This window comes from Rhinatrema bivittatum, chromosome 3 (assembly GCF_901001135.1).
Source record: "Rhinatrema bivittatum chromosome 3, aRhiBiv1.1, whole genome shotgun sequence".
NCBI classification, from domain to species: domain Eukaryota; kingdom Metazoa; phylum Chordata; class Amphibia; order Gymnophiona; family Rhinatrematidae; genus Rhinatrema; species Rhinatrema bivittatum.
In genome coordinates, this window is record NC_042617.1 from 348,991,991 (window position 1) to 349,064,079 (window position 72,089).

The following is a 72,089-nucleotide window of genomic DNA, read 5'->3' on the forward strand; positions in this document are numbered from 1 at the left end:
ATCAGTTATTTACTATTTCACATAATAGAAGACTAGGGAGCATGCCATGATGTTAGCAAGTAGCTCATTTAAAACAAATCGAAGAAAATTCTTTTCACTCAACATACAATTAAGCTCTGGAATTCATTGTGGAGGATGTGGTTAGGGCAGTTAGTGTAGCTGGGTTTAAAAAATGTTTGGATGAGTTTCTGGAAAAGTCAATAAACTGCTATTAATCAAGTCAACTTAGGGAATAGCCACTGCTATTACTGGCATTAGTATCATGGGATTTATTTAATATTTGGGTACTTGCCAGGTACTTGCAACCTGGATTGGTCACTGCTGGAAACAGGATACTGGGCCTGATGGATGCTTGATCTGACCCAGTATGGCTACTTCTTTATGTTCTTACATACATGTTAGATAACTTAAGTTGTTACACATTCACATAAACCGCTTGTCAGTGTGTTGTTCGTGATGTAGTTCATATTCTCATTGGGTATTGTACATTTGTGCAATATGTTACCAAGGAGAGGATGATTATTTTTGTGTGTCTATATGTGTATGTGTGTGGGTTGGGGCTGGGGTTGTAGGGTGATGATGGTGGTGCTAGGGGGATATTCAGCAATTTAGTATTGTGATGACACTCATCTTCAAAGTGTTACATTCATTTCTTTTCTCTCCTTGCTATATTGTCAGATGTGTTTTGTTTCAGTGCTGGCGCTTTCATTCATGTTCTGCTTGCAGCTATTCTTCTCTTGTTAATATTTTCTCTGTTATCTTTTCCTGGCAGGACTCTTCCTCCATTTGTGTCCATCCTCCTTGTCTCTGCAGACAGCGTGTTAAAAAGATGCACAATGTACTTCAGTTGGTAAGGTAGGAATTAACATTCATGCATATTCCAGAAAAATGACTGCTTTTTCTTGTTATGGGGTAGTATTTTTTATCTCACAAAACACGTTGCAAACAAATTTGAAAATTTTATGTGCTTAGGAATTTATCTCACAATGTGGACCATCATACCACCCTTGGTTGGTTTAGGCAGTAAGCCACGCTGTCAACCATAACGGGTCATATTTAATCATCGGTCCGGAATAGTCTATTAAATTCCTTTTAGATTGCCGGTAAGAGCATTAGGCGACTGAACGCGGCATTATAATGAATTAGACGGAAGCAAATACGAAGGCATTTAAATATTGAAAGAGTTTGGCGGGAACTAACCTTGTGTTCTTCTTAAGCCTAACCCTTCCGATTAGGACAGAGTCCCTGAAGCAGCACAACTGCGAAACGTACGTCGGACTACAGGAGCTCTAAGTCACACGAGCACCCTCGATCGGAATTGGACTACAGGAGCTCTAAGTCACACGAGCACCCTCGATCGGAATTGACCCACAGGAGCTCCAAGTCACACGAGCACCCTCGATCGGAATTTGCTGCCTTTTAAGCGCGGCAGCATTGAAATTGAAGTCTTGAAAGCGCGGCGGCGCTCTGCACAAGTGAGTGAAGGCACTATCTCGGAAGCGCGGAGGCGCTCCGCACAAGTAAGGCAATTCCGCTTCTTACTCCGTTAAAAACATTTTATTATAAATGGACAAAAAACGATAAAAAAAGTAAATTTAATAAAGTAGAAAATTGAAGAAATCTAAAAGGAATTTAATAGACTATTCCGGACCGATGATTAAATATGACCCATTATGGTTGAAAGCGTGGCTTACTGCCTAAACCAACCAAGGGTGGTATGATGGTCCACATTGTGAGATAAATTCCTAAGCACATAAAATTTTCAAATTTGTTTGCAACGTGTTTTGTGAGACAAGTGTGGTTCGTTGCACATTTTTTCATTAACTGTTTCTGTATAGTAGTATTTTTTATCCCATAAAAACATAATGGGCCCAATATTCAAAACACATTTAGTGCTATTTAATTGGATAAGTGGTACTTTTGTGGCTAAGCAGCGGCCGCTGAATATAAGACTATGATCAATGGCTAAAAATTACACACAAAATGTAGGTATGTGCTGGGTGGATCGGGGTGGAGAGACTTAGCCTTATAACTTCCACAACTAACTACCGTATTTTCCGGCGTATAAGACGACTTTTTAACCCAAGAAAATCTTCTCAAAAGTCGGGGGTCGTCTTATACGCCGGGTATCATCTTATAGGGCACACCTGCTCTCTTACCAGTTTCTCTCAATCACACACACATGCTCTCAATCAAATGCATTCTCTCACTTACACACAGGCTGGCTGCTTCTCTCTCTCTCTCACTCACTTACTTCCACTCCCCCCCCCCCCCGAGCACAAATAGTAGCTGCAGCAGCAGCTTCCTCCTCCAGCCCCCGCAGGCCAAGAAAGAAGAAACCCATCGGCCGCGGGAGGCTCATGCTGCTGTCTCCTTTCCCGATTACCAGCTCCTTCGACTGCTCTGGGCCGTTCCTGCTGTCGCCGCTGCAATTTTTTCATTCGGCACGGCTTTCTCCTTCCCGCGCACCGCACTGCCGTTGCCGCTGGGCTATCAGCACGTTCAAGCCCAGCGGGAACGGCAGCGGTGCAAAAAAAAAAAAAAAAGCTGTGGCATCCGCGGCTGGCCTTTTCTTCTTCCCGCCCCCCCCCCCCCCGCCTTTGAACCGGAACAGGAAGTGATGCGCGGGAAGAAAGAGCCATGCCGCGTGAAAAAATAGCAGTGGCGACAGCAGGAACGGCCCCGAGCAGTCGAAGGAGCTGGTAATCGGGAAAGGAGACAGCAGCATGAGCCTCCCGCGGCCGATGGGTTTCTTCTTTCTTGGCCTGCGGGGGCTGGAGGAGGAAGCTGCTGCTGCAGCTACTATTTGTGCTCGGGGGGGGGGGGAGTGGAAGTAAGTGAGTGAGAGAGAGAGAGAAGCAGCCAGCCTGTGTGTAAGTGAGAGAATGCATTTGATTGAGAGCATGTGTGTGATTGAGAGAAACTGGTCAGCGAGCTCGTGTGTGAGACAATGAAAGTGACTGCTCAGAGAGATGACTGATGTGTATGTGAGTGTGAGTGTGAGAGAGAAAAAGCATGGAAGTGAGAAATCTGGGTATGTGAGAAAGCATGGGAGTAAGAAGCCTGATTATGTGAGAGAGAGCATGGGAGCGGGAGGGCTGGCTGTGTGTGTGTGTGTGTGCGCGTGCATGAGAGAGACTGGTTGATAAGGTGACGGTGTGTGTGAGAGAAAGAGACTGGTGTGTGTGAATGTGAGAGAAAGAATGTGATTCAGGGAATGAGAAGCCTGTGCACGTGGAGAGTGAGCATGGAAATGAGAGAGAGACTGGTGTGTGTGTGTGTGAGACAGAGAAAGTGATTATGAGAGTGAGAAGCCCGTATATGTATGGTAAGCAGAATACGGGAGTGGGAAGCCTGTGTGTGTGTATGGCATGAGAGAAACTGTTCAGGAAGGTGTCTGGTGTGTGTGTCAAAGACTGTTTGGGAAATGATTGGTGTGTGAGAGACAGAAACTGGTCATGGGGGCATGACTGGTATGGTGTGTGTGTGTGAGAGACATGGGCCCTGAGGAAGAGGAATAAGAGAGCTGCTGGAGGGGGTAAGGAAAGGTGGCTTTTTAAGTTTATTTTTCTTGATTGACTGCCATTTTAATTATTTAATATTATGTGATGTGTCTGCTTTTTTGAAATATTTTATTGGTGTTTGGAGAATGTTTAATAGTTTTTATGAGTTTTTAATTGTTGGATGTTATTCTGTTCATAGCTGTTTTGAAACTTTTATTCTGCTTATTAGTATAGTTTTACAATTATTTATGTGTGGGGATCTATAGCTGCTTGCTAGTTCTGTTTTCCTAATAAGAGGTATATTGGTTTTTAGGGCCTGATATACGGTATTTGTAGTGTTGCCTTTTCATAGATAGGGTTGCTCCTGTTTGAGTGTAAAATTATTTTTTTTCTTAAAAATATGTATAAAAAATGGGGGGTCGTCTTATACGCCCAGTCGTCTTATACGCTGGAAAATACGGTACCAATATCTGGAATTTAGACCATAGACTGACATAAAGGTGAATTTTAAAACTGGTGTGCATGTTTGTCCATTTTATAATACATATGCGTAAATGCATGCAAGTTATAAAATAGGCTAACCTTGTGCACGTGCGCCCAATTTTAAGTGGGTGCGTGCCTATGTGCGCAAATTCTGCTTCTACCATGTAAATGGGGTGATTTTAGTGGACACGAGCCAATGCCATTTCCTGTTTTCCCACTTCAGTCCTAGTTTGCCCAGGTAAGGGATAGGACTTCCAAACCTCTATAATCTAATAGCTTACCGTTTCCCCTGTTAACCTCTACCCTTTAAACACTGCCAATCTATTTTTCTTTAGTTTATTACTTAAATGTCCTCCATAGCAGAAGTAAAGTTAAGCAGCAGGGGAGCCCGGTGCATGCCTGTGCATGAATTTGAAATCCAGGGACGCCCATGCCCTGCCCAGACCATGCCCACGCCCTGGAACCTTTGACAATACCTATAGTAACTAAATGTAATCCGCTTTGATGTACACTTTGAAGTGCTGAAAAGCAGAACATAAGAACATAAGAAATTGCCATGCTGGGTCAGACTAAGGGTCCATCAAGCCCAGCATCCTGTTTCCAACAGAGGCCAAAACCAGGCCACAAGAACCTGGCAATTACCCAAACACTAAGAAGATCCCATGCCACTGATGCAATTAATCACTAACCAACCTCTTTCCCTTTTCAAAAATACACCAACTTAAACATACAAGGGAATGCTTGCTTGGTGGTAATCTTGTACGGAGGTTATTCCATGAGGGTAACCGATTTACAGTTATCCTCTCCTTGACCTCCGTCTATTATTCTTTTATTAAATTGAACAATATCTCTCACAATTCTCTTTTTTAATTTTTCAGTTTTTCTAAAAATCCCTTCTCCCCTGCTGCTTTTCCGTCCCACTCTTATCTTATTTCATACTTATCAGGGTCGTCGCCTCTGTAATGTCTCATGGGTACGGAGCTGCATGTCCGACACGGGCCATGTTTCGGCACGGTGTGCCTGCTTCAGGGACTATGGGAGAATGTGCTGTGTCCTATACTGGGTTCACAGCATGCAGTAAACCTTCAATATATAAAGATATAAATCTTAAACTGCAGAAACTTCTAAAAACTTCCTTTCACATTTATTAATAATGCTTAAATTCTTACCCACCTTGCCATTGAAAACTTACTTGTGCAGAGCTTCATTTGTCTTACGTGCGACGCCTGCTGCAGTTTTTTTCGGAGACGCCCTCTCCGAAAAAAACTGCAGCAGTACCAGCGGACGTGGTGAGAACAAGTTTCCCACCAGGTCCGCCCCGTATGGAGAAAACACATTGTCTATTAGATGTAGTCCCCTGTCAGGTCCGCTATGACCGAAAACACAAGGAATTAACTCTATTACATACACCTGAGACAGCCTCGGTTTGGCAGAGAGTAGGAGGTAGGCTCCCTAGGCAGGCTTATAAAAATAGCCAGAATACACTCGACGCCCAGACAAACACAGCAGGCGTCGCACGTAAGACAAATGAAGCTCTGCACAAGTAAGTTTTCAATGGCAAGGTGGGTAAGAATTTAAGCATTATTAATAAATGTGAAAGGAAGTTTTTAGAAGTTTCTGCAGTTTAAGATTTATATCTTTATATATTGAAGGTTTACTGCACGCTGTGAACCCAGTATAGGACACAGCACATTCTCCCATAGTCCCTGAAGCAGGCACACCGTGCTGAAACATGGCCCATGTCGGACATGCAGCTCCGTACCCATGAGACATTACAGAGGCGACGACCCTGATAAGTATGAAATAAGATAAGAGTGGGACGGAAAAGCAGCAGGGGAGAAGGGATTTTTAGAAAAACTGAAAAATTAAAAAAGAGAATTGTGAGAGATATTGTTCAATTTAATAAAAGAATAATAGACGGAGGTCAAGGAGAGGATAACTGTAAATCGGTTACCCTCATGGAATAACCTCCGTACAAGATTACCACCAAGCAAGCATTCCCTTGTATGTTTAAGTTGGTGTACTGATGCAATTAATAGCAGTGGCTATTCCCCAAGTAAACTTGATCAATAGCCGTTAATGGACTTCTCCTCCAAGAACTTATCCAAACCTTTTTCGAACCCAGCTACACCAACTGCACTAACCACATCCTCTGGCAACAAATTCCAAAGTTCCGTTGTGTGCCGAGTGAAAAAGAACTTTCTCCGATTAGTCTCAAATGTGCCACTTGCTAACTTCATGGAATGCCCCCTAGTCCTTCCACCATTCAAAAGTGTAAATAACCGATTCACATCTACCCGTTCAAGACCTCTCATGATCTTAAAGACCTCTATCATATCCCCCCTCAGCCGTCTCCTCTCCAAGCTGAACAGCCCCAACCTCTTCAGTCCTTCCCCATAGGGGAGCTGTTCCATCCCCTCTATCATTTTGGTTGCCCCTCTCTGCACCTTCTCCATCACAACCACATCTCTCTTGAGATGTGGCGACCAGATAAAATCTAAATAAATAAATATTGTGTATTTAATGCCCGCCCCCCCCCCCCCCCACACACACACACATTTATTGAACACTCAGATTACTAGTTGAAAGAATACTGTTATGCAATCCACTCAAAGTATTATTTATTTATTTATTTATTTATTTAAGGTTTTTATATACCGAGGTATGGCTATGTGCCTTCACCCCGGTTTACATGTACAACAACCAATTACATTTGACAGTAGACATTTAACATTTCACAGTTTAACATTTCACAGTAACTGATTCAGCTAAAAAAATGAAAACTTGTAATAAATTGTAGCATTTTGAACAGGGTCAGTCGGATGGGACAACGAGGTAAAAAAGGACAGTAATAGTGTAAAAAGCAAGAATTAACGAAAGGCCTTGTTTATAATGACTGGAGACATGGTTATCAGGGTGATATTAACAACAGGGGAGGTAAAGGTAAGTCTCGGAGTTACATATATTCGATAAATTCGATGTGATCAGTGACTTGATCTGTGAACTTAACCGATACCGTCTTTGAATGTTTGGCTGAATATCCAGGTTTTGAGCTCTTTTTTAAAAGATTTAGTGTTACTTTGTGAGCTCAGATTTTGTGGTAGTGAGTTCCATAAATTTGGACCAGCAATAGAAATGGCTCGATTTCTTGTTGTAGAAAGTTTAGCTAGTGGGAGTGAAGGTATTACAAGATTTAGATTACTTGCTGTTCTTGTTGTATGTTGTGTTCTGTGAAGCTTTATGATATTGTCAAGGGCTGTGTTATCTGCCTTGTATATTGCATTATGAAGAATTGTTAAGATCTTGAATTAAATTATTTTTTCAACTAGAAGCCAGTGTAGGCTCTTGAGTACGGGGGTGATGTGGTCTGATTTCTTCTTGCCTGTCAGTACTCTGGCTGCATTTTGTTGTAGTTGTAGTGGTTTTAAGGCTGCTTTAGGTAGTCCTATCAGTAGTGAGTTGCAATAGTCTAGGCTGGTGAAGATCAGAGATTGTAGGACTGTCCTGAAATCTTGGTGGTGTAGCATTGGTTTTAGGTGTTTAAGTATTTGTAGTTTGTGATATCCTTCTTTCGTTTTTGTGGAGATGTGTTTTTTGAAGTTTAGTTCACTGTCAATCCAAATTCCCAGGTCTTTTACATTTTCTTTGAGTTGTATGGAAATGTCGTCTATTTGAAGTGATGGTATGGTTTTAGGTCCTGCGTTTTTTCTTTCTATTAGAATGCATTCCGTCTTTCTCATGTTTAGACAAAGCTTTAGATGAGAACATGTAAGAACAAGACAGAAACAATTTGAAAGAACTATTTGGGTCCTGAATTGAAAGTGCTATGAACATTTTTGGAGTTACCAATAGTAGAATATACACGTGGCAAGAACATTAGAGACAGGAAGTTGAATTCAAATCTGGATGAACAGTTGACAGTAAAATTCACAGTCTGTGGTTGGCACATAAAAACATAAGAACATAAGAACATGCCATACTGGGACAGACCAAGGGTCCATCAAGCCCAGCATCCTGTTTCCAACAGTGGCCAATCCAGGCTATAAGAACCTGGCAAGTACCAAAAACTAAGTCTATCCCATGCTACTGATGCTATTAATAGCAGTGGCTATTTTCTAAGTCAGCTTGATTAATAGCAGGTAATGGACTTTTCCTCTAAGAACTTATCCAAACCTTTTTTAAATCCAGCTATACTAACTGCACTAACCACATCCCCTGGCAACAAATTCCAGAGTTTAATTGTGAGTTGAGTGAAAAAGAATTTTCTCCGATTATTTTTAAATGTGCTACATGCTAACTTGATGGAGTGCCCCCTAGTCTTTCTATTATCTGAAAGAGTAAATAACCGATTCACATTTACCCGTTCTAGACCTCTCATGATTTTAAATACCTCTATCACATCCCCCCCTCAGCCGTCTCTTCTCCAAGCTGAACAGTCCTAACCTATTTAGTCTTTCTTCATAGGGGAGCTGTTCCATCCCCTTTATCATTTTGGTAACCCTTCTCTGTACCTTCTCCATCGCATTATATCTTTTTTTGAGCTGCGGCAACCAGAATTGTACACAGTATTCAAGGTGCGGTCTCACCATGGAGCGATATAGAGGCATTATGGCATTTTCTGTTTTATTCACTAGTGAATTTTGTGCACAAATAATTATAAGACAGGTATGGACTCATATATCTACATATATTATTTATGCAATACAATGTCTCTCTCAAAAGATTTATGTTAATCATACTAAGTGTAGTTTAAAAACTCGACTGATTGAACATTGTAGCTATATACAAATCTCTAAAAGGCAGGCACCCATCGTCCAACACTATATTCAAGAACACATTCATTTGAAGAGGTGTGGTCTTGCAGGCTCTTGTCTGGCATTGGCTGCCGGCTCTTCTTCCCCCCCGCATGTGTGATGACATCAGGGGGTGGGGCTAATGCCTGATGTCATCTCGGTTAACAGGAAACACACCGGGTAGCAACCTTACAGTCTCTTTGGTGAATGGCCAGCTGGAAATGGCTCAGGTGCTCCGGAGAGGTGCAGTCTCAGAGACAAAGTCCCACAGACAGGCTCTCATCTAGCATTGGCCGCTGGCTCCTCTCCCCCCTGCACATGTGACATCATCATGGGGGTGTGGGTAATGCCTGATGTCATCTCAGCGGGTGGAAAACACACCGGGTAGCAAACATGCAGTCTCTCTGATGAAGGCCCAGTTGGAAATGGCTCAGGTGCTCCGGAGAGGTACGGTCTCACAGACAAAGTCCCCAGTCTTGAGATAAGAAGAGCCAAAGAGAACCTGGGAGAGATTTGTGTTTTATAAAAAAAAATTTTGCCACCAGAGATGGAGATCCAACATTTTTATTTATTGTTTCTTTTTATTTGGGTGTTTTTTTTTTTTGTTTCCCAGAAATAAAGTGAAATGAAAGAATTCAAAACAAAGTGAAAACTAAACTTGTGCACAAGCCTGGTGAAGACTGGAGAAAAACCTGTCTAAGGAGAAGGTACGTTGATATTTTCTCTTATTGACTTACTAATGATTAATAGTGTTTTAGGAAACATTACAAAAATAATGAAATTTATATTATGTGTAGTACTGATTGGCACAATTGCAAACTACCTCAGGCATTCCATTGAGGTCTGGGGAGACAGCATACATTATTTATAAATAAATATTTATTTTATTTGTTTTGGCCTGATGGCCTTCTATTGATTCTTTCTGCTTTCAGCCCATTTAAAACCTTTCCCAACCCTCCTAGCTGTCATTTGTAAAGGCAGCTTAGAGCATACCTGCTGGGCTATCTGGCCTACTCCAAAATAACATGATTAGTGATAATTTGAATAATTTCTAACATACTAATTAGGTACTTTACATTGTACAAAATAGTTTTGTTACTTATAAAGCAAAGAAATAAACACTGACAGTCAAATTATCAATAGAGTATGAAAGGCATCAAATGCATGCATTATAGGTCCTGACTTCTGCTGAAAAGTACACACAAATGTTTTAGTATGTGAGTATATTTGTAATCCAGGAAAACAAATACTTATTCTGCAAACATCAACTATATTACTATATATCTAGGGTCACCAAAAGCATGCTGGATGCATGGAATATGCTCTCAAGGAAAGAGCTTGACATGGGTAATGGTTACTCAAGTTAGAAAAAAGCTTGCGAGAAGAACATGATCCATATAAATCAAAAAGGCAACAACTGGTGTTTTGAGCTGTGCTCTGGAAATAAAATGGATAACAATGGATGAGTGTTATGATCTCATTCTATATCTTTCTTTGATCCCAGTTTGAGAACCTCTAGTAAAAGACTGTTAGCTCAGGCACCCCAAGGGGGAATGTTTGGGGCAGCTGCATGAGAGCTAAGAGAAGGCATCGGTAAGGATATATGTTATATCTAGGAGGTTTCAAAATTGTTTCTATTTGTGCAGCTTTGAAGATACAGTAATTACTTTCCATCTAGCACCTCAACCATAAGGAAGCCTGACTCTCTAACTCTCACTCAATGCATAGACATCCTACTGACATCTCATCAAAAGGCCAGTATGATGGGGCATAGAGGGGAGCTCTAGAAGTGATAGACTTTTGAGTTTCAGATATGCAGAGCTGAAACTATAGGCCACTGTGTAAATTATTTCTTACTGTTGATATTTTTTTTGTACTCTCAACAGACTCTACTTTCTAACATACTTTTCTCACTCCAGCAAAGTCAAGTTACCAAGTGACCTAATCACTGCTGTAGCCACTAAGAAGTCAGAATTAGTTTTTCAATGTGTCATCTCCACATAATGGCCATTCACTTTTGGCTTCTCATTATGTTCTCACAATGCTGCTCACCCCAGGTTTAAATATGCCCCATGCTCTTGTAATACCCATGTACAGACTTGCAACCCAAGATCAGGTCTGGTTACCCAAGTGCGTCCTTGACATCCCCTTAACATAATCCTCTACTAATTCAGCCTCACAATTTGGGGGAAAAAATTAACATCTTTTATCCAGCTGTTGCTCATACCACCTGCTTTTCACATATACCAGCAGCTCCTGGTAGGAGGAGAAGGCGAGGGAGGAGGAGCAAGCCTCCTCAGCAGCTGCTCCCGGACTACCTTCCTTGCCAGACCCACCAGCTAGGCCAAAACCAGCCCCACCACCAGGGCATGAGATCTCAGCTGAGTAGCATTCAGTCTGAGACCAGGAACCAGCAGCAATACAGACAGCAACCTTCCTCCACTTGTCTTGAATCCTTGTTCCCGGTTCGTCTTTGTGTTCCTGGTTCCTCACTTCGGATTGGCTAGCGGTGATTCCTGGTGTGTGACTTTGGACTGGCAAGCGGTGATTCCTGGTGTGTGACTTTGGACTGGCAAGCGACGACCCCTGTGTGTGTGACCTCGGACTGGTAAGCGACGACCCTCTGGCACTTGACCTTGGACTTCTTGACCATCATCTCCAAGGGCCCACCTAAGTCCCAGCGGCCTGGGTCCCTATGGGCTCCTCCCAGGGGGACCGCAGGCTTCCAGGGGTGAAGCTCCAGTCAGCCCTTGCACCGAACACTTGTCTCCTTGACCTCTCAATGGTCCACCTAAGTCCCAGTGGTCTGGGTCCCTACAGGCTCTTCCTAGGGGGACCACGGGCTTCCAGTGGCGAAGACACAGTTCCTCTCCTCGACGTCACGACTCTTCGTCTGCCTCCACAGTCGCCTCAGTCTCAAGTGCTGAGGGTCAGCTGGTCACATCTTCTGTTCTGCCTTGCCACCCGATGGGAGAACCTACGGATCTTCCTCCTAAGGTCTTCCATCCTTCTGTCGGCCCAAGGGTTTAAAAGCCTGAGAATAACAGATTGCCAAGTCCGAGGACCTGGCGGAGGCATCCGCCCGTCAGGCCATTCTGGGAATGGCCCAGCGCCTGATGGACCAGCAAAGGACCCTGGATGCCCTCGTTTCCGCAGTGGAGGGCATGAACCAACGCTTCGAGGCATTGGGGCCCATGAACCCCACGCTACCATCTCTGCCTGTGGCTTCCGGGGGCCGTTCCATAATCCGCTAGGGGTGTGCATCCGTTTTCCACGTATTTGTAATCCGCAACTTATTTTGTCCTATCTGTTAAATACGTGGGGAGGCGAAACGCATCGCGACTCCCCACATATTAAACAGATTTCTGCTTTATTCGGCCTCCTAAATAAAAATTTTAACCCCCCACCCTCCTGACCCCCCAAAACTTACCAAAACTCCCTGGTGGTCCAGCGGCGAGTCCAGAAGCCATCCCTGCATTCTCACACCCACGTTTGCCGGTTTCATCATGACGCTGATAGCCTGTGTCACAGGGGCTACCGGTGCCATTGGTCAGTCCCTGTCACATGGTCACCGGTGCCATCTTGTGCTCCTACCATGTGACAGGGGCTGACCAATGGCACCGGTAGCCCCTGTGACATAGTATGGGCAAAGGCTATCAGCGCCATTTTGAGTCCTGGCATCGGACGGCCAGCGTGCACGAGGTCGCTCCGGGACCCTCGTTTGACCCACAGGGACTTTTGGCCAGCTTGGGGGGGGCCTCCTGACCCCCACAAGACTTGCCAAAAGTCCAGCAGGGGTCCGGATTTACACGCGTAAACTTTTTAAAATACGGACCTTAATCTCCTGCTACCACTACTGCTTAACATTTCTATAGCACTACATGAACATGACATAAGCAGTGCTGTACAAATATAGAAAATGGCAATTCCTGCTCGATAGAGCTTACAATCTAATAAGACAAAATTACAGGACAACAAACTTGGGGTATTTCATAAAGCAAGATAATGGTTAAAAAGAAAATTAAGTTGGTTAAGAAGATTAAAAGCAGACAATCCTGCAAGGTTTTTATCCTGTTGGACTTTTTGCCATCACGAAAATATAAAGCACCACCCCCCACCAAGTTGATGCACCCCATCATTGCGATATAATTTGTACCCTCATATGGCACTGTCCCATTGGTTATTCTCCTTCCACCATGTCTCTGAGATGCAAATTAAGTCTATCTCATCATTCACTGCTATCCACACTAACTCTCCCATCTGACTTCTTAGACATCTGGCATTGGCATACACACATTTCAAAGTGTGTTTTTTGTTTGTTTAACAACCTGCTTATCAGTTGACAGGGCTAATTTTGAATCTTTTAACTCAGGTGTTTCTTTACTTATAGGGAATGAACTACTTTTGCTTATATTGGAATTTCATTAGTATCTTTGAAAGATACCTTCCTCTGAACCATGAGCTCATGAGTGACTGTCAGATCTCCCCCTTGTTCTAGTTTAAAAACTGATCTATCTCCTTTTAAAACCCAGCAGACTGGTTCCACCCTAGTTAAGGTGGAACCCATCCTATCGGAAAAGACTGCCCCATTCCCAAAAGATTGCACACTTCCTTATGAAACTGAATCCCTCTTCCCTGCACCATTGTCTCAATCACACATTGAGACTCCAGAGTTCTGTCTGCCTCTGGGGACCAGCACTTGGAACGAAGCATTTCAGAGAATGCTACCCTGGAGATTCTGGATTTCAACTTTCTCCCTAAAAGCCTAATTTTGGCTTCCAGAAGCTCCCTCCCACATCATGACAGCTGGCTCCTGACCAGCACTATCTAAAATTAAATCTAGGCTATGTGTAAGTTCCTCCACCTTCATACCAAGCAGGCAAGTTGCCAGCGATCCTTACATCCCCCAGCCACCCAGTTATCTACATTCCTAATTATTGCGACAATGGACCCTTGTACCAAGATGAAGTTGGAGCAACCTGCAGGAGGAAGCCCTACAGATCCCCACTGTCAGCTGGTGGAGCTGATGGAAGAGAAGGCCCAAGTGCAGCTTCACCATTACCAGCCCATGTTCCCCTTAGGTTGAGCGCTCCAGTGCCAGGACCAGTTGGACTTAGGCACCAGCCTCTGCGGAGGTAAAGATTAGATGAGTAGGTGCAGTTTCAGGCCAGGGTCTAGCGCAGGTGGGATAGAAGCAGAGTTGGAGTCCCAGCAGTGGTCAGTGCTGGGCAGAAAGCAAGCAGAGTTGAAATCTATACAGTGATAAGTGGCGGACAGAAGGCAAGCAGAATCAGTGTCCACAAAGCAGGAATGAGGACATGAAGGACAGACGAGAAGGGAGGCTGACCACAAAGAAAACAGGAACTCAAAGCATGGACCAAACTGCCTACAGGAAACCAGGAAAAAGACTCAGAACTTAGGAATGGGAACCAGGATCAGAGCACAAGGTAAACAGGAATGCTGGAACACAGGAATGCAGGAACACTGAGGCAATGCACACTTCAGAGAAGTTGATCTATTGCTGAAATATCGGTGGAGAGCTGGAGTGCACCTTTTACATGCAGCAGGTCACAATGTCATCAAATGGTGCCATGGGGATTTGCCAACCGCCATCCCTTAAAAGGCAGCAAGCCTGGTGTGCGCATACCTAGGGGAAGCCCAGAACAGCTGGCGGCAGCATCCCTCAGATTTGCGTATTGGGCCTGTTCAGGTGCAGCAGCCTGCTATGCTTCCATCCGGGGGGGTGACTCTGCTTCGATGTTGTGGAATCCTTGGTGAGGCTTGGGGCTGGAGGTAAGAGCAGTGGCCTGCAGGACAGGCCTGTGGACTACCGAGCAGAACACTAACAATTGATTGACTAATTATGACTGCTGACCTAACCTTTTCTTTTGGGCAGCAGTCCTGGGAGACTTGTCCTCAGTGTGAGAAGATAATGCATCACCTGGACAGAAGGTCCTTGCTATGGGATCACTTCCTGCTAAAGCAGGGTGATGCTCACCAACCAGGTGATCTTTTTCCTCCAATGCAGCACTAGGGCTGCTTGACTATAGTTGGGACTTGGCTATTATGTCCCCGAAGGTCTCCTCTATATACCTCTTTGTCTGCCTCAGTTCCTCCAGGGTTGCCACTCTAGCTTCCAGAGATTGGACTCATTGTCTGAGAACCAGGAGCTCTTTGCACCACGTGCAGACATACAACCTCTCTCCAAATGGTAAAAAATCACACATGTGACACTCAGTGCAAAAAACTGCAAGGGATGTCAGTCACTTGTGGGATGATTGCCCGGCTGCTCTGACTTCCACCCACTCTCCCTTAAGGGCAGCACCACTTGCCAAGACCTCTGTTTCTCAGCTCCATGAGATCCTTTTTTTTTATCCTTTCTCTTCTCCCTAATTCTTCCCCCTCCTTCTACACTTGAAAGCTATTTATATACAGAGAGAGAGAGAAGATAAATAAATAAATAAATAAATAAATAAATAAATAAATATATATATAATTTTGTTTATTGTTAGTTATTTATATTTCTTGGCAATTTAAATGTTTTATATTTTCTATACTTTTGATATTTTGTATTTTCTTTGGGTACATGGGTCCTGGTAATCCCCCTCAATCAACCCAGGAACAGGAGCTTTTAGGGGAAACCAATCAAGCAGTTTCTGAGGGGCTCTATAGGAAACCCACCAATCTTCCTGAATCCCCTATGTCACTGAATATCCTCCTCCCCCACCCACAGTTACTCAGGGCAAGGTATTTGGCTGGTAATGATTAGACACCTTTATTAAGAACAATCAAATGCCAGACAGGGCAGATAAGCAGCTCTTAAGACCCATTACATCCATTTTACAGCCCATAAACAATTGCTCAATAGTAACAGTATGAAATTCTATCACCTCTTTTCTTACAAGTCATAATCTGTCCAAAACAGCTGCACAAGTCATTTTACAGATAAAGTCCACACTTGCTTTTTCAGCATGATGTGGAGAATGAGATGAGATATCCAGCAAGCAGGATTGTCTTTCCTTATATTAGGGCCCAAATCAACATTAAGGTCTAGTGGTCAAGCAGTAAAAGTGGTTTTTACCCCAAGCATAACAATCAAACCACATGAGCCTGTTTCTTTCTAAAATACTACTATGTCCTTCCTAAGACAACAAAGTAAAAACAGCCAGAACTCAGTACAAATCTTACCCTTTTATGCATTAGAAGTGACTGCTGACACAGACTAAGGTATAAGGTAAGTTAAAAGACTTATCTTCATGGTTTTGCAATTAGGGCTGATTGCTCATTAGCAGTAAAATATAACCTATAGGTAGAGGTCAAGGTCATATGGCAAGGTTCTTGCAGATGACTCACATCTACCAAGATGTAAGCCAAAGACTGGAATCAACTGCAAAGGTAGAAAGGGTCAGATGCTGACTACAGTATTATAAAGTTATGACTTTTTCCCACACGCAGAAGCCAATATGAAAACTATGAAGCACATTACTATAAGTGATCTTCCAGCATCCCAGATTTAGTCTAATAGCTATTAGTGATCCAAACTTTTAGCAGCACATTGATAGGATCATTCATCAAACCACGTTAGGGCCTCATCGCAAGATAAACAGGATCTAATGCACAATAGATGCACGATATTTATCACATCACACGTTAGTATTTAAATAAGATACTAAATATGCAAAACCAGGAAGATTATGCAAATGAGGGATTTCTGCCGCAATTTGCAAAAATATATCGCATGACAACTTTGATTGAACATGGGATATAGCAACTAAGAGGTGATGATCGGTAAAAACAAGTATTTTTTATTATTGCAATATGTGGTAAACAATAAAGCCCGTATCTAGCCGTCTTTTGCTTATGTGATCGAGCTGCTTCAGGGGCTACAACAATTATAAAACATATATTAAAACATATAAAAACATAAATACAAACTTGCACCATATGAAATCATAAGAAATGAAATAAAAATAATTCAAATTAAATTCCAATTAAAAAACAAGTATAGCAAACAATTTATAAAGACCAGATACACACACACATACACATATATATTATATTATATATATATATATATATATATATATATATAGGAGTGCACACACGGATGGATAGTGTTATTAGAGTGACCATACATTTTGCGATGGCTGGTTGCAGGACTCGCGACCGGCCTGTCTTACCTATCCTCCCCCATGCCATCCCGAAGCTGGCTCTGCTTCGGGGCAGGACGGGGGAGGCGTTCAGAAGAGCCTCCAGACACTTCCGGCTGGTCTTCCTTCCCCAGGCTTGTGCTTCACGGCAGAGACGCCACCAAGAACTCCCACGGTGCAGGGCCTTAGGCACGCGCACGCGCATCTCTCCTCCTATTAAAGGGTCCGCAGCGCACCAGGACTGCCAGCCCCTCCAGATGATGTCAGCCCTGAAGACCGATATAAGGCGGCTCCTGGCACTCAGGAGTCACCTTAGCAACTTCTCCTTCCCTTCGTGGATGAATTGCTCCTCAGATCCGTTGTTCACTGTTCCCAGCTGACCTTCGTTGGTTCTTGACCTGCCTGTTCTTGACTGTGTTGATCGCTGCCTGGATTTGACTTTTGCCTGTTTCCTCAACCACATCTGCACACTGCCTGGATCTGACCTCTGCCTGTCCCCTGACCATGTCTGCACGCTACCTGGAACTGACCTCCGCCTGTCCCCTGACCACATCTGCACACTACCTGGAACTGACCTCTGCCTGACCCCTGACCACGTCTGATTGCCGCCTGGAACCTGACCCCTGCTTTGGCTGACTATGCTACCTTGACTCTAGCCTTGATCCTCGTCATACATTCAGAGACTTTATTCAGGTCTTCTCTGGCACCCCAGACTTCTAGCCTGAACATCGACTGCACACCCTTGATCGTGGTGGGCACATCTCTGAACTTTCTCTCAAGGAGATCCTGCGAGGCTCACCTAAGACCAGACGGCCCAGGTAACCAAGGGCTCAACCTGAGGGAACCCCGGGTTCCTGTTAGTGAAGCTCCAGCTATAGCCTCTGTCTCCTCTTGTGATCTGCCTCCTAGTGGCAGGTGCTGTCTGTGTCCGACCAGGGAGTCTACCAATCCTGCACTAGGCCATGGGTCCACCTCCTGGCACAACAATAAACATGTAGAAAACATTGTAATTTGGAAATGGTATTTAGATGATATTTTTATGTTATGGAAAGGTAAAGAAGAAGATTTGTTTCAATTCCATGAATGGCTTAATAGTCTGGATCCCAATCTGAAATTCATTATTGTTCATGACAAAAACAAAGTCCCATTTTTAGATATCTTAATAATGTGAATAGAATGTGGGTTCAACACAAATATACATAGAAAACCAACAGATACTAATAAACTATTGAAGTATGACAGTTGCCATAGCAGATCCCTTATGAAAAATTTACTCTGTACTCAATTCCTCGGATTAAAAAGGCTTTGCACAGATGAATGTACCTTTAATATTAGGTCAGCTGAAATGAAAGCACATTTCATTAACAGAGGTTATCCTGAAACCTGTATAGATGACAGATTCATACGTGCATCAAAACAAAATTGAAAAGTACTATTAACACCTAAATCCAGATCTCCAAATACAAAAATCGTTTGACCAATTACATTCACATGTATGTCTACTGACATCAGAAAAATATTGAAAAAGCATTGGCACCTATTGCAGATTTTACTGGCATTCAAAGAAAGGGAGATTATGATAGCCAACAAATGAGATAAAAATGTGAAAGATTTATTGTCTCCTTCTGCTTTACCAAAGAAATGTCTAACAGACATTAGACTGGCTGGACATAGACCATGTGGTCATTGCAGTGTCTGCAATGTTAATATGAAGGCAAAGAGTATAATTATCAGTGCAACAAATAAAGAATTTTTTTAGAGAGTTTTACAAACTGCAAGAGTGAGGGCATAGTTTATGCAGCTATTTGCCCATGTCAGAAAATATATGTGGGAAAACCTTGAGATCATTAAATAAAAAAATCATTGAACACAAAAGTGCTATCAATAGAAAAATTGAGGGAAAATCATTAGTTAAGCATTCAATGCAAGCCGGACATATGTTTGGAGAATACAGATTCTATGTTATAAAAAAAAAACACATTGGAGAGGAGGCAATTTAAATAAACCTCTATTAAGATTAGAACAGAAATTAATTTTTTATTTTAACTCTATAGCACCATATGGTCTTTGGGCCTCATTTTCAAAAGTATCGCAGGCCTGCGATACTTTAGGGAATGAGGGGTGGGGGGCCGAAACGGGGGGTGGGCGTGCGCTAGCCGGCAGCGATCGCACCGTCGCGGTGCGATCGCTGCCAGTTTCGCACCCAATAGCGCCACCATAGAAGGTGTAGCTATTGGGTGCGAACTCAGCCGCGAAAAGGGCCTTACCTTTTTGTAGTCCGCGGCATCTTTGCAAAGCTGGCCCCGGTGACGCCCCGACTCCTCCTCTTCCGGGGCCGACTCCATCCCCATTTTGGTATTGCACGCGATAAGGGACTTTTCGCATGTGAAACGTCCCGTATTGCGTGCGATCCAGATGGAAAATGAGGCCCTTAATCATAATATCAACCTTTCAGTATATTTGTAAAAATGTGCCTAACATTTTAGAAACGTGTTTTTGATAGTTAACTTTTTCAAGGAAAGATAATTCTCACAAGACCACAGCTTATATATCATATTTTATGCATTATGCTTGCATTTAAATATAAATATTGATATTTCATTTTTAGAGTGGTGTAATAATTTTTATATCTTTATGGTGTCAACAAATCATCATTGTGTGGTTCTATTTTTATTATTTATTTTTTATATTTTTTTATTTTGTTTTTATTTGACATAAATCGATGTATTCTATAATGTTATGTTATTAATCTTATTTTGTGATTTGTTTCCAGTTCTTAAATAATTTAACTTAGCTCATATTATCTGTATTGATAACACTTCTAAAGACAGGCTAGCAACATTTCAAATACTGATAAGCTCAGTTGCAATACAATAGTGAGGTGCTTTTAGATGGGGGATTTTGCAATTTTATAGTGCCTATTTTTGCTTATTTTTATTTTTATTTCTATGTTGACTCATGTATATATTTTTTAATATTCATTTTTATTTTGGATTTGTCACCTAAGGAACATATTCTTATAGTAATCTGAATGCTGGCTTTATTATTTTTTTCTCTCTAATATTTTTTAAGCCGATTGCATATTAAATACCTTAGTTAACCTCCATAATGGATATAAAAGAGTAGTGACTCCTGTGACATGAAGTTCAAAGAAACACTTCTGGTCTGATGGTGCGGCGACATTGACACCCGTGGACCTTCACCGATGTATGATGTTTCTGTAAGAATCAATAACAACTTTTTATTAAGATTACATTGCATTCTTTAATTAATTTTTAAGTAGTTTGTGGAGATGACATGTTTTTTATTTATGGCAGTATTTGCTTTTTTAAATGTACCAGTGCACTTTAAGCACAGGTGTAAGTCACTTTTATTTACATGTGGCAGCATTTGGGTAATGTTAAATTTTAAAAAATACCTGCAATATTTAAGTAACATTTTAAACAAATTTCTGCTTGTGATAGCTTTCAAAGTCATAGGATAAAATAATTTTTATAAGCATTAAGTTCTGAGTGCTATATTTCTCAATCCCTTGCCCTCTGCTGTGGTATAATCCATGAAAGACTAAATACTGGATGAGACCAATAATTTCAGAGTTTAAAGAAAATATCCAAGAAGGGATGAAACTATTAAAAATAATTGGGTGAGTAAAGTCTACAAAAAGCATTGGATGGCCAGGGCCAGACCAAGAATCAGCAAGTACCATAGTGGAAGGGAATTTAGAAAGCACCAAGAAGGCATCCGGAGCAGTGAAGAACTCTAAGGTACCAATATTGTCTTGGACTGGCAGTGGCACCTGATGCACTGGTGATTAAAAACAGAAACAGTAGAAGCAGAGCAATATAGCAAGAAGAATAGTTAACCCCCCAAGATGTACCTTGAAGGCTGAGCCAGGTGCATATGCTAGTCCACTGGTTAGATCAACTATATTCCTCCTACTGAGACAGGCCTCCCTCAGTTCTTTCCATATCATCTTTTCTTATGATATTTAATAGGGTTGTGAATCACTTTTCTGACGATTGAAAATATCGGAAGATATTCTCAAACTCATCAGAATTTGGGGTCCACCAAACCCGATATGAAAACCCCACAAAATTTTTCGTGAGGCTCTCTTATCGTTTTGGAGGGGAGCAGGAAGAAAGGGCATTTAAAAATAAACCCCAAACCCACCCCGACCCTTTAAATTTAATCCTTTTGCATCCCCCACTCTCCCGACCTCCAAAATCTTTAAAGTACCTGGTGGTCCAGTGGGGGTCCCGGGAACGATCTCCCATGCTCGGGCCATCGGCTGCCACTAATCAAAATGGTGCCGATGGCCCTTTGCCCTTAGCATGTGACAGGGTATCCGTGCCATTTGCCGGCCCCTGTCACACGGTAGGAGTGCTCCTTTTGGGTAAAAACCCTTTGCACTTAGCATGTGACAGAGTATCCGTGCCATTGGCCGGCCCTGTTACATGGTAGGAGTGCTCCTTTCAGGTAAAAACCGCAAAAAATCGTTGTTCCCGCGATTCTTACCCGTTTTAATCGGCTGTGTCATGCCAAAAAAAAAAAAGCACCCCGACCCTTTAAATTGAATCCTTTCGCATCCCCCACCCTCCTGACCCCCAAAATTTTTAAAGTACCTGGTGGTCCAGCGGGGGTCCCGGGAGCGATCTCCTGCACTCGGGCCGTCGGCTGCCACTAATCAAAATGGCGCCGGTGGCCCTTTGCCCTTAGCATGTGACAGGGGCCGGCCAATCGCTCCTGGGACCCCCGCTGGACCACCAGGTACTTTAAAATTTTGGGGGGGGTCGGGAGGGTGGGGGATGCGAAAGGATTAAATTTAAAGGGTCGGGGTGCTTTTTTTTTTTGTAATGACACAGCCGATTAAAACTGGTAAGAATCGCGGGAACAACGATTTCCTGCAGTTTTTACCCGAAATCGGTACCGGAAACGAGTCCAGTACTGATTCACATCCCTAATATTTACTGACCCTTGGTCTTGCTCTGACCATCCTTTTCTTTGCATACTTGCTGCACCACTCCTCAGCCCCTTCATATCACTCCAGCTACTGCTTTCACCCTCAAGGTGCCTTTGAATTTTGATGCCATTATTATTCCTCCAGCTTTCACCCTTGAAATATATCTTGGAGGACTGCAAGTCTTTTTTCTTATTTGTTAATGTATTTGTTTATTTACTAAATGTATAGTCTGCTGATCCACAAATCTCAGTGGATTATATGCAACAATCATAAAAAATCATGGTAAAAAAACACAGTTCAAACAGTATTCAGAATAAATTGTAAAAAATTACATAATGAAGTGGAGATGAACTTTTAAACTTCAATTGCACAAGCATATTCCCCTTTTCTCTTACTCAGGGGAAAGACTCTGGAGTAACGCAATGGGCCGGATTTTAAATGCCCTGCGTGTGTAAATCCGTCCGGATTTATGTGCGCAGGGCCCTCGCGCACCGGCGCGCCTATTTTGCATAGGCCGCCGGAGTGCACACAGCACCGGGACACGCGTAAGTCCCAGGGCTTCGTAAAAGAGGCAGGGAGGGGCGTGTCAGGGGGCGGGACTGAGGTCAGGGGGAGGTTTGGGGCGGGACCGGGGATCGTGGTGCCAGCCCGGGGGTGTGGTCAAGGCCTCCGGACCAGCCCCCGGGTCGGGTGATGGCGTGCCAGCAGCCCGCTGGCGTGCGCAGATTTACCCCTGCTTTCAGCAGGGGTAAATCTGGCAACAAAGGTAGGGGGGGATTAGATAGGGCCGGGTGGGTGGGTTAGGTAGGGGATGGGAGGGGAAGGTGGGGGGAGGGCAAAGGAAAGTTCCCTCCGACGCCGCTCTGATTTTGGAGCGGCCTCGGAGGGATCAGGCAACGCGCGCCAGGCTCGGCGTGCGCAGGTCGCACAAATGTACACCCCCTTGCTCGCGCCAACCCCGGATTTTATAAGATACACGCGGCTATGCGCGTATCTTATAAAATCCAGCGTACTTTTGTTCGCGCCTGGTGTGAGAACAAAAGTACGCCCTCGCACAAATTTATAAAATCTACCCCAATATACGCAGAAGCATTTTTTCATAGAAAAGGTGGAGGATACTTTGATATCCTTCCAGGTGATGGGGCAAATACAACACCAAGTGTGAAGAAAATAAAGGCCAGTTCTTGTGGTGGAGAAGCAAAAGTAACGAATGTTGTTATGCTGCCACTGTTTCTGTTTTTATTGAAAGTGCCACTGCTTTTGTCACTGATATAAGCCAGTCTTGGTACTTATGATGTTTTTTCCTTTTCTTCAGCTGTCTTCTTTGCACTTTCCAAATCTTCTAACACTTAGGGCCAGATTTTCTAACATACGCACGGGCGTAGATTTGTGCGCACAACCCGACATGCACAAATATATGCCCGATTTTATAACATGCGTGCGCAGCCGCGCGCATGTTATAAATTCCAGGGTCGGCGGCGCAAGTGGGTGCACACTTGTGCACCTTTCGTGCGCCGAGCCGCGCAGACTTCCTCCATTCCCTCTGCCCCCCACCTTCCCCCTGCCTTCCCCTCCCTAACCCACCCCTTTCTCTACCTAACCCCCCCCTTACCTTTAACTTAGAAGTTGTGCCTGCCTCCGGGCAGGCGTAGGTTGCATGCACCAGCCGACCGCCGGCTCGCTATTCCGGGCAAACAGCAAATGGCCGCCATGCCTGGAGGCTCCGGTCCCGCCCCCGCCCCGCCCCACCCCAGACCACCCCACCCTGCCCATTCCCCGCCCCCTTTTTCAAGCCCCGGGACATATGCGTGTCCCGAGGCTTGCACGCGTCGCCGAGCCTATGCAAAATACTCTCGGCGCATGCAGGAGGGGTTTGAAAGGGTTATACATGCGTATTCCTTTTAAAATTCACCCCTTAGGTATTTGCTGAGTCTTGGTCTTTTCTTGTCCACCTGTTGCTTTCCATGCTTGCTAAACCACTCCTCCAGCTTTTTATTTGAAAAGAACTTCAATGAGAGCCAGAGTGGGGTATACCTGTTTCAGTACGAACAATGTGAATGTTCCTACCAGTGGACTAGTCTATCCTATCAAACTGTAAAGATTGTGCCATGCACATATTATATACACATGGCCAGTAGAATGAAATTGCAAATGGCTCATTAAATCAGTTATGGTTCAATCTGTTACTTTATAACTGCAGTGATTGTTAGGGGTGTGCATTCGTTTGCAACATATTGGCAATCCGCAACATATAGGGGCATATTCATTGTATTCGTGGGGAACTGAAACATATCGCGATTCCCATGAATACAACAAATCTTCATCAAATTATTCGGCCATCTAAAGGAGCAAATTAAAAAAAAACCCTCACCCTCCTGACTCCCCCATGACTTGCCAAAATTCCCTGGTGGTCCAGCGGGTGCCATCTTGTGCCCCTGTGACATAGTAAGGCAAAGGTTATTGGTGCCATTTTGATTACTGGCAGCCGACGGCCCGAGTGCAGGAGATCGCTCCCGGACCCTGCTGGACCACCAGGACTTTTGGGAAGTCTTGGGGGGGGGGGGGGGGTCAGGAGGGTGGGGGGTTGTAGTTAATTAAATTTTAGCCGGAAAACAAATAAGAATGGAACGCATGAACAATCTGGGAGCCCCCTTGCCAAATGCAACATATCTGCCCCCCCCCCCCCATGAATACGAATACCGAATGTAACGTATGTGCTCCCTCTGCACATCCCTAGTGATTGTAGAGCTAATATAAGCCTATGAGTGTTGACTCCCAAGTCTGGAGTTCAGAGAATCAAAAACAGCACAAGGTCCGCAAAGTGTATAGCGTTAGGAATCACAAACAGCATAAAGTCATCAAAACCCCAAGAAATACACTGCAGGTATTTCAAACAGCATCAAGTCATCAAAAACCCACAAGCATAAAGTGTGGGGAATCACAAACAATACAAAGTTTAAGATTCTCCAATGCATATAGAGCAGGGAATCATAAACAGCACAGTCATCGAAATTCCAAAAGTGAATAGTGAAGGGAAGCAAAATCATCTGAAGATCATCAAAACCCTTAAAGCATACAATACCTCGGAGTAATAATTGACACAGAACTGAACCTAAAACAACACATATCATTAAAAGTAAGGGAAGGATACGCCAAACTCATGACCCTCAGAAGACTAAATCCTCTACTGACAACAAGTAACTTCCGTTCAGTGTTACAAGATCTTATTTTCGCAAGCACGGATTACTGTAATGCCCTCCTTCTTGGTTTACCATACACAACAATTAGACCACAACAATTAGACCACTCCAAATAATGCAGAACACGGCCGCCAGAATTCTGACTGGTAAAAGTAAAAGAGACCACATCACGGAAACCCTGATGGAATTACACTGGCTACCCATTGAGCAAAGAATACAGTATAAAACCCTTTGTACAATACATAAGCTAATACATAATGAAAATGCTGATTGGCTGAATACAGCCCTCCACGTACACGTCCATAACAGAAACCTGAGATCAGCTAATAAAGCTTTACTGTCCATCCCCTCAATCAAAACAGCCAAACTAACCCAAGTAAGGGAAAGAGCGCTATCCTTAGCAGGTCCTATGCTATGGAACTCCATGCCCGTCGAGATCCGCTTACAAAGAGATATCAAAACCTTCAGAAAACAGGGGAATAGTATGGTAGGCAGAGCAGCAACAAGACCTTCAAGGTGCTTTTAATCTTCTTGCCACTCAAGCAGTGACAGAATGTTCAATGGGGTCATAAGAACATAAGAAAATGCCATACTGGGTCAGACCAAGGGTCCATCAAGCCCAGCATCCTGTTTCCAACAGTGGCCAATCCAGGCCATAAGAACCTGGCAAGTACCCAAAAACTAAGTCTATTCCATGTAACCATTGCTAATGGCAGTGGCTATTCTCTAAGTGAACTTAATAGCAGGTAATGGACTTCTCCTCCAAGAACTTATCCAATCCTTTTTTAAACACAGCTATACTAACTGCACGAACCACATTCTCTGGCAACAAATTCCAGAGTTTAATTGTGCGTTGAGTAAAAAAGAACTTTCTCCGATTAGTTTTAAATGTGCCCCATGCTAACTTCATGGAGTGTCCCCTAGTCTTTCTACTATCCGAAAGAGTAAATAACCGATTCACATCTACCCGTTCTAGACCTCTCATGATTTTAAACACCTCTATCATATCCCCCCTCAGTCGTCTCTTCTCCAAGCTGAAAAGTCCTAACCTCTTTAGTCTTTCCTCATAGGGGAGTTGTTCCATTCCCCTTATCATTTTGGTAGCCCTTCTCTGTACCTTCTCCATCGCAATTATATCTTTTTTGAGATGCGGCGACCAGAATTGTACACAGTATTCAAGGTGCGGTCTCACCATGGAGCGATACAGAGGCATTATGACATTTTCCGTTTTATTCATCATTCCTTTTCTAATAATTCCCAACATTCTTCTTGCTTTTTTGACTGCCGCAGCACACTGCACCGACGATTTCAATGTGTTATCCACTATGACACCTAGATCTCTTTCTTGGGTTGTAGCACCTAATATGGAACCCAACATTGTGTAATTATAGCATGGGTTATTTTTCCCTATATGCATCACCTTGCACTTTTCCACATTAAATTTCATCTGCCATTTGGATGCCCAATTTTCCAGTCTCACAAGGTCTTCCTGCAATTTATCACAATCTGCTTGTGATTTAACTACTCTGAACAATTTTGTGTCATCTGCAAATTTGATTATCTCACTCGTCGTATTTCTTTCCAGATCATTTATAAATATATTGAACAGTAAGGGTCCCAATACAGATCCCTGAGGCACTCCACTGTCCACTCCCTTCCACTGAGAAAATTGCCCATTTAATCCTACTCTCTGTTTCCTGTCTTTTAGCCAGTTTGCAATTCACGAAAGGACATCGCCACCTATCCCATAACTTTTGTCTTTTCCTAGAAGCCTCTCATGAGGAACTTTGTCAAACGCCTTCTGAAAATCCAAGTATACTATATCTACCGGTTCACCTTTATCCACATGTTTATTAACTCCTTCAAAAAAGTGAAGCAGATTTGTGAGGCAAGACTTGCCCTGGGTAAAGCCATGCTGACTTTGTTCCATTAAACCATCTCTTTCTATATATTCTGTGATTTTGATGTTTAGAACACTTTCCACTATTTTTCCTGGCACTGAAGTCAGGCTAACCGGTCTGTAGTTTCCCGGATCGCCCCTGGAGCCCTTTTTAAATATTGGGGTTACATTTGCTATCCTCCAGTCTGAAATTTCATTTTTTAGTTCCTTCAGTACTCTGGGGTGTATACCATCCGGTCCAGGTGATTTACTACTCTTCATTTTGTCAATCAGGCCTACCACATCTTCTAGGTTCACCGTGATTTGATTCAGTCCATCTGAATCATTACCCATGAAAACCTTCTCCATTACGGGTACCTCCCCAACATCCTCTTCAGTAAACACCGAAGCAAAGAAATCATTTAATCTTTCCGCGATGGCCTTATCTTCTCTAAGTGCCCCTTTAACCCCTCGATCATCTAACGGTCCAACTGACTCCCTCACAGGCTTTCTGCTTTGGATATATTTTAAAAAGTTTTTACTGTGAGTTTTTGCCTCTACAGCCAACTTCTTTTCAAATTCTCTCTTAGCCTGTCTTATCAATGTCTTACATTTAACTTGCCAATGTTTATGCTTTATCCTATTTTCTTCTGTTGGATCCTTCTTCCAATTTTTGAATGAAGATCTTTTGGTCTGGAGAAGTCACCTCACAGAAATTTGTGCTGGGGTCTTTTTTGCTGGTGTAGGCTGTCTTGCCAACTGCTTTAGCTACATGTTTTAGGAAAGATAGTTCTTTGTGGACAAGGTGGCTTTGGCATATTGAGGTGATGGAGAAATTTGTATCTGACAGGCTATTGCTCATGCTTGTTGGACCCTCTGAGGTGGCCAATCTGCCCTGTGTTACATCCCCACTGTGCCTCTCCTTCTGGTACCCCTGTTCATATACCCTAGATACCTGCATCTCCTTCATGAATGTGAGATGCTGTGACTAGAGGGTGAAACTCCATTTCACCTATGGAAAGAATGTGTATTGGTTTCTGTCAGAGGTTTCAGTCTCTCTTCTATCTTCTCCTGCAATGAATCCATAAACTGTAATACCTCTGCTTACATTCCCTCTTGATCATGGAAACCCTCTAACTTTCCTTTCAGAATACTTACTATAGGGATGACCTCACTCAGGGTAGTGCTTTTTTAACTCTGATTCTCAGTGGCATCATTGAAGAGCTTCAGGATTTCCATCAGCTACTTCATCACTTCCCAATCATTTACACTTTGGGGGAAATCTACACCTATTTCTTTTTCCAGTGACAGATCATGAATGGATGTCTGCTGTTCCACTAAGGTGACAGCAAAAGACATGAAGAGAACATGCTTATATGCTGCCATTGGCTCACTTTTCAACTGCATGACTTATACAATAGGAAGCACCTTTCAAAAGTGTGTGAGTCTTAAGGGAAATGAAGGAAAAGGGAATGTGGATAGAAAGAGCTCTCACAGTGAGAGAAAAAATAACAAGAAAGATGAAATCGGCATGAAGCAGGAAGAGGCAGTGATAGCTTGAAAGTCAAACGTGAGAAAAGGGAGAGGGACTATTTCCAGATCTTTCATAAACAGATGCTTTTTTTTTTTTTATGCTGGTGGTGGTGATGACTTTAATAAACCACACACCTTATGGTCTGGCCCTGAGAGCCAATTTCTGCCTCTTTATGGCAACATTACAATATTTTATTTTCATGTCTGTGGAAATTGTTTCCACTATTATTACTTCTACTATTATTATTTTCTAAAGACAGGGAAGGCTAGTTACATGAAAGTAAAAGGTCCTTTACTGAGGTTTGTTGGCTGAGGGGATGCCATAATTCTGTGCTATTGCATGAATTTTCTTTTGCATATAAAAACTAACTCGAGACTCGGGGAAACATGGTGTACCTTGCTCTATAAATCTGCCTGGAGCTATTAAGTGCTGCTCATAAAGTAACTGCTACCAGTAAAACACACAGTCCAAAATAATCCATGGAGAGGTTGTTAACAATATGAATTATTAAAGCTCTAGTTCCATTATTTTATTTTATTTTTTTTGTCTATGCAGCCCACTGCTTCTTTCAAAGAAAGCTTACACTTATGACCACAAGATGGCAATAGAGTACCTCGTGCTGAAAAATGAAAGAGGTCAGTTACTGGAAGTCAGTGAAACAGGCAGTTCTTGCCAGCCTCCCTCCTCCCCTCCTCCAACTTACAAAAAATCCCAAACAAACAAAACCCTCTTAAGCATGTAATACTGACTACAGTCCTCCTAGAATGAGAGCAAGGTGCCGTGATGAACCTGGAGTCCAATAACATTTAAATAAGCCTTACCTTCTCTTCTACAGCACAATCCTCATGTCATATTCCCTCAAATTATTTAAAAATCTTTCCCTTTGAGTTTAAAACATGCTAACTACTCAAATGTCTTTCAAACTGGAAGACAATATGTTTCAGTATGAACTGGGGGAAGCCAGAAAAGGCACTATGCTACATCACTGGCTAGAACTGTAGAGACAGTAAGCTTGCTGATAGGTTAGAGTATGGGTCTGAAACCGGGATAGGGTACCTATTTATTTACAGAATTTGTATTCTGCCTATTACCAGAACCTGTTCTAGGCAGGTACAATATAACATGTCAAAAATAATTAAGGCTGTCCTAGTTTGCAGAATATTCAATATATCAACCACTCTGAGCACCAATAGCCTTGAAACCATTCTTTTTCCAGTCTTAACATAGGATTACTAACAAAGCAGCATCAAGGTAATTTGATTGGCAAGGCAAAATTAATTTAAGCCCCCTATTTTTCATTTCGATTTGTATTTCCCTAAGAAGTGTTCAAAACATTTGAGAGCTCCTCTTATTTAGACCCAAAGTTAGGAATCCAGTTAAAACAGAAATGTAATTTGATTTCATGCTTTTGGTTAATTTTTTATTTAAATTCTGCCTTTCATGACTAGTCCCCAGAAGTCTCATTATAAGGGGGGGGGGGGGGGGGGGGGGGGTCATTGACTAAGATACATCAGGGCTTTACCATATGGTAAATCACCTAATGGAGAGATAATGCTTGGTATTTCAAATGCAAGGCATTATCTTAACCCTTATAAACCAGCGCAGTGTGGGAATGGTAATGAGATTTGCATGCAATGGCATGGAAATCAGCTAATTATTAGGCAATCTTATGCAAATAAACTAACAGGGCCTAGAGCAAAGTTTGCAGCTACATTATTTTAAGGAACGGTAGTTACAACTCAAAAGCTGTTTCTAACATTGCCCGTGAGCATCAGGACATTAATGCACATCCCTATGCTCCCAAGCAGTCTTTCAAGGGGCTAAACCTCCACCAACACTGCCCCCATGGAAGTTTAAATTATGGATAGGCACACATTTTTTTTTTTCGTGAGCCATCCATTGCTCCTACCATGTGACAGGGGCCGACCAATGGCACCAGTAGACCCTGTCACATGGTAAGGGCAAAGGGCCACCAGCGCCATTTTGATTACTGGCAGCCGACGGCCCGAGAGGGGGAGATCACTCCCGGGATCCCCGCTGGACCACCAGGGACTTTCGGCAAGTCTTGGGGGGGGGGGGATCAGGCAAGTCTTGGGGGATCGGGATGGTGGGGGTTTGTAATTAATTAAATTTGAAGGGTTAGGGTGGGCTTGTTTTTTGTTTTTTTTTAATGTGCCCTTTCTCCCCTCACAAAAAAAAATGATAGGAAAACTACATGAAATTTTGTGGGTTTTCCTTTTGTTTTGTTAGCCCCCTGAAATGCAACGGAATAGGAAATATTGTCTTTATTTCCTATTTCGATAGGAAATAAAGACAATATTTCCTATTCCGTTGCATTTCAGGGGGCTAACAAAACAAAAGGAAAACCCACAAAATTTCATGTAGTTTTCCTATCATTTTTTTTTGTGAGGGGAGAAAGGGCACATTAAAAAAAAACAAAAAACAAGCCCACCCTAACCCTTCAAATTTAATTAATTACAAACCCCCACCATCCCGATCCCCCAAGACTTGCCTGATCCCCCCCCCCCCAAGACTTGCCGAAAGTCCCTGGTGGTCCAGCGGGGATCCCGGGAGTGATCTCCCCCTCTCGGGCCGTCGGCTGCCAGTAATCAAAATGGCGCTGGTGGCCCTTTGCCCTTACCATGTGACAGGGTCTACTGGTGCCATTGGTCGGCCCCTGTCACATGGTAGGAGCAATGGATGGCTCACGAAAAAAAAAAATGTGTGCCTATCCATAATTTAAACTTCCATTTCGATGCAAACGAATGCACATCCCTAGTTTAAATGCCTCTAGGGGTCTATTGAGACCTCCTCTCCCAGTCCGCAGCCCCACCATTCCCAGAGGAGGCCAAAGTAGTGAAAGGTGAAAAAAGGTTTTACATGTTGGGGTGGTGTCGCACATTCCATTTTCCTCAATCCTGTCCCCTTGTGTATGAAAATTTCAGGCCCCTAAACTCCTTGGTCCTCTCTGTAACTGCTTCTCCCCCTTATTATAACCTTCTACCATTGTCCTCTTCCTGGAACTCCCCCTAACCTTACATCGTTCCCTGAGGCCAATTGGTAGTAAGATCAACCCTTAGCCATGACATTCCCTCAGCATTATTAGCTTTAGGCTGACTTTTGTCCCTGTGACATGACAAAATTACCTGAATCAACTGATAAAAAGCAGGTCATGAAAAGAGAATACAAATATAAATTTAGAAATGTATGCAAATATCAGAAGTCTAAAATATAAGATAGGAAGGTTAGAATGTATGAGGCAAGATAAAAATATTGATAAAAGACATCTGAGAGACCTTGTAGAAGAAGGAAAACCAATGGGACACAGTGATACCAGGGTACAAAATATGGAAAGACAGAGCAGCAAAAATTGGTGATGGAAGGGATCCATAGGTTATGGATTCCATAGAGATGAGTAATATATAAATCCTGCATGAAACAAATTGCTCCCTGGAATCTCTATGAATAGAAATTCCATGAGTGACCGGGATGAGTATGGGGAAGGGGTTCATTACCATCCCCCAATCAGAATGATAAAACAAATTGTGAAATGCTTATGAACATTAAAAAGGATAAAAAACATAGAAATGCAATAATAATGGGATATATCAATTATCCTGATACCGATAGGGTTAATGTCTCATCAGAGTAAGTAAGAGAGATTAAATTCACATCCCCAATACCGCAGCAGCTGGATCTCACTTCCACGGCAGGATGCCACCAAGTCTCACACACAAGGCAAGGCACCACCATAACTACCTATAGGTGCACGCACAACTAACATCATCTCCTTTAAAGGGCCCATGGCGGGAAAGGCCTCATCTCCCATGGATGTCATCAGCGGCCTTAGCCCTATATAAGTCCAGCCTTTCCTTCTTCTTTGTTTTCCAGTTCCAGCTTTGTCCAGTTTTGTCCCCTAGCTCAGCCTATCCAGCCTGCCTTCCTCATCCTTATCATCAGTGTCTCCTGCTGCCACATTCACAGTTCCTCCCTGCAAGATGGTGGTATCCTGATACTTGCATCCAAAGGCTTTTGAGTGGGTATATGACTCCCGACTATCTTGTCATCCTGGAATTACCTGAACATTGGAACTAATCATGCAACACTATTGGTGGCAACAGATGAAGACCAAAATTCATCATTATGTAGGGTCCTGCCTTAATGTGCCATGCATAAAAGTGTCAGAGCATGACCATGGGAGTTATTACAGCCTCTGCCGGCCCCTACAGAACCCTCTACCCATGTGGTCACAGATTTTGTCTGTGACCTTCACCTCTCTAGTGGCAATATCACCATATGGGTGGTTGTGGACAGGTTCTCCAAAATGGCACATTTCATTTCCCTTCCTAGATTCCCATTTGCACCTGAACCAGCTAATCTCTTTGCACAACACATCTTCCACCTGCATGGGCTATTATTTCGCATCCTCTCAGAGCAACAGACAAATCGAATAGGTAAATCAAAGACTTAAGGCTTTCCTGTGGGCTTTTGTGAATCTACATCAAGATAACTGGGTCTCTCTCCTTCCAAGGGCCACGTTTGCTCATAATAATCATGTAAGTAGTTCCACAGGATCCTGACCCTTTTATGTATTCTTTGGGTGCCATCCTCGAGTACCCAGACTGCTTCCTAACTCAATTGTCCAGCAGCCACCCTGATGGTACAGGAGCTTCAAGAGCTTTGGATTAAAATTCACTGTCTGTTGGTCCACACGCTTTGGGCTCAGGCCCACCCAAACAAAGCTGCCCAACACCACAGCAGCACAGTGCTGACCTGCCTGCAGGGATTCCACCCCCGCTGCAGGCACATGAGCAGACCCAAAGTGGCGCAATGATGATATGTACATGGGAATCCCCCCTCGTCACGGGCACATGATCAGAACCACAGCGGTGCATTGAAGATCTGCCCGCGAGGTTTACACCACCTCGTGGGCAGGTCTGAAGAGGACGATGATGGCCTAGTGAAGAATGGCCCACAAGTATATCACTTCCAGTGGGCTGAAGACAACCACAGGAGGTGAGGGAAGAAGGCTGTGAAAGGTAAGGGAGGAAGAGTGAGAATATTTTACTCCCTCACTTCTTCTCCTCATCTCTTACCTTTCCATCTGCCTCACTGGCTCTGCTTCCCTTCCCTCCCCTTCCTTCTTACTGAGAATGGAGGGGAGGAAAAGGGAAACTGAGCAAAACAAGTGGAAGGGAAGACAAGAGAGAAGGTTGTGATTGAGGGGAGCGGTTAGTGAGAGGGAAGGGAAGGAAAGGGAATGGAATGGAAAAGGAGTGACTGAGAGGGAACGGGATGAGAGGGGAGGAAAGGAATTGAAGGGAAGGAGGAATGAGTTAGAGGGAAACTGGTAAGAGGGAAGGAAGGGGGAGGATTAATGAGTTGAAAGAAAAGGGGTAAATAAGGGGGAAGGGAAAGAATGAGAGGTGAAGGGGAAGGGAAGGGGTGAGAGAGAAGGGGGAGGGAAGGAGTGAGTGAGAGGGAAGGTGGAAAAGAAGGAGTAAGTGAGGAAAGGGGGGAAGGGGGAGGGGAAGTGAAGTGAAGGAGCGAGTGAGAGGGAAGGGAGAAGGGAAGGAATAAGTGAGAGGGAAGGAGCAAAAACATGGTAGGCAGTGAAAGAATGACTGTGAGACTCATTTAAGAACATAAGAACATGCCATACTGGGTCAGACCAAGGGTCCATCAAACCCAGCATCCTGTCTCCAACAGTGGCCAATCCAAGTCACAAGTACCTGGCAAGTACCCAAACACTAAGTCTAACCCATGTTACTGTTGCTAGTAATAGCAGTGGCTATTTTCTAAATCAACTTAATTAATAGCAGGTAATGGACTTCTCCTCCAAGAACTTATCCAATCCTTTTTTAAACCCAGCTACATTAACTGCACTAACCACATCTCCTGGGAACAAATTACAGAGTTGAATTGTGCGTTGAGTGAAAAATAACTTTCGCCGATTAGTTTTAAATGTGCCACTTGCTAACTTCATGGAGTGCCCCCTAGTCCTTCTATTATCCGAAAGAGTAAATAACTGATTGTTGTAAATCTGATCCTGATGGGAGGAGCAATCGGATAGGAGTTAGCAGTCTCTGTTATAGTTTTGGGTGGATCCTTGGGTCAGTGGCAGATGACCACGCCCCCGGGGGAAGATCCTGAGAGGGACTACCGGTCAGGCTCAGAGTTTGGAGACAGACACACACTAGTTCTTTTATTAAACAATATATTGAACTACCAGAGATGGCAGTAGTGAGTTGGAAAGCCCTGCTGGGCTGTAATCCCTCAGATACTGGAAGAGCGATCCCTGGAGGCTGAGCTGTAGAGAAACTGAGATATAGTGAGTAGGCAGGGTATGCAGATGGTAACACTCACACAATGTCCCAATAAAGCCCAGGCACTTGAATGTATAGGCCCTCGAGGAGCGAGTACCTGGTTCCAGGGAAAGCTCAGAGAGAACGATGGTAACTCACTGATGTAGCTGATATAGTTGGTAGTGATGACTTCCAGGCAGAAGAGTATATGAAGCAAGTCTGGAAACAAGGGCCCTCGAGGAGCGAGTACCGGTTCCAGATTATCACCTGAAAAACAAAGGAGAGAGCGAGGCCCCCAAGGAGCGGGCACCCCGATAGGTCCGAGGAGACAGAGTAGCTTAGGTAGCGAAACCCTTGCTAACTCGCTGTGTTAGCTGCCAAATACTGAGACCTTATATATCCGTCGCGGATGATGTCATCTTCGGGGGACGCCCCCAATGTCCGCGCCATAGCCGGTACTTCAGTCGAGGCCGCACAGCGCGTGCGCCCCTAGGCCTCCAGGAACATGGCAGATAGCAGCGTTGAGCCGGTCCAGGAATGCCTGAAGACTTGCGGCAGGAGAACGCTGTGGAAGCCAATCTTCCTGTGGTCGGAGAGGGAGGCGCCACAGAGGTAAGGAGGGCAGAGAGAGGGCGTTGGACACTGACGGACATAACACCGATTCATATTTACCCGTTCTAGACTTCTCATGATTTTAAACATTTCTATCACATCCCCCCTCAGCCATCTCTTCTCCAAGCTGAACAGCCCTAAGCTCTTTAGTCTTTCCTCATAGGGGAGCTGTTCCATCCCCTTTATCATTTTGGTTGCCCTTCTCTGTACCTTCTCCAATGCAACTATATCTTTTTTGAGATGCGGCAACCAGAATTGTACACAGTATTCAAGGTGCAGTCTCGCCATGGAGCGATACAGAGGCATTATGACATTTTCCATTTTATTCACCATTCCCTTTCTAATAATTCCTAACATTCTGTTTGCTTTTTTAACTGCCGCAGCACACTGAACCGATGATTTCAATATGTTATCCACTATGACGCTTAGATCTCTTTCTTGGGTGGTAGCTCCTAATATGGAACCTAACATTGTGTAACTATTGCATGGGTTATTTTTCCCTATATGCATCACCTTGCACTTATTCACATTAAATTTCATCTGCCATTTGGATGCCCAATTTTCCAGTCTCACAAGGTCCTCCTGCAATATATCACAATCCGCTTGTGAGTTAACTACGCTGAATAATTTTGTATTATCTGCAAATTTGATTACCTCACTCGTCGTATTCCTTTCCAGATCATTTATAAATATGTGTGTGTGTGTGTGTGTGTGTGTGTGTATGTATGTATGTATGGGATTATAGGTGGGTATGTATGAGAGAGCATGGGGCGGGGGGGGGGGGGGGAGGCTATGCTTGCATGTGGGAGCCTGAGAGCAAGAACCTGTATATGTGTGAGGGAATGTAAGAACATAAGAACATGCCATACTAGGTCAGACCAAGGGTCCATCAAGCCCCGCATCCTATTTCCAACAGTGGCCAATCCAGGCCATAAGAACTTGGCAAGTACCCCAAAACTAATTGTGTGAGAGTGAGATACTGTGTGTATGTGTTTGTGTGTGAGAGAGAGAGATGTTAGATTCCATATTAGGAGTTACCACCCATGAAAAGGACCTGGGCAATACAGTGGAAAATACGTTGAAAGACTCTGTTCAGTATGTGGTAGTCTGTCAAAAAAGCAAATAGAATGTTAGGAACTTTTAAGAGAGTGGGAGCCTTTTTGTGCAAAAAGAGAGAGCATGTGAGAGCGAGAGTCTGTGTATATGTGTATGTGTATGTGTATAAGGGAGGAAGGGAAGAATATAGGAGGAAAGAGAATAAACAGAAAGAGAAGCATGACCCTGGAGAAAGAATTAGGAAAAGTCTGACAAGGGGAAAGTGGAAAAAAGAGACCAGGATCAACCGATTAGAAAAATGAAAAGATTACAGGAAATAAATAAATAAATTTGATTTTTCTAGCACTTGGAATATGCCATCTTTGGGAATGTGCATTTCTTATGTATTTGTATTTTGCTGTTTCTTTAGAGTTCCCCTGAAATAGTCTGGTTTCTCACGTTTTCTGTTTTGGTTTGTCTGCATCCCAAGGTTCTAAAATAACTCACATAGAAAACTATATACCTGCTACTAGAAATCTGAAATATATTATTCCAATCTGCCTCTAGTCTATACCTGAGGACTGTAGGGTAGTCGATGTAATGCCAATGTTCAAAAAATCCTGCAGGGAGACCCAACTAATATAGATTGATGAGCCTGACATTGGTGTCAGGTTAAAATGTGCAAACTATTGGTAATTTATTAGAATTTATTAAAGGTGTAAAAAAGCATGTTAACAAAGATTGAGTCAGTTAACATATAGGTCCATATGCAAAGCCTAATCAGATAGATAAATTAGCCAGATAAATTTATCCGGCTAACTTGCTGAATATACCTGGAAAACTTTTGAATAGTCAGATAAATTTATCTGGCCAACTTTAGACCTGCTGAATAGCAAATTAACTTATCCAGCTAACTAAGCTGGATATTTCTCAATGTCACTACTTTTCTGGTTAAGTTAGCTACATAAGTAGCTCCTCCCAGTTATGTCTAAGTTGGGCCATTGAATGCAGTCAGATATTCAAATGTCTCCACTTAGCTGGATAATTCAGAACGTATCCGGATAAGTGGTTCTGAATATCGACCTCATAATGCATTTAGATTTTCAGAAAGCATTTAATAATGTTGGGAAGTGCTAGGGGAGCGGTTCCACTTCCAAGTAGAATGTGTGTTCTTGGGCCATGGCTTGACCCCAGAGGGTGCCGAGGCAGGCGAGGCATGCCCGAGCATGGGCAGGACAGAAGCAAGGCTGGACTGAAGACAAGCAAAGGAATCCGGAACAGGAACCAAGCTGGGCCTGGCCTCTGCTGGACCTGCATGCACCAGTGTGACCCAGCAACGCAATACTGCTCACGAGAGTAGCCCTCCAGCCACTCAGAAGCCCTTTTGGACCCGCCACTTGGGAATGACGAGTGCGTGATGCCAGATGGAGGTGGAGGGCAGGAACATGAAGACACAGACGAAGACTAGAATACTCAGAGGGTTCAGGTGTAGACTTGAATACTTAGATGAGGACTTGGATATTCAGACGAAGATTCAGGCGAGAAGTTGGATACGCAGATGAAGACTCAGGGGAGGATTCAGGTTAATCAGGAGTTTCATGCAAGGATTCAGGTTACACAAGAGTTTCAAGCAAGGATTCAGGAATCGAGCAAAAGTACTGGGTGAGAACTGCACCACAGCGTGCCCTACACAGCCGCCCATGGCTGGTCGCGGACCACGCTGAACACGAAGCAGACTTAGACAAGATAATGGAGATTGAGACTGGAACATGGTGAAGATCCAGTAGAGGCCTGCACCGGGACGCGCCCTACACAACCACCTGTGGCTGGTCACAGACCACGCTGAAGCAGAGCAGGTTCTGGCAGAGTCTTAGGCATGGATGGAGCAAGCACAAGGGGACTCCATAGACCGGGAACAAGATACACAGGAACTAAGATAGAAGTCTCCTGGAGGCTTGCGCTGCAGATGAGAGGAAGGTCTTGTACCACAAAGCGCCCTACACTGCCATCCCATGGGCTGGTCATGGACCATCACATGGCATGCCAGGAAAGGTGGGCACAAGGAGCCTAGGAACTGGTAGCAGAAGAGAAGGCAAGGGCATCAGGATCAAGATAACAGGAACGTGGAGCATCTGGAATATTTGGACATGGAACATCAGGAATTCCAGGAACAAAAGCTCAGACAAAGACAAAGGAGCTCCAATGAGAAACACATGACCTTAAAGAAGCAATGGACCTCAGAAGCCTCCTGGAGTGATGGACTGGAACATCCAGGAGTGAACTGACTCCTTGCAAAGGCCACGAGGGACTGGCAAAGGGCCCTTTTATAGGGCTGAAGCAAAGCAGGCCGATGATGTCATCTCAGAAGGCCGCGGGACTTTTCCTGCCACTGGCGCCCTTGCAGAAGCTGGAGAGACAGAGACGTTGGCTGCATCCTTGCTGCATGGAGAGCCCAAGGAGGAGTGGCTGGCTCCCTGCCGAGAAGATGGAGGGAAGAAGCAGGCACCAGTAGGGACAGCTTCCCTGACATCTGAGGACCCCGGCAGCGGCTCCAGTCACAAAGATGGAGCAGGAGCAGCAGCAGTGGCCTCAGCCGCGGAGGAGGGCTCCCGTCGAGGGCAGGAGATGGCCATGTCCTCAGGGCCGTGGAGGACGGCGTCGGCGGCAGACTGCTGCGCTGAGCTGAGCAGCTGGAAGAGAGGTAGGGAGACTGCCCGCGCCTATCGCGGGCAGGCTCACAACAGATAAAGTCTCTTCAGGAAACTAAAAATTTATGGAACAGGATTTAAGGTTTTACTGTAGATAGATAGCTGGTTAAAAGATAGGAAATTGTAGGACTAAATGGTCAGATTTCTCAATGGAAAGAAGTAAATAGCCTCAGAGATCTGTAATGGTACTGTTGTTGTTTAAATTTTATTTTTATAATTATATCTTTATGATATTTTTGTTTAATACAATGAAATAATGAAATATAAGTTTGCAGAAAAGCATTAATACTTTTACAAATAAGCAGATATAGTCATTCCACTCTACAACTCATCAAACATATAATGGAGGAAGCAATTCAGAAAAATATCTACTACAAGGAAAAATCAACAAAGATGAATTGTACCTAATTGGTTCTAAATAGCCTAATTAACCTCCCCTATAAACTAAACTTCCAACCCACGCTCAGCATTTTTATTCAAAATAAAAGTTTCTGAATGCAAAGGAGGTATAAAAATAAACTTGTTAGATTGAAAAGAAATAAAACATCTGCATGGAAACTTTTAACCAGTTATCTGTCCACAGTAAGACCTTACATCCTGTTCCATAACTTTTTAGTTTCCTGAAGGGACTTTATCAAATGCTTTCTGAAAATCTAAATGCATTATGAGGTCAATATTCAGAACCACTTATCTGGTTAAGTTCTGAATTATCCAGCTAAGAGGCGACATTTGAATATCAGACCGCATTCAGTGGCCATTACTTAGACATAACTAGGAGGAGCTACATATGCAGCTAACTTAACCAGATAAGTAGTGATTTTGAGACATATCCAGCAAAGTTAGCTGGATAAGTTAATTAGCTATTCAGCAGGTCTAAAGCTAGTCAGATAAAACTTATCTGACTACTCAAAAGTTACCCCGGTTTATTCATCAATCCAAAGAAAGACTGAGCAAGCAAAAACATGAGCAAAATGCATTGTGGGACTCCAGTTTGATTTTTAAGTTTTTCACTTTTGTGCAAAGGTCGTTGTGAAGGAGTGTACAGGAAACTCCCTCAAACCACCTTAACAGGCTGGCCACAGTTATCTGGCTAGATCCTTCTTAAAGATCAGCCTCATAGGGGATTCTGGGAGAAGGGAGGCTCCCCTCACCATACATAAGGAACCAGGGCCCACAAGGGTTAGGAAGGCCCCAGGGAACAGACAGGAAGCCGGAGTACCACCAGATGGCTTATGTATGATGCTTTTGGAACTGGAAGGAAGGACTGCTGAGGTAAGCAGCCTTTGGAAACTATTTATTTTCCCACTATTGTCTGTTACCAGTCCCTCCATATGCTCAGACATGGCAAAATATAACAACTTTTACCCTCCCTCTAGCATCGGAGCCTTTCAGCCCTCCTCTTCCAACAAAGTGGGGCATCTCCTGGATTATCAACAGGCAGCTCTGCCTGCATCCCTCCCGATAAGTGTAAGTAAAATATTTTTTTAAAATTTATTCAGAGGTTGTGGGAATGAAAAGTGAGAAAGAGTGCTAATGAATCAATGAGCGAGAATGCATGTGTGTGTGTGAGTGAGAGAGAGTGTGTGGATGAGTGAGTGTACATCTATGGGAGCATGAAAGAGAGATCATGTGTGGGAATGTAAGAGACTGACCATGTGTGGAAGCATGAGAAAGAGTGAGAGAGAATGCATGTGTGGGAGCATAAAGAGAGTTTTGTATAAGAGTGTGCATATGTGGGAGCCTGAGAGAACATGCATGTTTAGAAAGTTTATAAGGAGCAAGTGTGAGAGAGAATGCATGTGTGAGACAGCATGCGTGTAAGAGAGCGTATATCTGTGGGAGTGTGAAAAAATATGAAAGTGAAGGATTGTGCATCTGTGAGAGTGAGAGAGAGCTCATATGTATATGTCAGTGAGCATTTCTGAGTGAGTACATGAAAGAGAGAGAGAAAAAAAAAAAAGCTTGTGTGTCTCCTCTCCCTCCCTTCCCCTAACTAATCCACAACAACCTTATGGTGACTGGAATCAAAAGCTCCCAGGTATTGAGAACAGGGGATATTTTATCCTTATTTGTTAATTATTGAGTGCTATTTGATGTGTCTGGTGTTGTAAAATATTTCTTAGTGTTTGGGAAATGCTAAAAAATTAATATGTGAATTTATAATTAATGGATGCTCTATTCATCAGCTGTTTTGAAATGTTTATTCTTTTTATTAGTGTGGGTTTACTTTATTGATTTATAGTTCTTGATTTTATTTTTTGATGTTTCTTGAGGAATGGTGATGTTTCTGTTTTTTCTTTGTTGTATTGCATACAGAGTCTGGCTTGTTACAGTTTCCAGTTCAGTTTTGTCTGCATATTTCTGTTTATACTTTATGGTCTATTTATTCTGCATTTGGTGAAGGTCTTTCAGAGTTCTGCATGTGTATCCAAGGTGAGGTATTCCGATAGCAAGTAGTTTCTGTATAGGGATCTATAACAGCCTAGCTTGTTCTGTTTTCCTAATAAGAGAAGAATAGTTGTTTTAGGGCCTGGTGTAATATTTGCAAAGTTACTTTTTTTATATGTAGGATGATCACTGTTTAAGTGCTAGGAGTTAATACTGTTTTGCTATGCATATTGTAATAGTAAATTCAGCTTACTCATGGCTTTCTTTAGGTCAAGCACCCCCCCCCACACACACACACACACACATTATCAGGGCTTAATTTATGGGGGAATGGCTTGGAATGCAGTTTAGCCACTTCTCTTCAGACTTAAGAGAAGCCTGGAGCAGACAAGGCAGGACATAGCCTTTCTATTCCCTAAACCACCCATTTCCCTGCATGGATAGATTTAGGATTCTGTTGCCTCCTAGGCATTTTTGGTCCTCTCACCTCCCCATCTCCTATAAGGGTCTGTTTAAGGGTATCAGAGGGCTATTCTCTGCTGAATGAGATTCAGCAGAGCTGGAAGGCAGCAAATCTTAGCCAACCTCCTGTTCCAAAACATTTGCTGCCCTAGGCACAGGCATAATGGGTGCCTATTGACAAATATAGGACTGTTTCCCTCCTGTTCTATATTAGGAACAGGAGAAGAATGTGATACTGAATCAGATACTACAGAGAAAAGAGCAAGTACAAAAGAGGTTGAATTATTACCACAAGTTTGAAATTTATGAGAAGCAGTGCCAGTTGTCAAGACTTCAGCCCTGTCCTTGATGATTAGCACTACAGCTCACAAGTTTCAAACTTGTGCTAATTCAACCTCTTTTTGTGTCTGTTCCTGCAGAACAACCTTTTTTTTTTCCGGTACTCAAGGAGGCAGAGTAAAGCCAGTATTGAAAATTAGTTCTGGCTACTCTGCAGAGCTGGCTGTGTAAACCAGTTACAGCTCCCCGCAGAAACGGAGCAAAGTTGGTGATACCATGGATCCTTTCCAGGTTCCCCAGTCCTCAGAGGAAACAGAGCAGAGACTTCCATGGATTCCATGCGGAGTTGTGCTGCTTTGGGTCAGTGGCTGTTCCCAGTCTCAGCGAAGGCTTAATTTTTCTTTTTTAAAGCCTTGGAGGAACATCATGGATCACTTCTAGTCCCCTTACCACTGGAGTAAGTAGGCATAACAAAGCTTGGGGAACCAAAAATGTAGCAGTCTCTGTGTAGCACACAATCAGTAGGAATGCCCCGAAGTAGTGGAGGGGGGTGGGGGTTCAGAGAAGTGGAGGCAAACTACAGTAAAAGAAAGGGAGAGGATGAGCCAGAAAAAAAGTGTCTGAACAGTGTTGTGGAGGGTTTTGCTTGAAGTGACTAGGCTGAGCTGTGAGAAAGGGCAGCTGACTGTGGGGGTGCCAAGAAGTAAGTGAATGGGAAAGGGAGGGGACTGCTAAATGCTGGAGAAGGACTGGTAGCAAGCAAAAAACGTTATATTACATGGTAGTGCTGGAGCAGGGGCACTCATTGTTTTGGTACATGAGCAGCAGCGCAAAAGCAGAATGTGCATGACTGAAAGAGAGAGTGGGCGTGTGCCAGAGAGACTCCTCCACACACACACACACTATGGGCCAGATATTAAAACCTGACGCGCACAAATCTACGCTCAATTTTATAACATGTGCGCGCAGCCGCACGCATGTTATAAAATCCGGGGTTGGCGTGCACAAGGGTGTGCACACTTGTGCAACTTGCATGCGCCAAGCCCTAGGGGAGCCCCGATGGCTTTCCCCATTCCCTCCGAGGCCGCTTCAAAATCGTGCCGGCCATCCAGTGCTCCTACCATGTGACAGGGGCCGGCCAATTTCACGGATACCCTGTCACATGGTAAGGGCAAAGGGCCATCGGCGCCATCTTTATGAGTGGCAGCCGACGGCCCGAGAATGGGAGATCGCTCCCGGGACCACCACTGGACCACCAGGTAATTTTAAAATGTTTTGGGGGGATCGGGAGGGTGGGGGAAGCTAAGGGGTCATTTTTAAAGGGTCGGGTGGGTTTTTGTTTTTTATCGAGCCATCAGCGCCATTTTTGAGTGGCAGCCAAAATGGCGCCGATGGCCCGAGAGCAGGAGATCGGTCCCCGCGCCCCCACTGGACCACCAGTTACTCGTAAAATGTTTTTTTTGGGGGGGGGGTTCGGGAGGGTGGGGGAAGGTAAAGGGTCAATTTTATAGGGTCGGGCCTCACTAAAAAAAAATTAACTATGTGAATTGGAACCGATTCCGATTCACATCTCCACCGATCAGATTTTTTTCTCCCTCTAGCCGAGCCCGATCGTTAAGACGATCGGGCACACGATTCACATCCCTACTCTTTCATATTTCAACCTACATATCAATCTTCACCTACCTTTTTCAACAACTCATTATTGTTCCCAAGAAAATTATTTCACATATACCATTATTATATTTTGACACGTTACCGATACCTATGACAAAAATACACAGATTTCTAAAGTCAGACATACAACCCATAATTTCTTAACCCCAATATCCAAATTGTCCAGGATACTTCTACTTACAAATTTAGATACGTTGTTCAGTTCTCATAAATCTACCACCAACATATTAATCACGCTACCAGAGTCTGCAACAAATGTAGAGACTTCTCAGCTAAACTTTATCACTCTATAATATCACTTCTCCAACATTCCAATAATCCAAATGTTAATTTACTTACAAATGTTCTGTAAAACATCAGCATTTTTTCAAGTACAACAAATTTATCCCCGATCGTTATCACACTCCACTTCACCAGCACTGGGAGACATACCCAAATGTCCCTACATCATCACTCAATGTCCCGACAATCTAATCATTTAAATCTTATGAGCTACCCAATCACAGTGTCCCTACGCTTCTAACCATCTCCCAACTTCCAGTCGATCATGCAATTGCTCCTCCCATACACTTATAATGTATAAGTTAGAGAACATCCGGGACCTTACAAATTGAAAAAAGTATCCAGAAATTTTATACATTCATCTCCTGCACCTACACAACTATTGTTCTTACAAAAGATAATAAACTATTATCAAATGGTTCCTTATCATGTCACCCACAATTTACATAGAAGGTCACTAAGCTACACCACATCTCTAAATTTTATTCTCTATGCACAGTTTTATCTTCTTTTTATTCATAAATAAATAACATAAAGAATATACATCTAATGTCATCACAAAAATGTATCCAATTTCTTAATTACCATAATAAGCATCCCATTCTACATCCTCATTAAGCCCATAAGGTGAAACTGTATTCTACACATACATTAACTTTTGTTCTATTCTCCTCAATATAAGGTTTTCCTCCCCCTGCTGATTAAAAGTGCATTGTTGTATTACAAAAAAATCTCAATTCTTCTACCTGATGATTTGCCTCTCGCCAATGAGATACCATAGGGGCTCCTATTTTACCCACCCTTAGTCTATGTTTGTGTTCTATGATCCTTACCTTAACTTGCTGTTTGGTTTGTCCTGCATATATTAAATTGCTGGGGCATATCACAGCATATATAACCCCTGATGAACTGCATGTAAAATGGCCCTTAATGGTAAAGGGGTAACATACTGTAGGTACTTTAAACAATTTAATAGTTAATACATTGCCACATACTGTGCATTCCCCACATGTATATTGTCCCCAATTATTATCTATATCCAATGTCTTATGAGAATATGTTAACATGGATCTCAAATTTTTCCGTTTCTTCATTGCAAAAATAGAGGTCTCTACAAACCCCAGAAGGGATTTTAAAATTGGCCAGTATTTAAGAATGATATTCTTTACATGGTCCGCCTTAGAAGAAAATTAAATACTGCAAACAGGTCTGTTAACTTGATTATGGGGTGATGCCAATAATAGGGATGTGAATCGTTTTCCATATCGTCTTAACGATAGAAATCGTGTGGCAGGGCAAGAAAATCGTCTTAGGCACGATTTTTTAGTTAAAAAATCGTTAAAAATCGTTTTTTCCGATTAGTGCGCACTAACGGGAGTTAGTGCGCACTAACTGGGAGTTAGTGCGCACTAACTGAAAATGATACAATTTGACACTTTTCAGGTCAGTTAAGGTCAGTTTAGGAATGAATATGTATTCCTATTGGCTGCCCTCTTATTTATTCATGTTACCAAGTTTCCTACTGACAGTATATGGGGGATGGGAAATGGAAACAGTTGGTAGCTTGACAAAACAAGTAATGTGATCAGTCAATGTGACTAGAACTTGTGCCCTAACCCTGATACCAGGGGTATTGTGATCTTCCTGCACACAGTGCCCTATCCCTATTAATACCAGGAGTGTTGTGATCTTCCTGCACACAGTGCCCTATCCCTAATACCAGGGGTGTTGTGATCTTCCTGCACACAGTGCCCTATTCCTGATACTGGGGGTGTTGTGATCTTCCTGCACACAGTGCCCTATTCCTGATACCGGGGGTGTTGTGATCTTCTTGCACACATCCCGATATCAGGGATAGGGCACTGCGTGCAGGAAGATCACAACACTCCTGGTATTAATAGGGATAGGGCACTGCATGCAGGAAGATCACAACACTCCTGGTATTAATAGGGATAGGGCACTGCATGCAGGAAGATCACAACACCCCTGGTATCAGGGATAGGGCACTGTGTGCAGGAAGATCACAATACCCCAGAGGAGTGAGGGTCAGGCAGCTCCCCCCTGTCTGTGAAGCCAGCCTCTCACTAATAATGCAGGGAGGGAGCTGTCTCAGACTTCACCATCCTCCCCCCCCCCCCCCCTTACCCACACACCATTCACTAGCTGGGACATGGGGGAAGTCAGGAGTGAGGGTCAGGCAGCTCCCCCCTGTCTGTGAAGCCAGCCTCTCACTAGTAATGCAGGGAGGGAGCTGTCTCAGACTTCACCATCCACCCCCCCCTAACCCACACACCATTCACTAGCTGGGACATGGGGGAAGTCAGGAGTGAGGGACAGGCAGCTCCCCCCTGTCTGTGAAGCCAGCCTCTCACTAGTAATGCAGGGAGGGAGCTGTCTCAGACTTCACCATCCTCCCCCCCCCCCCTCACCCACACACCATTCACTAGCTGGGACATGGGGGAAGTCAGGAGTGAGGGTCAGGCAGCTCCCCCCTGTCTGTGAAGCCAGCCTCTCACTAGTAATGCAGGGAGGGAGCTGTCTCAGACTTCACCATCCTCCCCCCCCCCCCCTCATCCACACACCATTCACTAGCTGGGACATGGGGGAAGTCAGGAGTGAGGGTCAGGCAGCTCCCCCCTGTCTGCGAAGCCAGCCTCTCACTAGTAATGCAGGGAGGGAGCTGTCTCAGACTTCACCATCCTCCCCCCCCCCCCTCACCCACACACCATTCACTAGCTGGGACATGGGGGAAGTCAGGAGTGAGGGTCAGGCAGCTCCCCCCTGTCTGTGAAGCCAGCCTCTCACTAGTAATGCAGGGAGGCAGCTGTCTCAGACTTCACCATCCACCCCCCCCCCCCCCTCACCCACACACCATTCACTAGCTGGGACATGGGGGAAGTCAGGAGTGAGGGACAGGCAGCTCCCCCCTGTCTGTGAAGCCAGCCTCTCACTAGTAATGCAGGGAGGGAGCTGTCTCAGACTTCACCATCCTCCCCCCCCCTCACCCACACACCATTCACTAGCTGGGACATGGGGGAAGTCAGGAGTGAGGGTCAGGCAGCTCCCCCCTGTCTGTGAAGCCAGCCTCTCACTAGTAATGCAGGGAGGGAGCGGTCTCAGACTTCACCATCCTCCCCCCCCCCCCTCACCCACACACCATTCACTAGCTGGGACATGGGGGAAGTCAGGAGTGAGGGTCAGGCAGCTCCCCCCTGTCTGTGAAGCCAGCCTCTCACTAGTAATGCAGGGAGGGAGCTGTCTCAGACTTCACCATCCTCCCCCCCCCCCTCACCCACACACCATTCACTAGCTGGGACATGGGGGAAGTCAGGAGTGAGGGTCAGGCAGCTCCCCCCTGTCTGTGAAGCCAGCCTCTCACTAGTAATGCAGGGAGGGAGCTGTCTCAGACTGGTATCAGGGTTAGGGCACTGTGTGCAGGAAGATCACAACACTCCTGGTATTAATAGGGATAGGGCACTGTAAGAGATGACTGTAGTAGATTGAATAAAGATCTGATGTTTCTGCTCTCCTCACACCAAACAAAAACAACACACAAGCAGAGAAGCCCTTCTTACAAAGCTGAGCTAGTGAGTTAAGTAGGAGGAAAAGTAAACATACTGGTGCCAGTGTGGCTACTTAAAAAATACACTTACCAACAATCAATTACATATATTTGAACTGTGTACAGTTCCAGCCAGGACCACCTTTCTAAAATGCACAGTGATTGGCAAATTCAACATGCACTAGCATTTCAGGTGCCTGCTAACAAAAATAATAAACAAACAAGTTCTAGTCACGTGAGTGCTGATCATTACATTACTTTTTTTGTCAAGCTTCCAACTGTTTCCATTTCACATCCCCCCAACTATATTGGTAACATCAATAGATAAGAGCACAGCCAGCCAATAGGAATACATACATACATATTCATTCCTAAGTGACCTTTACTGACCTGGGAAGTGTGAACACTTTGTTTCATTTTCTGTTGGTGTTCGTTAGTTTCCAGTTCCATTTCCCATCCCCCCAACCATCACCTCAGTGGTAACCTTGGTAACATCAATAGATAAGAGGGCAGCCAGCCAATAGGAACACATATTCATTCCTAACTGACCTTCAGTGACCTGGAAAGTGTTTATTTGTATCATTTTCAGTTAGTGCGCACTAAATCGAGTTAGTGCGCACTAACGGGGAGTTAGTGCGCACTAACTCGAGTTAGTGCGCACTAACACGATTTAACGATTTTTAACGATAAATCGTTAGAATTTCTATTGTATCGTGTTCTATAACGATTTAAGACGATATAAACATTATCGGACGATAATTTTAATCGTTGAAAAACGATTCACATCCCTAGCCAATAATAGATTTTTCTCTGTTGGCATAAAGTGCCCTTTTATACGCCTGTTTAATACATTTGCGATGATACCCACGAATACTGAATTTCACCATCAGTTCCTTAGCACAATTTGTATACTCTTGAACTGAAGAATCTATACATCTGTATCTTAAGAATTGACTAATGGGAATGCTTTCTTTTAATTTGCAGGGGTGAAAGCTATGAAAATGAAGAGTGGTGTTTTTATCAGTGGGTTTCACATATACTGTGGTAGTAAGTTTATCTTTCTGTTTATGAATCATGATATCTAAATATGATATTTGAAAATAACTGTATTGCATTGTAAATGTTAAGTTTGGATCACAAGAGTTCATATAGTCACCAAACCTGGTTAACTCTATTTCATCTCCTGTCCAAAGCCAAAATAAATCATCAATGTATCTTTTATAGAAGAATATGTGTTTGAAGAATCCAGGTGTATATAGATATCATTCTTCATAAGATGCAACGTATAGATACGCCACAGATGGGGCTAATGGGGAGCCCATTGGAATACCTTTTACTCCATGAAGTTAGTAAGTAGAACATTCAAAACAAATCAGAGAAAGTTTTCTTTCACTCAATGCACAATTAAGCTTGGATTTCATTACCAGAGGATGTGGTTAGGGCAGTTAGCATAGATCATTTAAATAAAAAAGGTTTTGACAAATCCCTAAAAGAGAAGTCAATAAAATGTTATTAATCAGGTAGACTTAAGAAATAGCCACTACTTATCACTCTGCAATAGCTGTAGCTTTGGATTTGTCAATAGGCACCCATTATGTCTGTGCTTAGGGTGGAAAACATTTAGGGGTAGCAGGCTAGTTAAGATTTGTTGCTTTCCAGCTCTGCTGATTCTGATTCAGCAGAGACCAGCTCTCTGCTACACTGTATCATCTCCTTACAAGATGCGGGGTGGTGAAAGCAACAAAAGTGCCTAGGGGCAGCAGAATCCTGGATAGCAGCATTTTCAAAGGGATAGCAAAAATACAAGAGGTGGATGGCACCTTATAGACTAACCAATTTATTGATGCATCTGATGAGGTGGACTCTTTCTTCAAAAGTTAATGCCTCAATAAATTGTTTAGTCTATATGATGTCACCCGACTCTTGTCATTTTTGCATAGTAGCATGGGATCTATTTACTCTTTGATAGTTGTGACCTGGATTGGCCTCTGTTGGAAACAGGATACTGGGCTCGATGGACCCTTGTTCTGGCCCAGTATGGCAAGTTCTTATATTCAAAATATTATAATGCATCCAAATGCATGCTGCAGTTGGACTACTTGAACTAAACTATTTCTGTTCTATCAAGAAGAAAGAAAAAAAATATTCTGAATGTTATATTGGTCTCTTTTACCAGAAAACTAATAGTAATTTTTAATTAGTGTTTTAATGTTTCCATTTTTTTTTCTTTAGGACATATTTTTCTTCCAAGCATTTCATATGTTCCAAGTAGTAAAAATATATTCAATTTCTTCCTTTCAGTCTCTTTCACCTTCTCTTTTAACTGCAACCTCTTGCATAGAATCAATCTACTTCAAAAATGTCCTTTCATTTTGTCTAATAAAGAACTGCTTTTCTATTTCATTGTCACATCCCTATTATTTCATCTTGTTGAACTTGGAAACATGGAGAAAGAGGGAGGAAAAAAATGATCTTTCAATACATGTTAAACCTCACTCTGCATATTAATATTTCTCCAAGACTGAAAAATATCATGCAACAGTGTAGTTTCTCTGCTCAATAAAAACAGTGCCTTCCTATAGTAGATGTACAATTATAATTAACACAGCATTGAGTATTCACAATCTGTTGCTCTATATTCTGGTACATACAATAATGTAAGAACTGTCTGGTAGAGACAATTGAGGGAAATGAAACGTTCCGGTAGTAAAACATAGCAGTACAAAAACATGCCTGATTTTTCTCTCTCTGTAAAAGGATAATGCTTAATTATGTTATGGATATAATAGAATTTCTTGAACAGAGTGTCTAATGCTGAACATTAAGGGGTAATTTTCACATTGGCCCACATATCTGAAGAATTGGTGGGTATTTGTTTTCCATGGACTTTGCACTCATTTTCAAAGTGAAGGTACATGTGTGCTTTTGCTTTGAAAACTGCCTAAGGGAAATTTCCTGCACATATGCATACTTGCTGTTTTGTATGGGCAAAAATACATTCTTATGTTTGAAAATTCATAAGTATGCATGTAGTTCCAAACTCTGCCCTTAACCCCACCCCGAGAATGCCTCCTCCTACTGAGGCTGAAAGTGCATGCATAGTGGCACTACACATACCTTTGCCCACAAAGAGTGAGGACAACTTAGAAAAAGCCCATTTCTGAAAGTAAAACACTGTTTTATCTAGGGCAATGGCTTTGACAATTACCTTCCTTATGTACAGTATGACTTTCTTCTTCTATGATTGAAAAACAAAATATTGTATCAAATGATTAAGATTATAGAATGACCATTGCTCTGTCTTTCTACTATTGACTAGCTTTCAGTGTTATATGAGAAAAAGCAATTTGATTCCAGCCCCTCATCTTTTGTACAAAGGGTTACAATTATGTGCCTTTAGTTTAACAGCAATGTCACAACACAGAACATAGAAACATAAACACAACCCAGAACAATGTGATATAATGGGTTTGCTACTTTAGAAGACAAAAGACAGTCCAGGAATGTTCAATAGGTGCTTAAAAATAAATGTATGATATCCAAATATGTAATTATTTGAATAAATCAGGCTACAACATACTCTACTACCCCCCTCCCCCCCATAGATCTTTCTTCCTGTGTGTACTAGGGATGTGAATCGTTTTTTGACGATTTAAAATATCGTCCGATATATTTTAAATCGTCAAAAAATCGTTAGGGCCACGATACAATACCAATTTCCCCGATTTATCGTTAAAAAATCGTAAATCGGGGGAAGGGGGAGGGCAGGAAAACCGGCACACTAAAACCCCCTAAAACCCGCCCCCGACCCTTTAAATTAGATCCCCCACCCTCCCGAACCCCCCCCCAATGCTTTAAATTACCTGGGGATCTGGCGGTGGTCCAGAACGGGGGCGGTCCGGAACGGCCCCCTCAATAGAATCGTGTTGTCTTCAGCTGGCGCCACTTTTCAAAATGGCCGCCGCAAAATGGCGGCGGCCATAGACAAAAACGATTCGACGGAGGAGGTCGTTCCGGACCCCCGCTGGACTTTTGGCAAGTCTTGTGGGGGTCAGGAGGCCCCCCCAAGCTGGCCAAAAGTTTCCTGGGAGTCCAGCGGGGTTCCGGGAGCGATTTCTCGCCGCGAATCGTTTTCGTATGGAAAATGGCGCCGGCAGGAGATCGACTGCAGGAGGTCGTTCAGCGGGGGTTCCGGACCGCCGGTGAACGACCTCCTGCACTCGATCTCCTGCCGGCGCCATTTTCCGTACGAAAACGATTCACGGCGAGAAATCGCTCCCGGAACCCCGCTGGACTCCCAGGAAACTTTTGGCCAGCTTGGGGGGGCCTCCTGACCCCCACAAGACTTGCCAAAAGTCCAGCGGGGGTCCGGAACGACCTCCTCCGTCGAATTGTTTTTGTCTATGGCCGCCGCCATTTTGCGGCAGCCATTTTGAAAAATGGCGCCGGCTGAAGACAACACAATTCTATTGAGGGGGCCGTTCCAGACTGCCGCCGTTCTGGACCACCGCTGGATCCCCAGGTAATTTAAAGCATTTGGGGGGGGGGGGTTCGGGAGGGTGGGGGATTTAATTTAAAGGGTCGGGGTGGGTTTTAGGGGGGTTTAGTGTGCCGGCTCACGATTTTAACGATTTTTCACGATAGTTTACACACTGTAGAATAGTGCACTATATATATCCTGCACATATGTAGTTATAGCACTATGAAGCACTGATCACTGAACTTGCCAGAGAATCATCCAGCACAGATGACATCATTCCTGGAAGGATGGAACTAAGTTTGTTATTTTAACTGATAAGAAGAGGCCTGTGGCCTATAGTAAGAGCAAGCTAAAGTACACATGTTAACATATATATCGATTGGCTATTAAAGGTAAAGGGTGTGGATTATGCAGATGACTGATAATAGCAGACCCCAGACCCTTTATAAGCTGATGCACACGTGAAGAACACTGAGCAGATTTTAAACAGACCTTGTACACCTTTGCTTGTACTAAATTCTTTCTGTATTTTTCTGCTCCTAGAGGAATTATCCGCCTTCCTCTATTTACTTATCTGTATTAATAAACCCCTTTCTTTATTACCGTCTGAAGCTGGTATTTATTCTGTAATTAGACACAGGGTTCGCCCCTCTTTTAACAACACCCAAACGGCAACAATACGATTCCCTCCCCCTCCCAGCCGAAATCGATCGTTAAGACGATCGAGGACACGATTCACATCTCTAGTGTGTACCCTATCTATTCCTCTATCAACTACTCTATACCTGTATATCTCAGCAACCAATGATGATCCTCTTTATCCCAGATTAATTCACTGCAACCCTTATGGTATGCTTTTCAGTGTCCTCCAGTAGGTCATAGTCTCTCCCTGATACACCCCCTCACACCCCCTGGCCTGCTTCTATGTCCACTCACCCAGAGAAACCAAACCAGCAAAGGGAAAAGCACTATTCAAAATGAACATTTGCACTGCCTCGTGTAAATGGGAAGTAGTAAATGTGCATATGTGCCTATGGGAAAACACACTTCTATACCAGTGTGTGTTTGCAACCATTGGTTGGTTGCAGACGGCTGCGACTTCTCATGCTCACCTCTTTTTTCCCTGCACCGTCAATCATTGGGAGAATGGCGGCCTCCGCCAACCAATGCCAACTTCCCTGGCATCCCCGGGACTGCATGGGCGCTGCACACTGCCTGCCATCTTACTTCCGGCATCACCTAGGCGCACACGTGTAGGGCTTCCTTATGAAATCATCAATGCGGGAACCTCGTGTTGCGCCCGTCGGCCACAGACGGCTGTGACATTTGTTGCTCACCTCCAATTTCCTGCATCAGCGATTCTCGGATGAATGGCGGCCTCCATCTACAAACACCACCTTCCTCAGCATCCCCAGGATGGTGTGGGCGATCCCGTGTGCCATTTTGAATCGGGGATTACCTAGGGCATGCGCATGCCCTTTTTGGGCTATGTGGTGTCCAGCAGAGGTTTCCAAATGGATCCACAAAAGACTAAAAGCATACAGAACTGGCCTCAACCCACTGGTCTCAAAGCATTCCGCGATTTAACATAAGAACATAAGAACATGCCATACTGGGTCAGACCAAGGGTCCATCAAGCCCAGCATCCTGTCTCCAACAGTGGCCAATCCAGGCCATAAGAACCTGGCAAGTACCCAAAAACTAAGTTTATTCCATGTTACCATTGCTAATGGCAGTGGCTATTCTCTAAGTGAACTTAATAAACACAGCTATACTATTACTAACTGCACTAACCACATCCTCTGGCAACAAATTCCAGAGTTTAATTGTGCGTTGAGTAAAAAAAAGCTTTCTCCGATTAGTTTTAAATGTGCCACATGCTAACTTCATGGAGTGCCCCCTAGTCTTTCTATTATCCAAAAGAGTAAATAGCCGATTCACATCTACCCGTTCTAGACCTCTCATGATTTTAAACACCTCTATCATATCCCCCCTCAGCCGTCTCTTCTCCAAGTTGAAAAGTCCTAACCTCTTTAGTCTTTCCTCATAGGGAGCTGTTCCATTCCCCTTATCATTTTGGTAGCCCTTCTCTGTACCTTCTCCATCGCAATTATATCTTTTTTGAGATGCGGCGACCAGAATTGTACACAGTATTCAAGGTGCGTTCTCACCATGGAGTGACACAGAGGCACCAGGATATTTTCCGTTTTATTCACCATTCCTTTTCTAATAATTCCCAACATTCTGTTTGCTTTTTTGACTGCCACAGCACACTGAACCGATGATTTCAATGTGTTATCCACTATGACTCCTAGATCTCTTTCTTGGGTTGTAGCACCTAATAAGGAACCCATCATTGTGTAATTATAGCATGGGTTATTTTTCCCTATATGCATCACCTTGCACTTATCCACATTAAATTTCATCTGCCATTTGGATGCCCAATTTTCCAGTCTCACAAGGTCTTCCTGCAATTTATCACAATCTGGTTGTGATTTAACTACTCTGAACAATTTTGTGTCATCTGCAAATTTGATTATCTCACTTGTCGTATTTCTTTCCAGATCATTTATAAATATACTAGCCGTTAAGCCCGTTAAAACGGACGAGATTCCATCTGTCAGGCCGGCACGGTTAGAGCCGTTCTGTTCTCCACAACTTCCCTTTTCCTTCCATCCTCTCTCACCTCATCTACAAACCCTTCCCTCTCCCAGCCCTCCTCCACTCTTTTTTCTCTTCTCCATAACTTCTTACCCTTCCCACTTGTTCAGTCATATCCTCTTCCTTTTTCCCTTCCCCTCTCACCTTCCCTTTCCTTCCCCTTCTCCCCTCTCCCTCAGCCCTCCTCCACTCCCTCTTTTTCTCTACTCCACTTTACCCTTCCCACTTATATCCTCTTCCATCCATCCCTTCTCATCTTCTCTTTCCTTCCCCTCCCACCTCCTCAACCCCTTCCCTCTCCCTCAGCCCTCCTCCACTCCCTTTTTCTGTATTCCACAACTTTACCCTCCCCACTTATATCCTCTTCCTTCCCCTCCCACCTCCTCCACAACCCCATCCCTCTCCCTCAGTCCTCCTCCTCTCTTTCTTCTTCTCTCTGGCCCGCCTGATACTTAGATACCGCCGCCACTGCTCCATGGGATGTCTCCGGGGGTCTCTCTCTCGCGCGTGCATCTCCACTGGGCTCGTTGCTGACATGCCAGATGCTCGGTGATGAGGCGGGCATGAGAGAGAGACTCCCGGTGACCTCCCATGTCTGTGTCTGTGCCGCCGCCACTGCTTCTCCCCGCGCGAGAGAGAGAGAGACCCCCCGGAGACCTCCTGTGCTGCCGCTGCTCCTCCTCGCCGTTTCCAAGTCTGCTGGGCTCCCCTCTGACTGATGTGCTCTTGCGCATGCACAGTAGAGCTGCTCTCTACTGTGCATTTGCGGCCCGTCGGTCCAAGCCCATTTATATGGTAGATTGAAAAGTAAGGGTCCCAATACAGATCCCTGAGGCACTCCACTGTCCACTCCCTTCCACTGAGAAAATTGTCCATTTAATCCTACTCTCTGTTTCCTGTCTTTTAGCCAGTTTGCAATCCATGAAAGGACATCGCCACCTATCCCATGACTTTTTACTTTTCCTAGAAGCCTCTCATGAGGAACTTTGTCAAACGCCTTCTGAAAATCCAAGTATACTACATCTACCGGTTCATCTTTATCCACATGTTTATTAACTTCTTCAAAAAAGTGACGCAGATTTGTGAGGCAAGACTTGCCCTGGGTAAAGCCATGCTGACTTTGTTCCATTAAACCATGTCTTTCTATGTGTTCTGCTATTTTGATGTTTAGAACACTTTCCTCTATTTTTCCTGGCACTGAAGTCAGGCTAACCGGTCTGTAGTTTCCCGGATCGCCCCTGGAGCCCTTTTTAAATATTGGGGTTACATTTGCTATCCTCCAGTCTTCAGGTACAATGGATGATGTTAATGATAGGTTACAAATTTTTACTAATAGGTCTGAAATTTCATTTTTTAGTTTCTTCAGAACTCTGGGGTGTATACCATCCAGTCCAGGTGATTTACTACTCTTCAGTTTGTCAATCAGGCCTACCACATCTTCTAGGTTCACCGTGATTTGATTCAGTCCATCTGAATCATTACCCATGAAAACCTTCTCCAGTATGGGTACCTCCCCAACATCCTCTTCAGTAAATACCGAAGCAAAGAAATCATTTAATCTTTCCACGATGGCCTTATCTTCTCTAAGTGCCCCTTTAACCCCTCGATCATCTAATGGTCCAACTGACTCCCTCACAGGCTTTCAGCTTTGGATATATTTAAAAACGTTTTTACTGTGAGTTTTTGCCTCTACAGCCAACTTCTTTTCAAATTCTCTCTTAGCCTGTCTTATCAATGTCTTACATTTAACTTGCCAACGTTTATGCTTTATCCTATTTTCTTCTGTTGGATCCTCTTCCTACTCTTCTTGCCTTTTTTGCCTGCCCTCAGACTGAATTTTTAATTTGACCCTGGCCTGAACCTCGACTATTATTGCCTGCAGCTTGCCTTTGACCTTTGCCTGGATATTGAACATTTTTTCCTGCTGCCTGCCACTGACTGTTATGGTGGCTGGCTGCAGCACCCCGCGGCCAACCGCGCTCACCCCCTGGGTAGGCCCTGGTCACCATCACCGCTTCCCGAGCTCCAGGCCCTCTCTATTTGGCACGGCAAGAGCCGGACCCACTGCTGTCAGGCAGCCATCCGCATTTGTTCCTAGATGCACACGTGCGGCTTTTCCCATCTTAAAGGACCCACACCAGAAATGCTCACCCGTGGAAACCGGAAGACAGGGCTCCACTGGCCCTATATAAGATCACCCCTGCCTGCCTACCAATGCCTCAGCAACAGGTCTCACTCCTTGGATTCTCTAGTTGCTCTTCGTGTCTTCAGTTCCTGCTCCTGCCTCCGTGTCTTCAGTTCCTGCCTCCATTTCTTCAGTTCCAGCCTCCGTGTCTTCCAAGCTCCGTCTTCGTGTATTCCTGCTTTCCTGACCCTCAGCTTGCTTCTCTGGTATTGACTCGACTCATTTTTGGACTTTGCTTTCTCCTGATATCTGCCCTGACCACTTGCCTGTCCTTCGTTTTGCTGACCGCCATCTGCCCCGACCTCTGGCCCTTCCCCAGAGTCCACTCTGGGGGAAGGGCCAGAGGTCGGGGCCTTTACCAGCCTTCATTCCCTGCAGGTTGAGCCCCTGGATGCCGGCATGACTTAGGAGCGGGTCTCCTGTGAGCTGGTCTGGAGGAGTGAGGTGATGGCAGGTCAGACGGTCCAATGGTCAGGTTCTTTACATAAGAACATAAGAACATCAGAAATTGCCATACTGGTTCACACCAAGGGTCCATCAAGCCCAGCATCCTGTTTCCAACAGTGGCCAATCCAGGCTACAAGTACCTGACAAGAACCCAAAAACTAAGTATATCCCATGCTACTGATGATAGTATTAGCAGTTGATAACTCACAACTTGGTTTTAATGTGAGAACCCTCAAATACTCCTTTTGCCTGCATGTCTTGTAGAAAACAGGGGCCTAGGCAAAACCTGTGTTCTGGCAGGAAGAACTCCATTAGAAGGTGGGTCTTTCAGAGATATAAATGTGGTCATGGTGATGAAGGGAATTGTAGCTGGAATTTTTGGAGCCTTGTAGAGATAGGCTGGCCCCCAACTGATGAGGATATCCAATGAAAGAAGGGAAAAGGTGAGAATATAATTAGCTCAGCCTGTAGTTAACTCAGCCAGCTATACTACTGCAAGTAGATCTTCTTCAACATTTTTCATTGTTACTTTTGTGATGGGTGTCTCAGCCCATCACTAATATTTTTCCCCAAAGTGTATTTTTCCTAAAGCACTTTTTCAAGGCTAGAGGTAGTAAGTGGAGTCAGAGATTTTGGGACTACTCCCATGGCTTTAACCCACCTTTTGGGGGAGAGGATATCTTTTGGGTGTTTATAACTCCTGGGAGCATGCTCAGTGATCAGATGGTTAAGTACAGGTGAAGAAGCTGGAGATCTCTCCAAGGATCACAACAGAATGGGTGAGTTGACTACAAAAGAAGGAAGGAGAGAGATTCCTCCTAAGTCTCAATTCATAGGAGCTGATTTGTAGACATTTCTCCTGAATCTCAACTATAGAGAAGGGTTTGGTCTTGAAGATATTTGGATTTCTTGCTCTGAAGGCAAGAGTTACACACCCCTTCCTCTCCCCCCCCCCCCCCCCCCCCCCCCCCGACATTTTCCTGAAATCAGGATTTGGATAGCTTTTTGCCCAAGCAACTAGTCAAGCAAAGGTGAAAAGAGAGGAAGAGTTAAGGACTTTGGACTAGAAGAACCCAGAGTCTCAACTCTGGACAAGTTGGATTGACAGTTGGTTTGGAGTTTTGGTAACCCAGTTGAACCTTTTCTTGGACTTGGGGATATATTTTTCCACTGCTTGTTGTTACATGTTGGAGGTATACTCTAGTTATCCAGCCCTCACTGATGAGGATATTCTTTCCATCAAGATAATGGTGCAAGGGAAGTGAGCAGAGAGATGACACCTAAGATGGATAAACTAATAGTAATATTCATTAGGGGTGTGCATTCGTTTTGAACTTAAATGGAAAACGCAACTTATTTTTTTTTTTTAACTTAAAAAAATGATGAGGCGTAAACGATCGGATTTCCAACTTATTCAACATAGCTATGTTGAATACGTTGGAAATCGCGATTGTTGATCTAAATAAAAATTTAAAACCCCTCACCCTCCTTAATCCCCCCCCCCAAGACTTACCAAAACTCCCCAAGCTGGCCAAAAGTTCCGTGAGGGTCCGGGAGCGGACGTGTGGGGAATCACGTGATGTCCGTGTCACTCCGACGTGATGCCGACGTCACATGATCCATCGCGGTTCCGCTCCCGGACCCCTCGTTGGACCCAAACGGCACTTTTGGCCAGCTTGGGGGGGCCTCCTGACCCCCCCAAGCTGGCCAAAAGTGCCTTTTGGACCCAACGAGGGGTCCGGGAGCGAACCCGAGGGGAATCACATGACGTCGGCGTGACACGGCGTCACGTGATTCCTCTCGGGTTCGCTCCCGGACCCCTCGTTGGGCCCAAAAGGAACTTTTGGCCAGCTTGGGGGGGCCTCCTGACCCCCCCAAGCTAGCCAAAAGTGCCTTTTGGGCCCAACGAGGGGTCCGGGAGAGAACCCGAGGGGAATCATGTGACGCCGCGTCACTCCGACGTCACGCCGACGTCACGTGTTTCCCCTCGGGTTCGCTCCCGGAACCCTCGTTGGGCCCAAAAGGCACTTTTGGCCAGCTTGGGGGGGCCAGAAGGCCCCCCCAAGCTGGCCAAAAGTGCCTTTTGAGCCCAACGAGGGGTCCCGGAGCGAACCCGAGGGGAATCACGTGACGCCGCATCACTCCGACGTGATGCCGACATCACGTGATTCCCCCTCGGGTTCGCTCCCGGACCCCTCGTTGGGCCCAAAAGGCACTTTTGGCCAGCTTGGGGGGGGTCAGGAGGCCCCCCCAAGCTGGCCAAAAGTTCCTTTTGGGCCCAACGAGGGGTCCGGGAGCGAACCCGAGAGGAATCACGTGACGCCGTGTCACGCCGACGTCATGTGATTCCCCTCGGGTTCGCTCCCGGACCCCTCGTTGGGTCCAAAAGGCACTTTTGGCCAGCTTGGGGGGGTCAGGAGGCCCCCCCAAGCTGGCCAAAAGTTCCTTTTGGGCCCAACGAGGGGTCCCGGAGCGATCCCGAGGGGAATCACGTGACGCTGCGTCACTCCGACGTGATGCCAACGTCACGTGATTCCCCTCGGGTTCGCTCCCGGAACCCTCGTTGGGCCCAAAAGGCACTTTTGGCCAGCTTGGGAGGGTCAGGAGGCCCCTCCAAGCTGGCCAAAAGTTCCTTTTGGGCCCAACGAGGGGTCCGGGAGCGAACCCGAGGGGAATCACGTGACGCCGCGTCACTCCGACGTGACGCCGACGTCACGTGCTCCTTGCAAAGGAGTTCAGGAATGGCGTCCTGACCCCGCTGGACCACCAGGGAGTTTTGGTAAGTCTTGGGGGGGGGGGCGGGATTAAATGCGGGTGAGGGGTTTACATTTTTATTTGCACATATGGACATAGACTCAACTTATGGAATTCTCCATATGTCCATATTGACCGCAAATGGGACCCCCTTTCGACTTATGGACTTATGAACTTAAACTTTTGGTCTGCACATCCCTAATATTCATGCCATCACATTGCTGATGCTGTTTTTGATTTTTGGTATTGTGGCTTGAATCATCCTTATTTTAAGGTGCAGTAAGGACTGTTTTTATTTGAACACCAAACTTGGACTCCTTTGGATTTATTTCTTTTCCCTTTCTTGGTGTGCAAAGGATGAATGGACCCTGATGTGACTCAAATATTTTTGTCTGTGGTATTGATTTTGGTTCTCTTTCCTTTGCTATTCCCCTTGTGGCACCTTCTAGAGATTTTGAAGCTAGATTGTGTAGCTGCTGTGGTTAATTGTGCCAAGGGCCCTGGAAGTTAATCTTCCCCCCATCTGGACTCGAACCCAGAACCATACCGCCCCTCATGAAAGATAAAGCACCAAAATGGGAGGCCGGTTACACTTTCATTAACAGCATCATCATTAAGGAGATAGATATGAATGAGTAGAAGTTGATGCAGACCATTTCTTTAGAAAGGAACTCCTATCAGCATATCAAAATAATGGAAGGGCCACAATCTGTCTGCCCATTGACTTATGTTTGTATTTGGAAGTTGACAGGATCCTTCCCTCTATAGGGTTTGCCAGTGATTGTGGTTTGGCTGCACTCATATCTCTGGCACTTAGAGAAAATAAAACCAAACCGATGTCTAACAGCTTGAATGTGTTGTGTCCACTGAGGGAAAGACATTCTAGGGAGGTAAGTAGAGAATGCAGCCCCTAATTACCTGGTGGAAAACAGAAGCTGATGAAAGAGTTGATAAGTTCAAGAGAGAGATTAGAGGGCAAAACAGCATGCCAAAACACACGCATGGCAGGGTATGGGTGTGAGAGTGAGTGTGGTTGGCTGTGTTGAAAGGGCTAAGACTCATGGATTAGAAGGTTTCTCACATACAAAGAAAGAGACTCGTACTATATTAAAATAATAATATTATAAAAATAGAAACCTTTAAAACTTTAAAAAAAAAGTACAAAGAAGGAGGGTGGGAAAATCATGGGATAAAACTATTTATAGAACTTAAAATGGACCAAGAATACCTGGAAGCCAGGTACTGATTGGCCTAGGGGGCATGAGCAGGGGTGGTTCTATATTGAGGCAGGGTGAGGCAGCCGCTTCAGGCGGCAGAATTTTGAAGGGGCAAAAAGTGCCCCTTCAAAATTCTGTCCAGCCCCTACCTCACCCTGCCTCCTCCCCCATCATGCCACTCTCCAGACCTCCCCAAAACTCATGAAGCCCCCTGGTGGTCCAGCAAGGGACCTGGGAGTAGGGATGTGCAGAGGGATGGCATACGTTGCATTCGCTATTCATGTTCGTCAGGGGGCAGATACGTTGCATTCAGCAAGGGGGGCCCCCGATACGTTCATGCGTTCATTCTTATTCGTTTCCTAGCTAAAATTGAATTAACTACAATACCCCTCAGCCTCCTGACCCCCCTAAGACTTACCAAAACTCCCTGGTGGTGCAGCGGGGGGTCCAGGAGCCATCTCCTGCACACACGCCATCGGCTGCCGATATTCCAAATGGCGCTGATAGCCTTTGTCCTTACTATGTCACAGGGGCTACTCTATAGCTGCTAGAGCTCAGACGTCTGGACTAAGAGTAAGTGCTCCAGCCACAGAGTGTACCTTTAGTGTGATGGGGTGCTGCCCTAAATCTAGGAGAATCACTCTGTGGCTGTACCCCTTTGTATAGCTCCCGATTTTATTCTTTATTTACTTAAATCAACATATTATTTTTTTGTTTTGTTGTTTTGTTTTTTTTTAAACATGTTTGGGGAGTAGAAACAAAGCATAAAAAAATCTAAAAAACAGAAATACAATATGTTGATTTAAGTAAATAAAGAATAAAATCAGGAGCTATACAAAGGGGGACAGCCACAGAGTGGTTGCCCTGAAGATAGCGACTGTACAAGACAGTGCATTAGGGATTCCCTTGATCCACGGTTGTTGAAGATTGTTGACACAAGGGAATGAGGTTGGTTGTATACTAAATCTAGGAGAAGCTGCCCAGTGAGCTACTCATCTCCATCACCCAGCAAAGGCTGGGCCGCCTCAGGATCTGCATCCAGAGGTCCTGAGGCCAAATGGGGAGGAGCCCGTACTGGAAAGGGGAGAAGGACCTTGAATACTGTGTACAATTCTGGTCGCCGCATCTCAAAAAAGATATAGTTGCGATGGAGAAGGTACAGAGAAGGGCGACCAAAATGATAAGGGAGATGGAGTGGCTCCCCTATGAGGAAAGGCTGAAGAGGTTAGGGCTGTTCAGCTTGGAGAAGAGATGGCTGAGGGGGGATATGATAGAGGTCTTTAAGATCATGAGAGGTCTTGAACGAGTAGATGTGACTCGGTTATTTACACTTTCGAATAATAGAAGGACTAGGGGGCATTCCATGACTAATCGGAGAAAATTCTTTTTCACTCAACGCACAATAAAGCTCTGGAATTTGTTGCCAGAGGAGGTGGTTAGTGCAGTTAGTGTAGCTGGGTTCAAAAAAGGTTTGGATACGTTCTTGGAGGAGAAGTCCATTAATGGCTATTAATCAATTATACTTAGGGAATAGCCACTGCTATTAGTTGCATCAGTGGCATGGGTTCTTCTTAGTGTTTGGGTAATTGCCAGGTTCTTGTGGCCTGGTTTTGGCCTCTTTTGGAAACAGGATGCTGGGCTTGATGGACCCTTGGTCTGACCCAGCATGGTAATTTCTTATGTTCTTATGTAAGGATGGGTGGAAGTATAGGGCCTGGGCTTCCTTTGGTGGTGGTGGGAGGAGGCCAGTGGGGTGGCTACTGTGCCACTGCAGGATAAACAGGTGGAAGTGATGGTGGTTTCTGATCCACTGTAGTAGGCACAGTTGCTGCTCCAACAGAAGGGGTCAGGTCCTCTTCCTTGTCCCCCTTTCCTCCTCCAAGCTAGTGGTATCTGTAAACAGATGTGAATCGGGCTTCGGACGACTGAAAATATCGTCGATATTTTCAAAATCGTCAGAAATCGGGGGCTCTCCCAAAACAATAGGAAAACTCCACGATATTGATTGTGGGGCTTCCCTTATCGTTTTGGGGGAGAGCGGGAAAAACGGCACACAAAAATAACCCCTAAACCCACCCCGACCCTTTAAAAGTAACCCCTTAGCTTCCCCCACCCTCCCGACCCCCCCAAAACCTTTTTACAGGTACCTGGTGGTCCAGTGGGGTTCCCGGGGGAAAAACCCCACATGTGAATCTGAACCGGAATCCGAACCGATTCCGGTTCCGATTCACATCTCTATTAGCAAGGTAGACGTTAATGTGCATGAGGGTTTCTTGAAGCTCTAGTCACATTGGGGCTTACTGAGTGGCAGGGCAATACAGGGGCCTCTGATGAATGCTGGAAATAGACCATTGTGATATCTCTCTACCTCCAACCTCCTCCTACCTGGCACACAGCTGGTCAAGCCACTATCTTTCCTTCTATTGCAGCTCTCTGTCCTTTTTGAGGACCTCAATCTATACAGAGAAAAAGGAATGCAATACTTTTAGTTCAATGGTATGTTTCCATTTTTTCAATTAAAGCCTTAACTCTGTTTCATGGATCTTCATTCTCCCTTCATGCATCAAAATGTAGTGTCTTGCCACTTGGCCAAAAAATACCCTTGACTGGGGACCATCCCAGAGCAGACAAGGAACTCAGTTTCAAGAGGGAGACTGCAAACCAGTCCAGGCTTTCAGACAGCCCCATTCTGAAGCATTATGGGCCCAGCAGCATTCTTCCAAAGGGCAGAATCAGATACTACAGATACCACACAACTTTGGGGTTTAAGTTTAAAACCAGGAACTGGCTCCAAATTGTCCCTCCTGGAACTAGTTGCTTGTCAGCTCTGCAATAATAGCCAGTGTCATAGCCTAAACAATGTCCCTCAAGCTGTTCTCTCTTACACGGACATTTATTTTACATATGACCCTTTTCTAACTGTGTTCATTTTTTCCCTAATTTTGTATTTTACCTTTTCTGTATAATAATTTAGTAGCATATGTACATTTGTCATGCCAATAAAGTTATATGAATCTGTTTCTGAATCAATGTATGCTTATTGGCTCTTGCCCTACCACAAGCCCACAATGCCCCTTGCTCCTTGCTCCCTCACTGCATAACCCTCCCCCATCCCAGTCCCCCCAAATTACTACCTCCAAAAGCTCCCCAAACCCCCTACCTTGTCCCCACATCCCGAAAGCTCCACATACCCCTAGTCTCCCCCACACCCAAATCCCCGCAAAGCCTCCCCCACTAGCCTCCCCTTTCCCCACCTAACTTCCTTGTTCCCACATTGTAGGAAGTTCCTTGATTGTATTCCATCTGCAGGCATTCTAAACTTGCCACACCTGCTTGTTGTTCCTCCTGACCCCAGGGATGGGGAACAGGAGGACTTCATTTCTCACCACCAGGGACACCAGCTTAGACATGTCCCTGGTAAATGTCCGTATGCATAAAAACGAATGCATATACAAGTTTCTGGAAATGCAACAACATTTCAAAGTCCGCACGTAATTTTGCGCAAACTTAAAAAATACAATTATACTTTTGGGGCCATTGATATGTATATTTTAGAAGCTGAGCAGACACACATCTGCACACAATCTAAAATATAACAATACATCTATGCTGACCCATATATGCACGAGGCCGCATACGTGGGGTTGTTTGAAAGTTACAATCCCTGATTGTAAATCATCTGCGAATGGCAGAAATATCTCCAGTACCTCAATGTAATCCACGTTGAAGTACCTGAAAGACAGATTATAAATGAATAAATATATAGATATCTATCTTATCGATTTATCTATCTATTCATCTATACATCTGCAGAAGAAAGCATTTCCCTTTTTTGTTCATGATTTTGCAGTATAATATATGGACATCATCCATCTCAAAACAATGTTGGATATGAAAAATGTTACTGTATCAAATGGGGGCAAATAAAGTTTTTGCTTTCAGATGAAGGGGACAGGAGGGAATGATCTGTTAGTCAACATGAACCAGATTATTCACTTCAGGTTAGGCAAGTGTTCTCAGAGGTCTCTTAATTTTTTTTTGCATCAGAGCAGGAGTCTTAGCCTGCAGCTTGAAGACTTTCAGAGTTTTACAAAGTCTTCTGCCTTTTACTTTGGAGGAGGGTAACTCTAACAGGAATCTAGTAACTGGTTTGATGGGGTAATTGTGACTGAGGTACGCATTTGATTTGCAATTTCATAAATATATAATGCTTATCCATAAGAAAAGTTTTTTTTTTTAATAGTTATTGTTCTGTCCTTGTTCTAAACTTTAGGCATTTGTCTGGAGAATTCTTTTAGTTTTATGCTTTCCAACATTTAAAAAGTTGGAAAGAATTATGTAAAATAAATCAATGTTCATATGCTAACTCCATCTGTCTGCTGTAGGCACAATAATTCTAAAAAGGGATGGAAAATGACAACATTTGGCAACCAGGAAGAAAAAGTGAATATCGAAATGGTTAAAGTGAAAATAAAATAAAGACATCACATCAGTATTTTCAGAGAACAGATTCCCCCCCCCCAAAAAAAAAAAAAAAAATCACAATTGGTTTATATATGAACAAACCAGAACTTCATTTCAATCTCCCCCCTGTAGAACACTTTCAGATTTCCAACTCTTTGAGAGAGAGTAATATAAGAAGAGAGAGACAGAAACATGGAATATAATAGGGGTGTGAATCGTGTGATCGATCATCTTAACGATCGATTTTGGCTGGGGGGGAGGGAAATCTTATCGTCAAGTTTTTTTTATTTAAAAAATCATTAAAAATCGTAAATCGGGGGAGGGCGGGAAAACCGGCACACCAAAAAACCCTAAAACCCACCCCGAACCTTTAAAACAAATCCCCCACCCTCTCGAACCCCCCCAAAATGTTTTAAATTACCTGGGGTCCAGTGGGGGGGGGGGGGGTCCCGACGCGATCTCCCTCTCTCTGGCCATGACTGTGTTGAGAGAAATGGTGCCGGTGGCCCTTTGCCCTTATCATGTGACAGGGCAAAGGTAGCGCCAGCGCCATTTTGGTTCCTGGTTCCCGACGTCACGCGTCCAGGAGATCGCCCCCGGACCCCTGCTGGACCCCCAGGGACTTTTGGCCAGCTTGGGGGGGCTCCTGACCCCCCAAGACTTGCCAAAAGTCCAGCGGGGGTCCGGGAGCCCGTATGACATAGAGAGGGCAAAGGTAGCGCCGGCGCCATTTTGAAGATTGGCAATACGGCCCGCGTGCAGGAGGTTGCTCCCGGACCCCCGCTGGACTTTTGGCAAGTCTTGTGTGGGTCAGGAGGCCCCCCCAAGCTGGCCAAAAGTCCCTGGGGGTCCAGCGGGGATCCGTGACGTCGGGAACCAGGAACCAAAATGGCACGGGCGCTACCTTTGCCCTGTCACATGATAAGGGCAAAGGGCCACCGGCGCCATTTCTCTTAACGCAGTCATGGCCAGAGAGAGGGAGATCGCATCGGGACCCCCCCCCCCACTGGGCCCCAGGTAATTTAAAACATTTTGGGGGGGTTTGGGAGGGTGGGGGATTTGTTTTAAAGGTTCGGGGTGGGTGTTAGGGTTTTTTTGGTGTGCCGGTTTTCCTGCGCCCTATTTAACGATACAATACAAATGCCCCTGATGATAAATCGGGGGCATTTGTATTGTATCGTGCACTCTAACAATTTTGTACGATTTTAATTTTAATCGTTCAAAAACGAACTTAGCAACAAGCTTTACAATAATAATAATAATAACTTAGCAACAGGCTAAGATGAGGGCTCCTTAAACCAGTACAGAAAAGCAGAAAAAAAACTGCTTTTCTGAACTGCCTCCTACTTAATATCGTTGTGATATTAAGTAGGAAGAAAAACTGATGTAAATAAAGTTTAAAAAAAAATGTAAAAGAAAAAACCCCGCTAGCAGTCGGGTGCAGGAAACGGACGCTCAACTGACAAGCGTCCGTTTCCTGAACCCCTGGTTATGCGGCATTTAGGAAAACCGACGCCGATAAACTCGGCATCGGTTTTCATAACTGGCGGAGGGCCAACGCACTCGGGATCTCCTTAGCAAGGAGGCACTAGGGGCACGAAGGCAACCCTAGTGCCTCCTTGCTAACGCAACCCCCTAATTTAAATATTGCATGGCTGTTCAGAGCCCGCTTTCTGCGCGAAAATATTGCTTTGGCCCCAAAGTGTACATGCACCTTACCCCTCTCACCTATACATATACATACACTCCATATCTTTACACACACTCGACACATTATAAGCCTACATTCTCCCACACACTGTACCTTCACACAGACCTTCACTCTTCAGCAAATACCCACACACACCCACATTCCCTCACACACCCTCACACACCCTCACACACCCTCTTAACCACCCACCACATACAAAAACACCTCCACACACCACATGCCACACTACTGATAGCCACTACCAGTACATATACACATTCACAAATACACACACCTCACCCACATGTAAACATACATAGACATACACATGCACTCACATATACACTCTCTTTCTCATTCCCCCACATACACCCACTACACACACAAGCACCCCTATGCACAGCCCACACCCCACTCCACATTCCTTACAACCCTCCCCATACTCATTATGCACATTCCTACATGCCTGCACATACATGCACCACACCACATGCACATACCTGCTCCCAGCATGCATAACCATTCCTCCACCCAACTGAGACAGAGAAAATAAATTATGCAGTTTCTCAGTTCCCCAACCAAATGCATACTTCCCAACCACTCTCCTGCAAATTTATTTATTTATTTATTTTCACAAATTTATACTCTGTGACTACCATAATTTCATGTTCAATGTGTATTACAGCAAAGCAAAATAAATATACATAAAATATACAAATTACAGCCAAACATCAATTGCATCTGATCAGCATGTCATAACTTTTTGTATATGCCTTTAAAAATAAACAAGCTTTCAATCTTCCTAATCAATAGGGATGTGCAGAGGGACCGCATACGTTACATTCGGTATTTGTGTTCGTGGGGTGGCAGATACGTTGCATTCGGCAAGGGGGGGCCCTGATCCGTTCATGTGTTCCATTCTTATTCGTTTCCCAGCTAAAATTTAATTAACTACAACCCCCCACTCTCCTGACCTCCCCAAGACTTACAAAAACTCCCTGGTGGTCCAGCGGGGGTCCGTGAGCCATCTACTGCACTCATGCCGTCAGCTGCCGGTATTCAAAATGGCGCCGATGGCCTTTGACCTTACTATGTCACAGGGGCTATTGGTGCCATTGGTCGGCCCCTATCACATGGTAGTAGGAATGGATGACTGGCGCCATCTTGTGCTCTTACCATGTGACTTGCCAAAACTGCCTGATGGTCCAGCGGAGGTCTGGGAGCCATCTACTGCACTCACGCCGTCGGCTGCCGGTATTCAAAATGGCACCGATAGCCTTTGACCTTACTATCAGGTCGATACAGTACAGTGCGCTCCGACGGAGCGCACTGTTAAGCTGCCATTGGAAGCGCGTTTTCCCTTACCCCTTATTCAGTAAGGGGCGGAAAACATGTGTCCAATCCGCCGAACCTAATAGCGTCCTCAACATGCAAATGCATGTTGAGGGCCCTATTAGGTATTCACGTGCAATTCATAAAGTAAAATGTGCAGCCAAGCCACACATTTTACTTTCAGAAATTAGCGCCTACCCAAAGGTAGGCACTAATTTCTTCCGGCACCGGGAAAGTCACAGAAAAGCAGTAAAAACTGCTTTTCTGTGCACCCTCCAACTTAATATCATGGCGATATTAAGTCGGAGGTCCTGCAGAGTAAAAAAAAGATTAAAAAAAAAAAAAAAATTTGAAGTCAGCTGGCGGCTGTCGGGTCGAAAACTGGACGCTCAATTTTGCTGGCATCCGGTTTCCGAGCCCGTGGCTGTCAAACCCGCTGACAGTTGCCGCTCCTGTCAAAAAGGAGGCTCTAGGGACGCGCTAGTGTCCCTAGTGCCTCCTTTTGCCCGTTTCTACTGCCAGGCCTCATTTGAATACTGTATCGCGCGCACAGGCAAGTGTCCTGTGCACGCGCCGGGAGAACGGGCATTCTCCAGCTCTCCCGCAGACTTTACTGAATCGGCCTGTATGTCACAGGGGCTACCAGTGCCATTGGTCGGCCCCTGTCACATGGGAGAGAAGGCTACACAAAACTTATGGTCCTCAGAAGATTGAAACCATTACTCACACCTGCCCACTTCAGAACAGTATTGCAAACACTTATCTTTTCTAGCACTGACTACTGCAATGCACTCTTACTAGGACTCCCAAGCACATCGATAAGACCACTCCAGATACTTCAAAATACTGCAGCCAGAATACTAACGGGAAAAAAGAGGAGGGACCATATAACCGAAACTCTAGCAGACTTACATTGGTTACCCATCGAATACAGGATAAAATACAAAGCCTTATGCACCATACACAAACTAATATATGATAAAGAAGCAGACTGGCTAAACACAGCCTTACGAGTACACGTTCCACAAAGAAACCTCCGCTCAGCAAACAAAGTACTACTAACAATCCCTTCAGTAAAGTCAGCAAAGAGGGCAAAGGTAGCGCCGGCGCCATTTTGAATATTTGCAAATGACAGCGCGGCAGCCAGCAAGCCCCTTCTCAGCGCCGACCACAGAGCCGAACAGAAGAAGCAGCAGCAGTGATCGGGGTGCAGCAGGGCCTGCGCGATCGGCGCCGGAGACCCGCCAGGGTAAGGCCAGACCTATTCCTACTCACCCACAGCTGCTCCAGTGCCGACCGTGAGGCAGATCGCTCCGGGAAGCAGGGCCCTCCTCCTCTTCATTCCTGAACCTATCAGGAGACGCGCCGATGAGCAGCCAATCGGGGGACAGCCCCGATTGGACTTTAAATCCAGCGCGGCAGCCGGCAAGCCCCTTCTCAGCGCCGACCACAGAGCCAAACGGAAGAAGCAGCAGCAGCGATCGGGGTGCAGCAGGGCCTGTGCGATCGGCGCCGGGGTAAGGCCAGACCTATTCCTACTCACCCACAGCTGCTCCAGCGCCAACCACGAGGCAGATCGCTCCGGGAAGCAGGGCCCTCCTCCTCTTCACTCCTGAACCTATCAGGAGACGCGCCGACGAGCAGCCAATCGGGGGACAGCCCCGATTGGACTTTAAATCCAGCGCGGCAGCCGGCAAGCCCCTTCTCAGCGCCAACCACAGAGCCGAACGGAAGAAGCAGCAGCAGCGATCGGGGAGCAGCAGAGCCTGCGAGATCGGCGCCGGAGACCCGCCGGGGTAAGGCCAGACCTATTCCTACTCACCCACAGCTGCTCCAGCGCTGACCGCGAGGCAGATCGCTCCGGGAAGCAGGGCCCTCCTCCTCTTCACTCCTGAAACTATCAGGAGACACGCCGACGAGCAGCCAATCGGGGGACAGCCCTGATTGGACTTTAAATCCAGCGCGGCAGCTCGGCGTTGTGCGCCGAAGGAATGCGACAAAGGGGCCCACCCCTTTGTGCGCCCCTTCATGCAGACCCGGAGGGCAGGCTATACTCCACATTTCAGCCACTTCAGCCCATTCCTTCAATCTCACTGCAGTGCCCTCAGGCAGCTACAAACCGGAACCTCAGCTCCACGTACCCCTGCAAGCAAACTGTGATGGCGTTTCACCCCTCTACTATCTCTCCCTCACGGGGCCAGCCCCAATCAGCCAACGCAACACCTTTAACACAACACAACAGTTCTTCAACGGTCTCTCATCAGCATTCCAGGAAGACATTCTCCCTCCGCCTGCTACCTCTTCTCTCCCTCATTCCGGTCTACCACTAGGGATGTGAATCGTGTCCTCGATCGTCTTAACGATCGATTTCGGCTGGGAGGGGGAGGGAATCGTATTGTTGCCGTTTGGGGGGGTAAAATATCGTGAAAAATCGTGAAAAATCGTTAAAAAATCGAAAAATCGAAAAATCGAAAAACCGGCACATTAAAACCCCCTAAAACCCACCCCCGACCCTTTAAATTAAATCCCCCACCCTCCCGAACCCCCCCCCCAAATAACTTAAATAACCTGCGGGTCCAGCGGCGGTCCGGAACGGCAGCGGTCCGGAACGGGCTCCTGCTCCTGCATCTTGTCGTCTTCGGCCGGCGCCATTTTCCAAAATGGCGCCGAAAAATGGCGGCGGCCATAGACGAAAAAGATTGGACGGCAGGAGGTCCTTCCGGACCCCCGCTGGACTTTTGGCAAGTCTCGTGGGGGTCAGGAGGCCCCCCACAAGCTGGCCAAAAGTTCCTGGAGGTCCAGCGGGGGTCAGGGAGCGATTTCCCGCCGCGAATCGTTTTCGTACGGAAAATGGCGCCGGCAGGAGATCGACTGCAGGAGGTCGTTCAGCGAGGCGCCGGAACCCTCGCTGAACGACCTCCTGCAGTCGATCTCCTGCCGGCGCCATTTTCCGTACGAAAACGATTCGCGGCGGGAAATCGCTCCCTGACCCCCGCTGGACCTCCAGGAACTTTTGGCCAGCTTGTGGGGGGCCTCCTGACCCCCAC